The 72,089-nt window shown below is 35.9% G+C and overlaps 1 long non-coding RNA gene across 1 annotated transcript; it reads right to left on the bottom strand.

Moving 5' to 3' along the window:
- Positions 1-21,558: 21,558 nt before the first annotated feature.
- On the bottom strand, positions 21,559-53,220 carry LOC119260862 (uncharacterized). The gene is made up of 4 exons (XR_005128838.2): positions 52,816-53,220; positions 26,528-26,679; positions 24,526-24,618; positions 21,559-21,890 (listed from the first exon to the last, which is right to left on the bottom strand). It is a non-coding gene; the product is annotated as an uncharacterized LOC119260862 (long non-coding RNA).
- Between the last annotated feature and the right edge of the window lie 18,869 nt (positions 53,221-72,089).

The following is a 72,089-nucleotide window of genomic DNA, read 5'->3' as shown; positions in this document are numbered from 1 at the left end:
GAGACAGGAGGTCTCTAGTGACCCGCATTGCAGCCACATGAGACTCCTAGACTAGCTACTTTCAGCTAAATGTACTCTCATATTAATATTTTAAAATGCCATAATGCCTCTCTGAAAACCTCAGAGGACAGATACATCAATTTGCAAGGTCTTCACTCCAGGAAATAGAAACAGGGATAATCTGCCATTAAAAGAAATAGTTCATTATGTCTGCTTCTTGGGAGCACATAAACTATGTCCCTCACATACTTAAGTTGCAAATCCTCACTTTAATGTGAAGGGAAACACCATGCCCCAGAGCTTTATTGTCCCACTGTTTATTAGTACAAAAAGGTTTGTTGTGGTATGAAATCTTAAGCTTGTTGCAGTAATCAATCAGCTTCAAAGAGTCTTTACCCCGAGCCAGATTCATTACAAATAAATCAATTAAACATAAAGTTTCTATTTTCGGGAGGTTCACAATGCAGAATAGAAGCAAATGCATCACAGTTAGAGAAAGGAATTTTCCTGGAGCAATGTCGCTTCACAAAGAGCCCTTTTGCCTTTATTGCACCACGGAGCACATGCTGTAGTTGCTCTTTTATTTTAGTTAATTGCAGACATTCTTCTTCTTAGCATATATTTTTCATCAGGGAAAAATCACATCCATATGAAAAAGATATGTGGTAAGCTAAAAATATTGCTGGAGGCAGGAGAAAATAAACAATTGGTTTGTGTCTTCTTGTCATTACTAGCCAGAACCTCTTGTGAGGCATCTGGGCAATTTTCACTCTCAAAGCTTTATTGTATTTTTTCCCAACCTCTGTGCTAAGATTGTCTACAACGCAGCAAATCAGTGGCAGAAGCAAAAACAAAAACAAAAAACAAAACTCAAAAAACAGCCAACCAAAAACCAAATCAACAGCGACACCCTTCATGTAAGTGTTACTTCTAAACTAAGTAAAAAGTACACAGCCTTCTGAACAAGATGGCCTCTTTGACTCACTTTGGGGTTACTGTGATGGGGGGGAAAGGGAGATTGCAGAGACATCTTTCATATTATCAATCGATAATATGTACTACAGGATTTTTCTTTTCTCTTTCGATGTCGAGTTTATCAATTGAACATCATAAAAGCATTTTTCAGTGACTTTCCTGATTTTTTTCATATATTTACAGAGATTCTCGGAAGAGATTCTCAATCAAGTGAGATTCTTGGTTGTGAGAGAGGTCAAATCCAAATGAGTCCTTATGGAAATATAATAAAAGTCTCATGCCAAGGTGTGGGGAGGGGGGTTGGTTGTTGATGGCTGAGTTTGTAAGTTATGGGTTGTGGGCAAGAGGGGACTGAAATATACCTCATGTATCATTCTGTTTATATAATGAATACTGGTCAGCCCCTGCACAGACAGATGTAAAGACCCCTGACACCAATGATCTTTCTGTCACCACCCAGTACCAGCAGTTGTTTTGATGACATATGATATGCTCTACTTATGGTGACACATGACAGAATAGTCTGGAGTCATCCTAGAGACAAAGGTAGAGAAACCACCACCAATAACAGTAACCCTGCCAGTGAAGGAACACCCTCCGCTCGCCTCCAAGTAGGGTATCTACTTAGTATCCCTTCAAAGCCTCCGGTTAAACATTTTCTCTTACGTTTCCATATGGTCTTTTTTAGGGGTAAAGGGTGGAATCACCCTTTTCCAGGAATTGACTGTGTGATGATGCTGATTTGTTTGCATTTGATGAATTTGCATCAAAACCCAACCTATGGTAATGAGACACCTGCTCTGAAAATGAAGAAAATATGCAGGAAAGAGAAAAGAAAAATCCTTGTGAGTCATTGGCAGGTTTGTCCAATGTGCTTCAGACATCTCAGGCGCATTGCTCTCGGAATAGGCTTTCCTTCAATATCGTTGTCTTCCACAAAAACTTTTGTTTTCCTGTCAGGGTGTGGCAATACTAACAAGTAGTAATGACCTTTTAGCTACATTAGCTAATATTAGCCATGTTAGCTAATACTGATGTTATTAGTATATTAGAATATATCAAGGGGGTAATGAATTGTATTGTAATGAAACAATTCAGAACTTACCAAGGTATTTTCTTTACTAAAGGCCATCATGTATACATTCTGCAGACAAGTACTTCATCTATAAAAGCAAATATCTCTTTTCACGTTTGTTGTTGAAAAGTCTATTATTAAATCAGGTATTTAGTTATTTTCAAGCAGTGCTATACTTCATACAATTGGCTTGGGAAATATTTTACTATAAAGGTAGTTACATATAATTTAGTTATTTCCCTTGATCTAAAAGATCTTTAAGGTGAAATATAGAAAATATACCTTAAAAGTTCAAGATATTTAAGTTAGAACCCACATCAGGAAACCAAGGATAAAACATTAAGTATAATAAAATAAGTAAGTTATTTTTATGAAGATTGATTCAGAGTACAACCAAGCTTTTGCTACTTCCTCCTACATACTTACTGGAATTATCTCTTATGACAATGGAAGATCACTGTATGTTCTTTTATAAAAATTGAGGGCCATTTAAGGAGGTTGGAACTGATGATTTTTATAAAATATTCTTCTAATTTTATAGAATATTCAATTAGTTTATTTCCTATCCTTCAGCATTATGAAAATTAAGTGTAGTTACACAAAATAATTTATCACACATAAGATTAAAAAAATTGTATTGTCTAAAATAAGCTGTGTGCTCTTAACTTGTTCTCAAAACACATGAGCTATAACTATTATAAGACTGAATCAGTAATGAATCGGTTTCATAAAGTGAGTAAATCCAAATGTATAGACATCAGAAACCAGCATGCTCTCAACAAATAGACTATTATGAATATCAAGCAAGAGTATTATGATGATGATGGTGATGAGGAATGAAAAAGAAGATAAAACTAGTATTATTTTAGTGTCATTGATGTTGAAACTATTCTTTTCCACTATAAATAACCAATAACTGGACTAACTTCTTAAGAATTCTGAATTATATTAATTAGACCTTGAAATATGTCCCTCTATGATATTTTCAGTGCAGAGGAAATGTGTTATTTTTTGTTATCACAGGAACATTTGTACCTAACTATTCAAAAATGTATTAAGCTGTTTACAGAAAAGTTTAAGTATAAAGATATTGAAAAACATTCTGATTAGATAATTTGAGATAATCTGATCTACCTTTGATAACTAATTTCTAGCCATTTTAATTATTATGTTGATATTACAATAAAGGTTTTTCAGGAAAATTAATAGAATGGTTATTTTAATCAATATTTTGATGCATACATAGACTTTGGAAGAGAAATAAAGATTGATGATTGAGAAATAAATATTCAAAATTATTCTAAGCATTTTTTCCATAAGCTGATAAGGGGTTGAATGATCAGTAGCAGTAGCTGAGCCTGAAACTTCCACAGAGCCCAGACCTGCTGATTAGTAGAAGAAAGTTGGTGAAGAGCTTTTATGCTGGATCTGATAAGAACTGATGGGTATAGTATGGGATGTAAACAATCTCCTTTTTATTAACTGTTCAGTTTATACTTTATTTCAATTTTAGCAAATGATTCTTCAAGGGGCAAAATAAATTGGGTTGCAGGAATTCAGTTTTTCTTGCCTGGTTTTTAATTAAAAAACACACATACACACACACACACACATAGACACATAGTATGTGAATTCATTTATTTATTTATTTATTTATTTATTTATTTATTTATTTATTTATATAATGTGGCTTCCTGATTCCAGAGAGGGATAATTCTTTCATCTCTAAAACAGATATTGTTATATGGCTGTGTATTAAGGAAAAATAAATCATTAAGTTATTCAGAAAAATTTGTACCTCCTTATGTCTTACTGAAATTATTCTAGGTAACTATGGCTCCAAATCTCCAATGCCATGGTGAGTAATTTTTAATCCCAGGACTTCCTACTGAGGTTTCCTATGATCCATTAAAGAAGATATTCAATGCATTTTCTGCTGAGTCTGAATGGGAGTGTATTTTATGTTACTTTATCATGGTATTTCTGGCTTTTGGCAGCCAATGTCAAGATAGAGGATGACCAGTCTTCTGTCTCCACCATAGAAACAGCATTCAGGGCATGTTTGGGCCTGCCTAGATCTGTTGAGAAGTGGTTAGTGTGGAAGCTTCTCTCAGAAGACAGTTGGAGCAGAATGCTTTGAATTCTTGGACTATAATAGAAGGTTACTTATAGTATTAGAGAAAAACTTCATTCCATCTCAGACTAATTAAACTTCTGAGCTCACCATTCTAACTAAATGTTTAGACTTGGGAGTAACAGTGTTACAGAATAAATTTAAGCTACAGAATGAATTTATTGCAAAAATTCAAGCATATTAATTTTATAAAGGGATTTATACCAATAAGTGCTAACTATTAATATTTAAAAAATTAGCTCATGGATCAAAGATATTATTTAACTTTCTTGAGCTAGTGAGTGGAGAAAGTAGATTTTTGAGCCAGAATGGACAAACTGGAGAGAAGGTAGAGGCAGAGAGAGCTGTTTTAAAAGTCTAACAAGGAAAGCAGAAAGAAAAATGAAATAGTAGAAAAGAGGAGAAATTCAGGATTAAGTGAAAGATAAATATTTTTCCCCAGTATGGCATTAGAGTAGTGGATAAAAAGGCAGAAACTCACCATAAGGAGGAGTGCTAGGTGATAACTAACCTCTTTGAGAGATAGTAGGGGTCAGATTTATTTTCTTTTGGAGAAAGATAATTGTACTTTTATTTATTTTATTTTGATTGTATTGTTTTTAGTAACAATGGTTTACAACACTGTATATAATTTAGGGGTATAGGTTCACGCGTCTTCAGGTGTAAGTTACAACACACCTACCACCAAAGACCTATCATCCTGTACCATATCCCCCCCCTCCAGCCCCCATATTCCCTCTACTCCTCCTCCACTGATAACCTCAATTTTACAATCAGATTTTTAGGGCTTGTTTGATTGAACTTTTGTGTTATTTCATTTTGTTTCTCTATATTCCCAAAACAAACACAACTCTGGAGGTGGGCAGGAACATGGGGACTTCACTCTGATGGTTTTGCTGTCCAAAGAAAGTAAATGAAGACTTTATCTGCTCAGAGTGAAGCATAGTATGTTGGGGGTTGAAGAAAGTTAAGACATTTAGGATTGTTTTTGCGAAAAATGTGGGAGAAGATTCATATGAGACTAAGGAAGAGTTAAAGAGACTTGAGACAGCTACTGTGAACCCAGTTTGAGTGAGAAAACTCTGATTTCTATTCTATTTTTAGGCTGCTTTGACCTACTTTGAAATCTCCCAAATGCTCACAACTTTTCTGCTTTCTCCCTAGACCAGTAACGTGAGGTTATACATTGTTTGTTTGCCTCATAAAGAAAAAAGTTTCAAAGCTTTCCCATCTCTGAGAACAACTTTCTTTTCTTTTTTTGCATCACATCAAACTAATGTGGTGAATGGGCAAATATACAAAGGAATACTAATTGCTTTATCTATCCTACAAGATCTTTTAATTGTCATTCCTTTCCAAGTAACATTATTTTTCAATAGGGTAATTTAGACTATATTTCTAATCCTAGAAGAGAAATTACAAAGTTAACCAGCTTTAGACGGGTTAGGGGAAGCTGAGGCAAGGTATGTGGACAGTGGATTTTGAAGGATTCCTATTATCACATCACATAATTGGCCACAGATTGTATAAAATATGTTTGTGTGTTTGTATATGCAAGTATAATATTTACATCATTATCTATATTATAAATACTACCTAGGCATTAAGGTTATTTTTTCTTTCCTTAAAAAGCTAGAGAGAGAAGATTGGGTTGTGGCTATATAAATATTTCTCTCTGATTGCACAGTGTATAAAAATAAAATGACACTTTCAAAATACTTTAGGCTGAAAACTTTTCTATTACTCAGGCAAGCTCTTCTTAACTGCTTCCTTCGAGTTTAGTTTGTGATTTACTGGGACCATTTAGAGACAGCTCATATTTTCTAGACATACTGTAGATATTTTAATGCCTTAATCAATTTTTGCCACTTTAGTTCCTCTACTAGGCTAGATTAATCTTCCCCTAGGTTCCCAACTTTCAAAGAAGATCACTTATCAAAATCATCTTTACAGGAAAAAGTGAAGCTGCAATTAAAAAAAAACACACTCATCTCTCTCAAGTCATATATCATAAATATTGTTAACCATAATATAACAGCCTGTAGAATAAGAGGAAAAATAAATGTGTTCAATTCTAGAAACTATGTAGAACATTGTTTGTTTTTCAATTTAAGTCAATTTGAATTTTGTTTTTTACTCCACTGGTGTTTTATAATATGTCACTTTCAAAATAGTACAGATGTCATACCCAAACATGTGGTATGGGGGAGAATGAGATTTTTAATGCAGGGAAAAGGGAAGAAATAGGAAAGGGCATAGGAGACCATATATATCTCTCCCCAATATCTAATTTTGGGAATATCTTATTTAGTGGGATGCTATTTGTCTTCCCCAGGCTTTTATTTCAACCATGATTTTCTTTGGGCTTTGTGGCTTCAACAAACATGTACTCTCCTCTCTGGAGAGCAAGTGAGTCCTCCCCATTCTGCTTTCCAAGAAGACCTCGGCCACTCTACACAGGGCCTGGAAAGGAACGGAAATGATGGCTTTCTCTCCTGCTCCAAGGACAAATTGGGTGGGCTACTTTTCTCTCCCTTTCTTCCAAAAGAGCATCCAAAAATGTAGATCTTGACTCACTTATCAAGACAACAGATCAAGGTATTAGACTCTTAAATTTTCCCTATGATGCCATTCCTCTTGGTTAACTATTAGTAAAGAACAAATGACATTCTTAACTCAGATAAAGCTACTTGTTTAGGTCCTGTTGAAGCCTATATTGATAAGTAGATGTGATCATGAATATAATTGTCAGTCTAGCATTAGACTCTCAAGGTCATTGTCAGAGAAATATTAGAACACTTGCAAATCTATTAAGTTAATAATTTCTCTAAGAATGAGATAGAACTTGGTCAATCTCTAAAGCAAATTTAAATTTTTTTCTTTTCTTTTAAAGATTTATTTGTTTATTTATGCATGTAAGAACTGGGGTGTAGACCAGAGGTAGGGTGTGTGTGAGAGGATTCATCAGAGACAAAGTGGGGAGCAGAACAGGCAGAGCTACTGAAATACACTACTGAGGGGACAAGCGGGTAAGAAAGGAGAGGAGTGCTGCACCATGTTCTTAGTTTCCTGCCTGGGGATCAAACTCAGGCCACAGTGGCTGGTGATATCTTGAGAGAGCTAAGACTTTAATCCCTGCACCACCAAGGAGGGCCAAATTTACTTTTTTCTTGAACCAAACTTAATGTGGGAAAATTTTCACTCTTCCCTTCTTAAAAAAAAAAAATATGCACTATATTTGCTACTATTCATTTCTCAATTACTGATGGCAAATATGGTTCTGGTCTATGGATTAATTACTGAAAGTTTTGTTTCTTTGGTGAGCTTAAAAATATGCTAATTTTGGAAAAGAGCAGAGAAAGTCTTTGGACAGAGATTTAAGAAAATTAGGAGAGATGGGTTCATTCCTGTACTCCAAAGTTAACTTTTTGAAGTCAGGCCCACAGTTTCACTGGACTTCAAATCCTCTACAAGTGGAATCCAAGCTAAAGTGCTGACTCAGGCCTCTCCCTGCTTTGAGTCTATGTTTGGAAACCGTGGTCCAAAGTTGCAGCTTCAACCATTCAAACGGGGTTGCCACAAAGAAAACTGATAAGGGTTTACTAAAATGCCAATCCTTTGATTTCCCAATGTCTCTGATTTAGCATGAAGCATGTTTTCTAAATACAGGCAGCAAGGCGAGTGGATGTTTGCTTTCCTTGTTTGTTTTTTTTTTTTTTTTTTTTTTTTTTTTTAACATTGAGGACTGCCCAGTGGAGGGGTGGGAGTCCACAGGAGTGCACTGACTTCAGCCAAAAGGGGAACTTGTGATCATCACCCAGAAAACAAAATCCGACAGATGGGAGACATCAGAGGGGATGTTAGTGCTCTTTCCTCTCTTGTGTCATTAGGGTGCGTGTTTGGAAGCCCATTGATAGGTTAATCCGAAATCTGATTCCATCTTTCGAAAGTACACTGTTAATGATACGGTACGTGAACATGTTTTCCTTTTCTGTTCAGCAATTTGTATAGACTCTCTCCTTATTTGTCTCTTGATAACCCCATCAATCTCATCCCTGCCCTTCTGACCACAGTGCTTGATTGCAGTAATTCCATTTTAGGGACTGGGGTGGGGGTGGGGGCGCTTTCAGGAGGACTTGGCTTTTGCATTTAGCTAGAGCTGCACGAAAGAGTGATCATTTCTTCCCGAGAGTGAGTTGCAGAGATCATATTATGCTTGCCTTGATTTCTTTGTAAAGGCTGCCTATAGAATTTCATATTGATTTTAAGCTGGCGCTGTTTCATTTTTAACTCCTTTGTAAGCCAGGAGTCCAGTTATATTAGCGTCTCCTCCCTGTCATTATGACAGGCCTTGGTTGTCTGCTTTCTGCAGGCTCTGCTCTCTAGTCCGAGATAGCTTGGAACTTGTTGCCTTTACTCTTTTTGTGTTGTTGCTTTATTTGAAAAGGCCAGAGCAGTGTAAGCAATTTTGCAAGGCTAAATGCAGTTTTAAAATATTATGTAAATGAGTAAGCAAAGCGCTTCAAAAAACAGAGTGGTCTGTATAAAGTGGACTTATACACTGAGGACTCACCAACACTTTGGTTGCTTTATGTTGCTCCAGAGAGGCTTTTGTGGAAGAACTGAGATTTGCTAAGCAATATGAAGCTGGGCCCAGTTGTCATTCGAACAGTGAGAAATGGCTACAGGTGTGACTTATTCAAAGCATCCCTCAGGTTCAATGTTTATCAACTGGCTGCCCTCCAGAACCTCAATTTGATGTCATTTGGCATAAAGTCTGACCTAAAGCAATACCGATTTCTAAGTGGCACCAACACTAATGACACCATCTTATGTAGTGTCTCGGAATTTATAAAGCTTTTAAAATCCGTTGTCTCACTTGCGTTTCACAAAGGCCTGTAACACAGGCATGCAGGTATTAACTTGTCCATTTTAGAGGTAAGGAAACAGAGACCAAGAGAGCACAAATTAGTTAATCAACAAATGTATGAAAGAACTGGAATGGAGTTATTATAGTTTCCTAACATCAAACTTATTGCTCTTTAATTTTGTGGCAATCTCATGTTATGCAAGCCGAAAACATAACTTGCATATTCGTTGCATTGAATACAATTCCTTATTTATTTCCTTGTCTTTGTACTTTCAGATTTATCTCCAGCACAGCAGAGTTACTTTTATCACAAAGGAGAATGACAGAAATCAAGGTCTCCATGTTAAGCATATTATTCTTAACTGCTTAGAGAATTTTCCCACTGGATTGCCCTATTGTATTTTAAATTTTATTTTAGCTCTATTTTCTCGTCTGTAAAGTGAAGGGGTTAGGCTAGTTCCTCTCATTCTATGGTACTGTGATTAGGAGAATGGGAGGTGAAGAAAGAAGCAGAGCTGCAAGTGAATATGATTATCACAGGATCACAAGTACAGTGCATTATGCGTGTTTTAAAACCGGGTATCGTATTTATATTCAAAAGTGTTTCCTTATGAATCACCTCCATCCATCAGTGTACTGTTTAGTCTTACTGCAAACATCATTCTTACACAAATCCAAATCAATTTGTTTGTCCTCCATATAAGATACTTAAATTTTTCAAAATGTGTTTATGTCCAAAGACAAAATGTTTAATTTTATAGAATTCTCTCAGTTGATATAGGGCTTTGTAAGATTGACTATAAATATCCACTAAAATACTTACATTTCCCCTCTTAATCTTGGCTTTCTAGAGTGCTAAAGCATTAGCAATCATTTTTAATTTGGTGATTCTATATTCCTTATTTAATGTCCACTGCTGTATTTGAAACCAAACTATGTATTTCAAGGTTCAAGAACAAATGGGCTTTGAAAGAACTGATGGTGGATTCAGTAACTTCTCTTTTCAAAATTTTCAAATTTTAAGTGAGATAAATATGCATTTCATATTTTAATAATTTCCCTTATTGCATATGACTAACCTGATTGTTCACAGCAGTCATTTGCTGAATTATCTCTTGAGTTGAAAAACTAGAGGAACTTAAAATACTTGGGCACTTAGAACAAGTTAAGATCGATAAAATATGTTCTTATAAAGCCTAGATAAATGCTGACTTTTGACAGACTCTTGGGTTACACATTGCAAGCTTCAAATACAGATTTTAGAAAACAATTATCAATATCAATAAAACAGGTAGCACAGCAGAAAAGCCACTTAAATGTATTTAAGTAGTAAAATTTCCTTTTTCTTCAAATTTAATTTTTATAATGCTTCTAATAAACTCCCAGGAATAAGCTTATAATCTGAACTTTTATCTTTCTGTTTATACATCTAAATAAATAGGAACTGAAATTGCAAGAAAACTTAGGGCTTAAATTCTGATTATAATTTCTGACATTTCATGTGCAGAATTACAAACACGGGCTACAAGATTTTATGTCAACTTTTGTGAATGATTTCACCAAAGAATTTATTGCTGCAACAACCACCATGCCCAATTACTTTGTTCCCAAGTTGTCTTTTTTTCCCCCTACCACTTAGTGGCATTTTATTCCCTCTAGTTAGATCATAAGATAGATTGATATGATCAAAATTTGTGAAGAGCAAATATACTCTCTTAATACAATGCATAGTCATAGTTACATCTGTGCACAACCAGGCAGTGCTTTATCTAAACAAACATATGTAGATGAATTTCATTAATTGGCTTGGAAGGGTCTGAGTGTCCATGAACCTAGCTCACCTCCTGCACACGTCACGCATACAGATGTCTCTCTGTGAAATTTTGTCACCTCCTGCACACATTATGGGTAATATCATGGAACTCTTACTATTTCTCAGTGTGCTGAGATTTGCTTTGAGTCTTAGAGTTTATTCCTATTGAAACTTGGAAGATATACACTGAAATTAAAATCTATGTTTGAAGAGGTGACTGAAGTTGAAAGCACCCAGCCTGGTGCAGCAGCAGCTATTGTGATGCTATGACTAGAGTTCGGGAGGTATATCCTCAGTGTCCTCTGAGTATTTGTTCCAAGTTTTTATAGGCACATGAACTGGGAATGAGAGAACCTTAATCTTTCTAGAATTGCTTTATACCCCAGATTACTGCCTGTGGATCTTGCTCCAGTGACAGCAGAGGAAAAGGAAGCAAGACCAGGAGGCAGAGTCCTAACTTCAGATCACACATTCTCACTCTGATGTTTCTGGTGGAGAATATTAGAGTGGCCTTAGAGGAGCCAGTTGTGTAGGAGTACATACTGATGAGTTGGTTGGCAGTAATTCCTCTCTGAGTGCCAAGCTACAGATGTACTCCCAATCAGTCCCCACACAGCTACAGTTCAGTGAACAATTCTGAAGGGAAGAGTCTGGCAATGATTCTGTGACATCCAAACATTGGAGCAGGGGCAGAAGACAGCATATCTCCAAAGAGACAGAGGCAAAAATGCAGGAAGAAGGAAGCTAAACAAAGTGGGCCTGTGTGTATGGTAGAATGGATGTGATATGAACAGCTTGTTCATTGATTATCAGGCAGTGCTTTATCTAAACAAACATTTGTAGATGAATATCATTAATTGGCTTGGAAGTGAGATAATAGAAGATTGTCTTGTGTAATAGAGAACTGGTATTGTTGAATTAAATAATATAAAAAATACATTCCTTAAGAAAAAAACCAAATTATTAAACAAACACAAAGTAAATACATTATGAAAGTAATAAGCACTACTTTTAATCAATATTCCTATTGTATACTTTTAATCAATATTGGATTGTATAGCGATGACAGCTTGAAAACTAACTTATTTGTATTTTATCTGAGAACATCATATACTATGTCCTGCAATCTATTTCTGTAGCCTCCTAGATTGTTCTGGGAAGGTCTTCTCTGTATATGTGAATGAGTATAAATGTGTATTATGCTTATAAGTATGCTTATACATGTATCATTTATAATATATGTAAAGTGATTATTTTTTTAAAATTTAATATAAACATTGATTATCATATCCATACACCTATGCACTTGTGATCTGGTGAATAAAGAGAAATTTAAAAATATAGAGTATTTTATACTTAATAAGAATTAAGTTAATAAATTAATAATTTTTAAAAACTCAAAATGAAAAATATTTTATTTTCATCTAATTTGAAATATGTAATTTGATTAAAATGGACATAAATTCACTCAAAATATTGACTTTAAATTCAATGTTGAATGATTTTAGCAACAATTTTCTAGAGTAAAATAAGATTCTATTTTAACATCACTGATTTTTAATTCACTGATTTAATAATATGCATTAATTTCCAATTTCACAACATTTTCTTGATCCTTATATTCTATCTGTTAGATTGGAAAAGAGTAGCCAGTGGACTTAGGAAGAAATTCACAATTTTGAAAACTAAATATTTTATTCATCCCTGTAGTTAACATCATGGAATAAAGGAATGATAATCAATGAACAAAAATGGCCATATTTTACTGAAACAAAATACAGACATCTATTTTAAGCATATTTTGTAAGACATGAGAGATAATTATGAAATAAAAATTTCAGAGCTGAAGTTTCTAAGGGAATGATGAAATGTTTACAATATTGTGAAGTATTTCTTTTGAAAGAGTCTTAATTCACTTTCAGAGCCCAGAAGCAAGAAAGGAGACTGAGCAAATTTATTGTACATGAAATAAAAAAATCAAACATGTACCCATTTACCTTAGTCATTTCCATATTTTAGGCTTTTACAGATGGACATTTCTTTTAAGTTAAAAGATATTTTTAAATGATAAAAAACCAATTATATAACAATTACCCCAAGGCAAATACTTCATTTCCATAATCTTAATTTTTTCTCTGGTTGTTTCAACCATGCTGTGAGGTTATTAGCCCCTTTAGTGGACCAGCAGCCTGTGTTCATGATGGTGAAGGGAAATGCTAAAACCAAACTATTCATTTCAATTACTGTTTTCCTTAGAATATCCTGTTTTTCTTGAGTATATTGCTGTATACATACCATACACTTAATAAGCAAATACTTCGTAATAGAATGATGGACTGATTATTAGTTACCATGCTTCTTGTCCTGTGAGATATTCACAACAGCGTCTAAGAAAACAGAACAAATACCTCCTATTTTCCACAATCTTCTTTGGCTTTTTCCAGCTTGCCAGGACTCAAGCTGAGCAGCGATGAGATCAGCAAGCCTCCCTTTAAGAAAAAATAGCTTTTCCTTCCTCTAACTTCCTTTCTCTGTCCCCATAGCACCCTACTCAGTGCGGTGCAAACAGTCTATGGGTTTGCTTTCTGTCACTAAGGATTTCCTGAGCACCTGTTCTGGGAGGCACAGAAATGTGGAAGGGAGGGCAAGCCAGAGTGAGTGTGTGGGGCAGAGCTGGCTTTTCTTTACCACTGAACTGGCTGTGCAAATTTAAGCAAATCACTATCTCACCTGCTCTAGACCGCAGTTTGCTCATCTTGTACATTGAAGATGTTTGATGGGTTACTTCTAGTACTCCTTCTAGTTTTCTTGGTCTCTGCTTTTATTTACAACATCTTTATTTCTTGGGGTGAGGAGTGGGAGGGCATTCAGAGAAATAAATTTGGAAGAGTGGAAACATTCTGCAATATACAGTTTGTTAAACTCATTCCAAAGAAGCACATATTCTATTTTCCTCCTCCACTGCTTTCTCATTTTTAAGTTTATATTTTCAAAATGACACCTTCTGAATAAATAGATGGAGGCAATAAAACCAGCCATAAAAACAACCCAGGAAGGTGGCAATAAAATATGAATCATGGTTCCCAAGATCAGTAACATTGTCAGAATGTACATATCACTGAGCGCAACACTAACAACTGTTGTGTTCCCTGAGTGTGCGGGTGGGGGGAGGGGAAGGCAGGTGCACACCAGGGACTGAGCAAAGATTGAGGTAACAGGGGGAAGTGATATCAAAGAAACTCTCCATGTCTCTGAACCAGTTTGGCTCAAAAAGTTACCATTTGGAAAGTGGTGGCTGCATCTAGGTGTGAAGCAGGCCCGAGGCAGGCGATTTTTGGTTTTGATTCTGTCCTTAACATGATGCCTGATGTCAAAGATTATCCACCTGGATGTACCTATTTTTTCATAGTGAACTGGGTGAAATAACACTAGTTCCCTTGGCTATGTTTTTTTTTTAAGTAAGGTGAATATTTATATAAGGGTTTGGTCTCTGCTGTATTCATTTTCCACCAAGAATGTTCATGAAATAAAATGAATGGTGTCACAGAGCAATTTGCTAAACTATATTTTGTAAGTACAAATAGGAATTTTCCGCATCACATACAATTTAGTCTATCGAATTAGGATGAACATTAACCAAAGAGAACACAATGCAGGAGCTGTAATTTAATGATCACACTAGACAGCCGCCTCCCACATAGCAAGAGGTTATCATCATTATTTACACTTGGATGTAAAAAGAAGACAAAATGTGTCATCTTTTTGGTTGCTGCTTGCATTCAAAAAGGAAATAATCTCTAAAGAGTGCAGTCAGTAAAATGAATTAATTAAAACTCATCAACTATGATGATAGTGGGAACTGAGCTATATATTAAATAAAGAATTTCTCTAACTCAAGACAAGAGACTCCATGAATAAGAGAAAACCTTAAGACACGGAGAAAGGAAATTATGACTTTCTCACTTACCATTTTGGACACTTATCCAACAGTTCTCTCTCGTAGTGATGGAACACACTTGGGAACTGCAGGTTCTGAGGGGTCTCCAGTCTTTCTTCCACTCTCAGAATTTCCAAGGTTTATATTCAGTGTGTTTACTAGTCCCTGGATACAGATCAGTGTTTTCTGAATGGATATTAGAATCAGCGAGGTTAAAGAGAATTACTTTCTGATTTGACTTAAAATTGGCACCTTTTGACACAGAAACATTAATTCCAAAGAGCACCTGCACCCCTATGTTTATAGCACCACAATTTACAGTAGCTAAGCTTTGGAAACAGCCCAAATGCCCCAAAATAGATGACTGGATCAAGAAGATGCGGTCCATATACACCATGGAATATTACTCAGCATTCAAAAAAGATAAACACATGCAATTTGCAGCAACATGGATGGAGCTGGAAGGGATCATGCTCAGCGAAATAAGCCAGAAAGAAAAAGAAAAATACCAGATGGTCTCACTCATAGCAGGAATCTAGAAAACCTTAATAAGGGACAGGAAAAAGAGTAACTGTAAGAAAGAAAAAATCAAAATCAACAAGCAACTATAAACCAGAGACACACTATGGGGGGGCAGGGAAAGGAGGGATTGGGGTCAAAATAAGGAGGTTGTAATTGTATGGGGAATATAAAAATAAAATTAAAAAAGAAATTCAAAGCACAAAAAAAAAAAAATTGGCACCTTTTATTGTCCAGCTGCTTTTAGGCAATCAGATTTCTATTTGATTAGATACTAAATTTAGGGAGGAAAGATGATAATAGATAAGGGTGCTTTCCCCAGTCTTCTAATGAAATCATCTTCCTTTATTCCCAGTCACCATTTGCTTTATTTCAGCCTTTCCTGAAACACTGAGTTGAGTAAGAGTTTAAGGAAATTCTGGCTTTGGCATATGTTCTCTCCCATGAAGGTGGTTTTCAGGATAATCGTATCACTCATTGTTCATGAATGTATCCTCACTAGTTTGTTAAAGGGGACTGAGGTCACAAGTCACATCTGTACAGACTGTGGGATCAGGGTAATGAGACTTTCCACTCGATTGATGAGAAAACAAAAACAAAAAAAAGAAAGCAGGAGGACCAATTAGACAAAGTGTAGAGTACTTTAGAATGTGCTAAAAATTGAGTATTTTCAAATAAGGGAGATTGAGTAAGGTTTGCAGGAGTAAAGGAAATTTGGGTAAGTAGGATAGAAGAGGGTGCTGGAAATATATTACCTAAACAAGAACTTGGAAGGTAATTTTTACCTACTTCACCTTTCATCCAAGAACAGGCCCAGAAAACCTCATTTTTTAACAGTCAGTCTTATTTTTACTGCATAGTCTCTGAATACTTGGAATTTGGTAACTGAGTTACCCATTACCTTATGCAACAATTTACAAGCAACATTGTAAAGTTGTGTCCCTTTGAAAGTCAAAAATTATATGAGCTCTGTGAGGCAAAGAATTATCTGTAAATTCAACAAATGTTCACTGAGTGAATATAAATTGCCAAGCACTTCTAGTGCTGGGAATACTTCAGATGACAACTGACATCATGAAGTTTATATTCTGCTTGAAAAGAACAAAGACAACAAACAAACATGGGAAAAATAAATACATGTATATATATATATATATATCTCAAAATTTTTTAAAGATTTATTTATTTATTTATACAAGCACTGGGTACAGTCAGAAGGGTGGGAGGGTGAGAGAATTCACCAGAGCCAGAGCGGGAAGCAGAACAGGCAGACTGACGAAATACACTGTTGAGGGGAGCAGCGGGCGGCAGGAGAGGTCTGCGCGCCAAATGGGACCCTCACCTGTGGCCAGGGATCGAACCAGCGCTGCAGAGGCTGCAGGCAGCTTTGCAGCCCAGCACTCAACCACTGCACCACTGGGGAGGCCCCTATATCAAAATATTTTAACATAAAAGGATAGAGATATTCAAGTTGGCAGATAAGATGTATATCATCTCAACCAAAAGTTCAGGAAAGTCTCACTGAGAAATGGCATTTGGACTGAGGTTGGAGCAAATTAATGTATGGCATTAAAAAAAAAAAAAACCTTAAGCTTTTAAATGATCTCTTATGAGCTTCACTGTCAATGCAACTTATCTGAATGTTATTGAAGGTGATTCTTTACTTCTAATGTAAATTCTCTCTCACAAAGCACATATTGTAAAATTATTCCCCATTTTCCTATATTATGTAAGAAAAACTTTAAATCTGTGACACAAGGGACAGATCTTTATTAAGTCTTTACAATTGTCAATTCTCTATGAAAACAGTTACCTGGTGAGAAAAAAAAAATGCAATCTTAGTCCTTAGTCTTTTACTGTAATGCACTGTGGTATATAGCAGAAAACAGAAAAGTAAGAAATAAAAGACCTGGGTTCTAGTTCTGTGATTTATACATTACCTATTAACCTCTGCTTGGAGATTTAACCTCATTTAGAAAATTAAGACAATGACTTCTTCAACATTTCCAAAAAACATTTCCAGAGACTTAGGCTGGAGATACTATTGGGGGGAAAAAAGACCTCGTGAACAGATGCAGTAAGAAACATCATTTATCACATGGACTTTAATTAAAAAGCCCTAGGCTGGTTAAAGAATTGTAAAAAATACTGAGTATACTTTGTTTAACTCAAAGTTTCCTAAACATACTGGGACAGATTTGGGAAAAGCAGAAATAAGGCAGAAATGCTAGTGTTTCCACCATTTTAGAAATTGTATGATCTTTTTAAGTTCATCCCATTCTATCAGTAAGGATGGACTGTATTATACTGAAGTTAAAAATCACTCCAAGATTTCAGAGGCTTAAGATAGAAAAGTTATTTCTTATTCATGTGTCACATCCATTGAGGCTGGCTCCAGCCTCTGATCTATGTTTTCATTGCAGTTCCCAGTGGGCAGAGAAGCCACAATCTGGAGCCTTACCGATTGCTGAGGCATTAAGAAAGAGCCTGGGGAAGTAAGCGAACGTGTTGCCTAACCTTGCAACGTGTTCCAAGAAATGCATCGCTAGGTGACATTGTCATCGTGCAAACATCATAAAGTATATGTCCACTCACCTACATGGTAGAGACTACCAACACCTCGCTCACACATAGGGACCAGCTTTCTATGTACCATCCATTATTGATACGATATAATGACTGATATGTCATTATACAGTGCATGACGGTGTAGCTAACGTGCTTAGGAAGAGTACAGGTATTTGGTAAAAGCACTAATGACTGCATAGTTACCTCCTGAAATGATTTCACAATTAAACTATCTAATGAATGACAGCTTTTAAGTTGCTGAGTGTTGGATTTTGTTACATTCCAATCCAAAATATTAGGCTTTATTCTGGCAGACAATACTATCCCTTGTGGATAAATTTTATCCTTTTCAGATTTGCCTTCAAAATATTTTAAGGCAGCTTTAGAGTAGGGTTAGTTTAGCCTTACTTTTAAGATGTGACTCTTCCATGACGTCTTCTGATTGGTCTGTTTAGTCAGGACGACTTCTGTACTCTCCCAGTGGGAATTTCAAAAATGACCTCTTCTAGTTATTTAGCACCCTGCTTCCCAGAAATGATACTTTCCTCAGAACTTATTCTTGTCTTGCCTCTTTGGGTTTTTCTCTATGCATACAAAGGTTGGCATGAAGGGAGAGATTCTAGAGGACACCTTTTGTTTTGGGGGCCCTTTCTCTATATGACTCCTTCCCTCTTCACTGAGGGAGGCAGCCAGGCTGTATCTGGATTTCCCCTCAATGTGTTACAGTCTAGAAATATTCTCTGGTCAGAGGACCTGGGTAAGCATAGGTCTCATGGTAAGTTTGTACAACTGTTGGGCTCAAACTGTAGTTTTCTTCTGTTTGCTTTCTCTCAGGGATCGCAGTACTGTGCTATCTGGTGTTCAAAGTATGAAAATAGTTATTTCGTATATTTTGTCCAGTTTCCTAGTGGTTTATAGCAGGGGGTTAATTTAGAACCCCATTACTCCCTTAAGGCTGAAATGTTGTGTCTCTTAAATCTAAATTTAGCTCTTGTTTTATAAACTCTTTGTTTTTCAGCATGGTAGAACACGATGTCTTAAAGGTCAACAAAATGGATTTCTTATTTTTTCCTTTTCCTTTATGGAAAGCTATAAACATGATAAACTCCAATACTATACTTCCATTTTCCTGAAATACAACTCTTTTTTTTTTTTTGGTTTACATCATTGTATTTGTTTTAGGGGTTATATGTCAAACCTCTACAAATACAGGTTTTCACACCAGGTCCACCACCAAAGTTCCAATAATCCTCCGCTGTGCTCCATTGAGATCCTCCCTCTTCCTCTCCCACCTAGTGAAATATAACTTTTAGAGCCAATCAGAAAAGTATATACCAATTTAGGTGATTGTCACTATGTGTAAGCAAAGATACCACCTCTAGGTCAACCAACTTATTTATCTCTGATGCATTAACACTTAATAAAAATATTCTGGATATCATACATATTTATTTTGCAGTCATGTACCTATTAAAATATATTATCAAGAAAGTATAAGGAACTTAATCTAGAAAGACAGTAATTTTTTATTATATATGATAGTTCTTGGTAAGTGGGTGGCTTGAGCTCTTACACTGGAATATCAGGCATTTCCTTGTATTAATTATAACAGTAATAACCTGAGAAGTTATTATGAAAAGTCTAAAATATATACTTGAGTTTGTTGTATGCAATATCCTAGTGCCAAGATGACTCTCTGGCTCTTTATAAGTGGCCTAAATAGATATTAATTGAATGCCTGGATGAATGAAATATAAGATGAGCTGTTGTGATATAGCAAAGAACCTTTCTTGGAGGTGAGACATTACTCTCCTTCCTTGAAGTGCTGAGTTCTGAGAAAGTGGGCAAGACTGTGAAGGAATGGTTTTAACAGCTGGGCTTCCCACAAGAATGATGGAAGTAATAATTATAAGAATGATGTAATAACACATATAATAACAATGATAATAATGAACAATAACAGTTATTCATTGTATCTTTATGCAGCAAACTTTTATGCACTTTTTATGTGTATTTCATTGATTGTTTACTGTGAGAGATCAGTATAAGTAAGATAATATGGAGATGATAAGTAACTTGAGCATGGTGATGCAGCTAGTTAGTGGCAGAACCAGACTGTAAATCTACAGACTGGCTCCAGGTCATACAGTTTTAACCACAGGCCTATATTGACTTTCTGTACATGAGACCAAACAGAGAGGAACCCACCAACACTGAAAGTAAGGAACATCCTTCTGGGGGTTAATTCATAGGACTAACAACAAATGGGATCACATGAAGAAGTGTGAAAGTCCCCCTCAGGAAGATGTCTCTCAAGTTAACATACTTGACAGAATCTGATGGAATGTGTTAACATATCCCTTAAAAAGTGCAGAAAAATTCTGAAAATACTGGTCTGAAAAAATACCAGTATCAGGAGATACTGGTCAACCAGAAAAAAACATGAAGAGAGGATCCCCTGGTCAAAACATCAAAAGCTTTTCTCAGTGGTAGACATCACTTCCTGTTGTGGATGTGTATGCCTCAGACCTTCCTGGGTAACCTTGTTAAAAATAAAATCTTATAATTCTGCAGTACTAATTGCAGTATAATTCTGCAGTTCTCAGTACAATTCTTATCAGTGTAGTTGCTTCTATACAGAGAAGATACTGGACAGGGAAGATAAGCATATATCTCAAAAGAAATTAAATTTTTGGTATCATGGTTTAGACACCTAAAGGTTTCAAAAGGTTATTTTTAATCTTCACCATACAAAACTATGAAGTCCAGTAAATTGACAAAATGGAATATCTAGATCATCTTGGCAAATTAGAAATTCTGCCTTGGAAAACTACCCTTGTTCGCCAGGAGTTACAACTAGCTTAAACTGCATATTATTCTTTAAGCTTCTACTCTCCCTACTGTTGTGGCCAAAGATAGATGGCTTATTATTTAATAATTACATAATATGCTTAGTAAAGTCATATAATTTTGAAGATTTGAGTGAATTTGAGAAACATAACATAAGGCTAAGATTTACTTAGAGCCAGACAACATCTTTAAGAACTTTATAATCTTTGTCTTATGGAAGCCCTGTGATAGAGCAGACCCTCCCCAAAAGAGAAAATTGAGGCTGAATTAGGTTTAATACTTTGGCTAAGGTCACAGAGCTATTTAATAGATCTGAATTCTGGTTACCCTGAAAAGCCTATGTAGCCCCCCAACACTGCCATGTCTTTTTCCAACATAGCGTCCTTTAAGAATACAGATCTAGACTATAACCAAGACATTCATTTTCTTTTGTTTTCTAATCTTAATTTTTGACCTTGGGCATATGCCTGATACTATCTTTGTCTAATGCCACCAGCTTTGCAAACGGAAGAAAAGAGTATGTCCTACCCTCTGTTATTCAAACTGTTGAAACTAACAATTCTACTTCCCTAGCTTACAGTCAGTTATCATCAGTTTGAGTTCCATTCACCATTGGAAGTTCAATATAGTCAGTTCAAGAGTTCCACTCAATATTGGAAGTATTCTATTTATTTCTCCGCACACGTGTTGTGATAAGTGATAAATACTTTCCTGTTTTCTTGTGATTTAAGTTGTGGAGAATAAAAGGGCTAAAGTTCCTAGGCTTAAAGTAGAATTTACCAGAAATGAGGATATGTGTAATAATTTCCAAATTGTATTTACGGATACCATTTTATTCTATTGATTGGAAGCTGTACTCAGCAAAGGGAATCATACAAAGGAGATAAGAGAGAATGAGAAATTGAAACAAAGCATTGATGGAAGTTTCCTAACAGCAAAAAATGAGAAGGCTGAGCATCCCAGGGGAAGTGGGGGTGGACCTGATGCCTGAAACAGTGAGAGCTGTGATGGAGTCAACTGCAGCGAATCCCGTAATTACTAAATTAGACTGTTCCATTTCTGGATAATGCATGCTGCATTTTGATCTTGATTTAAAATCCAATTAGTTCCGGATCATCATTTCTGTTAGTTCTAGCTTCTCTCTGGTGGCTTTGAGAACAGAGCAATAGATTAGTATTTTTGTGTTTGTTCTTTGCAGGCTGTCTTTGAAGACATGGCTTTTTAAATCTATGGCAACAGGTGTCCTCCCTCCCACTCTTACATATTTTACTGATTACTCTTCTTGGTTTATCCTCAAATTCTCTCAAGTCATTGTGGCCAATGAAATGATGCTACGTAGATACACATTTAACTTTGCCAATAACTGACACCAGCCATGACACACTTATCCTTGAAATTACAATTTCCTTTTAAGTTTTTTTGTGTGTTTTATTTCCTAGGTAGAGAGTTTGCCTTTATTTCCAGGATTGGTGTTATTTTCATTTCTTTTGTTTTTATTTACTGCAGTCCTTAGGCAAGTCTTATTTATTTTTTGAGAAGTGAGTCTACAAATGAAAAGAACAGATTTTAGCTTGGTCAAATGTGAGAGATGAAGACGACTGGAAAATGATTGTTTTCTGGTGAGAGTGAAAAGGGAACTCAGGCAGCCCATTGAAATAGCTTCAGTTTTTTCACATGACTCTATCAGTAAGTGATTGAAGATAGAATGAAATGGCTTCATGGGAAGACTTTAGGATTTATATATTAGAATATACTAATCTGTGGTTCGGAAAGATAAAATTATTCTGAATGTTGTTTTGCCTTTTTTACTGAATACATAAAGAAAAACTTCTGGAATGGTGGTAAAATATATCTTAGAAAGAATATACTCTTCAGAGTGAACATGAAGAGTTACAGTCTACAATAATTTTATACAAGAAAGAAAACAGGCACTGTTTTTTTCCTCCCTGGGCTTGCTGAAGAAAATGTGAAACATTGATTGAGAGCTACTTGTTAATTCACACTAGGGAACCATGGTGATTACTTAATTTTGAAAATTACAATGTAAACACAACCAATGCCATAAAGGAGTTCAAGAGCCCTACATCAAAAATAATATTTTGTTCATTTATTTTGACAAGTGTGGTTCATATACTCAAGTGTTACTTATGGTTATATTACATTTGAATTAACATAGTGCATTTCATCAAAATAATAAAACTTATGATATAATAACTTAAAGAGAAAGTTCATCACATTCTTCTGATAGATATTTTAAACGATATGTATTTATGAGTGTATTATGTTACCCCATCTCTCCCTCTACCTCTTACACACTCTCTTAAACACTCGGCAAATTAAAAGTAAATTTATCAATTTTACCATCCTCCTGTCCTTTCATAAGCTTATAGAATATGATTATTGTTAAAAAGTTATTATTTGTTTGATAATTCATACATTTCTGTTTTCTCAGTCTGCCTTCCTCAGCAGTATCTGATATCATATTGTTACTGACTGATTATTAAATAAATTTAAATGAATTAAAACCATAAGTCTTGGAAGTTATATAGTCTGTATCAAACAAGAAATAAGGAATGGGAAATTTGACATATGGATATTGAGGAAGACAGGAGGTTTCATCCTTTCATTCTTTCGCTAAAATTGATTAATTTTATGTAGGTTCAAACTTTCTTATTTATTTTGTAAACCTGTAGAGAAACTATAGAAGTAACATGTTATTGTTATTTTCTAAATTATTGTTATTTAATCTTTACCGTAGTTACCAAATTTCTAAACTAAACAATGTAAAAACTAGCAGAAAAAATGGAAACAATTACAAATGACCTAAACCAATTATAAATTACTTATATCTACTTAGAGAGCAATATAGATTTATGCATATTTAGTTATGGTCTGACATATGGAATTTATTTTAATGAGAGATTTCTAAAATAAATTATATCAGTAATATAGTTCTTTTTATGAATTTAATTTGTACTCCAAATGACCTAAAGTTTACCAATCTTTAAAATAGTTTACTTTTGTCTATTACCTGAGAAATAATGTAACTGTCCCACAAATTAAAATTGAACTGCAACTAAACTATTACTCTTAAGAATATTTAGTACATGATTTTTTGTGGAACATGCTGATATTAAAATTTTTGATGAATTTATTGTGTCTAAGTGAATTACTAATCCATTTAGTTGCCTTTGCCTTGAAGTTTGAAGACAGTAAAATTGACACAAGCTTTATATATTTGAGTTCTTTTTTGATTCCTTACTTTACTTATAGATTTCTGTCTTCCATATTGCCTTCATAAATTGCCACAAAGTTTTTTTCTAACAATTTAAATAGTATATGAGGTAAGAACAAGAATAATTAAGATATAATTTAGTTATTAATGTTTTCAAGTAATATCATTGTCTTGTTATAAATTTTACCATAGTTTAGTTCAGAATGATAAATTTTTAGACATTTATGAAAATCACCTTTTTAATTGTTCAAGTTTTACTGTAATGTAAAGAGTGAATGGAATTGGAATAGGAGGCACAATTTGACTAGGACTGTATAAAAGAAAGGAAAAAGGAAATTAAAAGTATTTTGATATGGTGGGAATTTCATTGTGTATGTGTATAAATGTACATATATAAAAGCATATTTTATAGTTAGTGTTGACAACACTGCCTTAAAAAGGAGGTATGATTAATTTCATTTTATAGGACAGAAAACAGACACAAATACAAAGAATTTATAGTTTGCTCAAGTCCTTGGTACACTATGGACAGCCAATAATGGTACTCACCATAAGAAACCTCTCTATAAGATGTTAATAATACTAGAAGGAAGTAGAAAAACAGCTCTTCCACACAGAAACTTTTTTCCAGTGCCAAGTGACCTAGAGAAGAATAAAGATGAATTTCACTAAAACTGATTTTGTTAATATTTGGGGATTTCAAATCAATTAATTAGGGAGAAAATACTTTTTTTTTTCCAGAATTGATGATTTTTAAATAAAGCATATTAGATATAAACATAGACAAATGTTATTTACCCAGAACTCTTAATTAGCCACTGGCTTTTTCTAGTACACTCTATACATGAATGTGTGTATGATATACATGATAGACTATTAGTAAGCTATATTCTCCAAATACTACTAGTATTTTTCTTTTATGGAAATTAATGTATTATGTTTTCTATCTTAAGGAGTTTCTTTTTCTGAAGGAAAGGGTGTTTGGACTGGAGGTTAAATTGGTGTAGTCACAGTTTGGGGTTCCAACAAGGGTAGGAACTGGCCATAAGACATGAAGAGCAGAAGCAAATAGCTATGAATAAAGCCTAGAAACTTCTGAGGACTAAGGGGATATGGATAGAGGGTCAGTTGTACTGCTTCAGCTTCAAAATATACTAACATTTTTTGAAAGTTTCCCTCTTCTTTCATGCATTAAGAAGAACTATATCTAATATATCAAACCAGTATATCCAAGCAAGACCATCAACTCTCCAATAGAATTTTAAATTTAAAAATAATTAAGTATCACAATAGCTTATATTTACTAAAATTTAAACAAAAAGTTTCCCCCCCTTAAAATGCTAATAGAAGTTACCAAGCAATTTTCCTTTATTATCATCATGGTAAGATCACTAAAGAAGTTCAATTCTAAGAAATATGATTAGGCAAACTTCTTCTATCTGCAAAAGCTCCATCATAAATAGAATACATATTGATTCAATTGACATATTGACTATACTGTGCAATATTGTCTGTTTCAGATAAATTCATGAAGACATGAATTGAGCCCATAAAGCTATATTATAGCATCTACCATAAACTGCAAATTTATTGTACTTAGTATATATTGTATGTTTACTTCATTTTTATTAGTAATTTAAAATAAGCACATATATTTATGTATAAATTATTATTAACAGTATTTAAGGAAAGCATCCTCTACATGACAAAAAATGAAAATATCTTTATTTTATACAACTACTTATGAAATCTTTTATGTCTAACATATAAAGGATGACCTAGAATATCTCTAAGATCCCTCCCCAAAATTCTATACTTCTAAAGAAAGAGAAGCAGATTTCATTCATTATCAGCCCACCTCTGCTCTATTAAGAAGCAAATGAGTAGACACTTCTGGGTTACTTTATCCATAACAAATGCATGGATATTGCTAGTTTCTCCCAGAGAGTCACAGAGCTGGGAGATGGCTCTGAAAAGAAAAGTGCTAGTCCCTGGGGATTGGAATCTTTGTACCTGTCAGAAAGTTAAATGTGTCTCAGCTGAAGGCAGCTGTTCACTTAAACTTTCAAAAACGAAAATCCTTTTGATGGATTTTAAAAAATCATACACACACACACACACTGCAAAATGTCAAGGGTGTGTGCAAATCAAGGACACATACACGGCTTACTTTAGCATAAATGGAGAAATAGTTGTGAGAGGAAATCAGATTTCCTACCAGCATTGGCCTGTTATTTCCATCGGTCAGCTCACTGGCCACGATGGTCTGACCAAACTAAGTATTTTCACATGAGTTTTGACTGAGGCCCATAGCGTTACCATGGGAAACAGGAACGGTTTGAACAGAGAGGGACTTACGGATAAGTAGAGGAAGCAGCAGAGTCTTCCAGGACATTACTGATTTTATTTTTTGACATTGATGATTTTAATATACAACAGGGTGAAGGATATGGAGTATATATTTAAATCCTATCATGGCTGGAAGAGTCCAGCAAGAGTTAAAGAATCACCCAGGGCTAGTTTCTGCTGTATTATGAGTAACTTAATTCACCTCTGTCGGTGTGGTAAAATAGGGCTGGTGCAAGTTTCACTTGTCCTTTGGAGAAGATATAAAAACACATTATCTTTGTAGTTTCTTGTAACAATGTGGTTTATCACTTAGTTTGCAGAATTGAAGGGCAGGAGTGTAGTTAGTTGCAGCCTCTGAGAAAAAAGAAACTTCAATGAGACACTGACTATTCTAAAATTCCAAGTTAATGCAATGTTTTTGGTTGTCCAGGGTGGCCCTATTGCCAGAAAGGGGCACTAAATGTTAAAACATACCCTCCACCAAAGGACCACCGACTCTGCCACATGTATTTGTGGGGGTGGCGTTCTGGCACGATCTGCTATGCAGACCCACTGTAGGGTGATACATGCATTGAATGAAGAGTCATCACATTGGAGTTCCACTTTGCTGTACATCTGCAATTGAGGCCATGAGGTCTAGGTCAGCAAGTGCATTGCTGCAGTTCTGAGATGAACAGTAAATTAATCCTTCAGTGCTCAAAATTTCTTCATTTGTTAAAGGTTTTTTTCCTTTAAGGTAGGTGTGAACAATTGATGATATATATTAAGTGACTAACACAGTGCCTGGCATCTATGTGCTCATGAAATAGTTGCCAGTATAAATATTGCTTATTATTAGATGTCTTAGAGAGGCAGTGTCTTGGGATGAAAAATACTTGCAATTTAGGACCAGAAGTGTTAGGTACAAGTTCAGACTCTAAGTGAACTTAACTTTCACATCACAGCCAATGTTTCCAAACATTCATACATTGTTAATGATTTTACTCTTTCAAATATTTGATAATTATATGCTGTGCCCCCAAAATAAAATAACAAGGTCTTTATGTTTCTTGAGTAACAACCCCAAATTTTGATTACTGTAGACCTTCAACCCATGTAGTAGATTTTGACTACTTATCTAAGAGGTAAGACAACTGAAGATGCCTTTTACTTCTCTTCATATATAGTATGCATCTATATTCATTCTCCCTAACTTCAGCAACCCCTCTTGCTTGATTACCTCTCCAGTGCCCTACTTCTCTATCCCCTTTCAGCTGTCTACTCCCTTATTTATATCATAAATTATATACTACCATCAAAACTTCAGCACAATTTAAATCTAGATCTTAGAAATCCTACGATTTCAAAACTGGGCATCACCTCTGATTGCCTCTACACTTCAACCTTACCTAGAGGCATTTAATCCATCAAATCACAGTGCTGTTTTGTCAGAAATCCATCCTTCATCCATCTTCTTCCTTCTTTCTCTCCTTGCATCACCTTTGGCTAAGCCATCATCAATCACTTAGAAACTATTAAACTTGTAACTACAGCTTAACAAACTAGTAACAATCCTAATAAAAATACTAGCACAGTTAAACATACATGCTAAATTTTCTATTACAGACAGATTAGAGTAAATGTAAGATTTACTGACATTAAATAAGGAATGCAACTTAAAAGAAAACATAAATAAAGCTTAAAGCATCATGGCTTCTCAGGCCGGCAACAAGAACACACTGCTAAGAAGCTCCCAGTGCCAATGAAAAATGCTTATTTGGTGATAATAGTCTACAGTTATTCCTGACTTTATAAGCATTTAAATAAAATATTATAGAGTCATAATACAAATCAAAGTTTATATATAAATATACTAAACCAATTCCTCTTCCTATATCATATAAATCTCTGTATTTAATTGTTAAAGGGCCAGGCAGAGGTGAGACTGAAATATAAGCAAAATGAAGATTTGGATACTTTGGATGAGGTTTGTTCAGTGGATGAGTAGTTCAAAAATGAATATAAAGCAATGGAAAATGTTCCATAGATTATATAAGCCTTCGATGCAAGCACTGAAAAAAAGGGACTGGAGATGATGGTTTAAAAATTGACTCAATTATCCAGTGATTTGATTGCCTTGAAATAAAAATCAGAGGGATGGATAAAGGAATACAGCCATTGGAGGAATCCAATTTGGTGTTTAAACGGGGCCTGAAAACCTCTGAGCAGCAGAGTGCAGTTATAATTAGGGATAATGTTTCACTTCTCAAAAATGAGTCATTGCAAAGGCAGTGAAAAAATGCCATTATTTCTGCTTGGTCCTCTCGTCAATGCTGGACTAGAACCCTAAGAAAAGGTTAGGAGTATTTTAACTTGTCTTTTTAAAATTCAATTTATATATTTTTCAACCATTCATTCATGCAGTATACAAATAATTAAATAGTACTTTCTTGGTTAGGAGTGTAACTGCAATATAAAAGCACAAATGAAAGTCCAAAACTGAAACTATGGTCCATATAAGAAGTGATAGGAGGCCATTAGAAACAGAACTTTGCAAACATATTCTACAAATGTATTTTTAATGGAAAAAAAAGGATTTTACATAAAAGATGCATATATATATGGCTGAAAATATTTAATATTAAAACACACATTTTGACTTAATTCTTACATGAATTTTTTTTATAGAAGTTCATTCTTTTTACAAACAGGTATCTAGTTGTTCCAGCACCACATTTAAAAAGACTATCCTTTTGTTAGTGTGCTCACTGAGAGGTATCCCAGCACCCCCAAACTTGTGTGCTCTAAATGGGTTCAGCCACCCACTGCATAAAAACAAAGCATGCATTTTGTGTGAAAGAGCTTTAATAGGATTAGTGTACATAGAAGGAAAAGAGAAGATAATAGTTTCCCAATGAAACCCCCAAAATTACCTATTCTCTCAAGGGTAAATGCCAAGAGAAACAGAGTTTGTCCAAAGCAGAACCTCTGAGGCCTGAAAACTTGCCACAAGTCTAAAGCTCCTTCTGGCAGGGCACCATAGGGCAAAAGGGGCCAGGTAAGTCTGGGACAAAAGGAGTAAAATCAAAGTACAAATCAAGTTAATATTTACCACTACTCCCCAAGGATCTTTCACCTATGTCTTTTCCAAGTGTCTCTACATATCTTGACTCTTTCCATGCCCCCCAAGTTCCTGGTGCAAGTCCCAAACCAAGAAATAATTGTACCCTTTTCCTCACATGTCTCTGTTCCCTGCGCCTTCTCTAAGTCCTCTTCCAAATGTTCTTCTAACTAAGAAAGTCACAAGGAAAAGTTCAGTCTCTGGAACTGTTACCTCTTTTACTTGAAATTGCAAGAAGATGTGTTTATTTTATTTATTTATTTATTTATTTATTTTTTTGAGCATAGCAGAAAGCTATGGCTTTGTTTATTAAAGGTTTTTTTTTTTTTTAGTTTTTAAATCTCATTTTTTTAATAATAAATTTTATTTTTATATTCCCCATACAATTGCAACCCCCCCATTCTGACCCCAATCCCGCCCCCCACCCTCCAAAACGTGTCTCTGGTTCATAGTTTTTTGTTTAAGAAGGTGTGTTTAATGAAATCAAAAGGGCTAAGAATCTAGATAGGATTGACTTGGGAAAAGCTGTGATATTTGAGGAAGTCCTGATGTAAATACCCAATCTTATTTCTCCTCATCCCTCTGTGTCTCCTTGAGTTCCCCTAGGGCTGAACCCAACTAGACATGGAAGAGTAGCAGGAAATATCAACTACTGGGATGATCATGATCATAGGTGTTTGTTTGTTTATGTAGCTTTATTGAAGAAATGTAAATCAATTACCTGCAGAGATATTAGCTGATCATTCATCCATTGACAACTTAAAATATTATTTATTTAGTGTTATGTTGAACAATATTGGAAGATAAACTAACAACTGTGAGCCTTCTAGCAATTTAAAAGAAAATTGCAATGTGTTTGTGATGCTATTTTGAATACAAAGGGTGTTTGACTTCTGATTTCTATTCTAATTTGTGGGGTTTTTCCACTGTTATTATTTTATAAGATACATTGCAATTTAAATTTTGACCCAGGTATTGATACAGATGTTTTTATTTTATTTATTTCTATCATCAAGTTATTAAAAGTCTTTTTATTTTAAAAGCTCCTTGTGCTTTTTTCTGGCATAAGTGAACAAATGTTTTTAGCAAATGTTTAAACCTAATTTTATGATCCCCAAAGTTAAATGTTTTCAATCCTATATAGTAAAGCAATAAAATTATTACTGTATGAATTTAAAATATATTCAGAATTCTTAAGTCTTTTTAAATTTGGATTGGTTATTTGTTTACCAATGATTTCATTTCAGATAGACTGGTTTAATGAATTTATATATTTAATATATATAACACACAAATATGTGTGTTTGTCTGATTGATTCTAAGACAAGCATTTTTTAAACATTTCAACCTTTCTGAAATTGTGAAGTATAGCATAACTGGTAATTTTTTTTCATAATGATGAATAAACTGATGGTATATCTTTCCAAAATGGCACTGTAGTTATATTGAAATATGATTTTAACATAAAAAAACATGTATAAGCTTTTATGCATATGTTAACATTTAGTTTACTGCTTAAGTTAAAATCATATATTATTTATTATCTTTCCTACCCCTATCATTGAGGATTGTTTTACTGAGGACTTTCACTATGTGGAATGATACTTTGAGGATATAATTTAATCAAACCCTTTCTGAATTCTTGAAATAACTTACAAGATAGCATGTCATGCCAGAAAGAACACTCTACTGGGAGTGAGGATGCACTATTAGTGTAATTTTGGATAGTTAGTTTCTTAACACTATTTTTAAGTTATAGATTGCGAGGTTAGAGTGCATAATTAGATTATCCTGTGGGTCTATGAAATTTAATACTATATGAACCCATTGGTTCTATAAAGCATAGATTAATTTCATTGTTGCCATTAACAGAATAGATTGTATACATCACAAAAATGAGTTTCACTTTTTCTTTTGCACTTGCATTTTAGGCCCTCTCATAACAAAGGTTTAGAAATTAAGTGAATGCCAGTTTAAAAGACCTATGTGAAAAAAGGTGGAAAACCTTTTCTGTGAGTTCAGAGATTCTCTAATCTGAAAACAGAGAGGAACTTCTTCCAAACCACTATCAGCACATTCCACGTGGAGTCAAATTTGTATGAATATGGGCACTCAACCCACTCTTTGATCAGTGTTAGAAGTATGACATGTTTGGCTTATCTCACTTTAAACCTATTTTTTCCCTCCATAGATCAGAAGTATCAGCATACAAACTTCTTACTCATGGCAATTGAACAAAGTTTAGTGTCTTAAGGAAAAAAGAATTATATAAACAAGAGTCAACTCATAGGCGATTTGAGCATGAGAGGAAAGATGTGCCAGCAGATCCCTTAGAAATAGTGAAAAGGCCCTTGCAGGTCATGATTGAGTAGCAAAATTCCCTTCTGTCCCATACCAACTTTGCAAACCCTAAAAAGTCTTTGAAGAGCAGGAATTTATTAACTCAGAGCTATTTGAAAAGTCAGTGCTTTCTACTTTGGGGCTCTGGAAAATTTAGAATTAACTTTCTTCCTAAGGATTTCACTAAACTTTTCATTTTAATTACTGATTTAATAAAGTGATTTTTTTGGGTTTTTTTTGTTTCCAATTGATTCCTTTAGCTAGAGATAATACTGAAATTTGCCACGAGAACATTTATTCCACTGAAGAATTTGCCTGCAAGACAGGTCTTTTGCCATCTCTGTTCAAAGTGTTTGTCTCAGTTCAATTCAGTGACTTTTGATCACATATCTAATTAATGCAAACCACTAAAATCAAAATTTGAGAGAGAACAATAATGAATGTCAAACATTGCCCTCAAGGTGATTAAAAGACAAGCAATCAAATCAACAGTGCACAAAGCCGAATAAGACCAAGCCACCAGCGTAATTCAGCACCTTATGGGGATCCTGACCATCTTGTCTGAGGACATGCCCATGGATCATTTGAAAATGTGGCATTCTTATGCACCTCTAGTTGACACTGTTGGTGCTCTGCCCAGATTCCCCAAATTTGTGACTGTGTGCTTCTCTGCCAGGATCTGTGTTCTTTGACTTTTTAGATCTGTGCAAGCTCACAGGAGTTTTGTTTGATCCACTCCTTGCTGAGTCCTTTGCCAATAACTAGTGAAGAGTTCTCAAATCAGGCTAAATTCTGAGATGTTATTCACATACCAGAGCTTGTTTGCAGGGTCCGGCTGAGACTAAGTGTTCTCTAAAATTACACCCAGCCTGACTTCATCTGCTGCCCTGTCCTGCTTCTCCCAATGGCTCAATGGTTTCTCTTTGGATCAAAGTGCTTCCTCAATGATCCTTTACACACAAACCTTGTTTCAGGTTCTGATTTGGGGGAACCTGAAATTTAACGAAGGGCACAAGAATCCTAGGTACGAACAAGAGAAAGAGATTTCTGGGGAGAAGAAATGTAAGATTTATTGGGAAAGGCATGAACAGTCCAGTTTGACGTAGGGTAGGAAATGATGGGAGAGAAAGTTAGATAGTTCATTCCAGGCCATTATGAGAATCAGAGGATCTTGAAAGCCAAACTAAGAAATTGAACAAATTTATACATTGGCCATATTTTTAGGGAAACCCAACAAACAAATACCTGGGATAATGGAGCTTTCATGAATCGAAGGGATTCATATTCAAACATACCATATGAATAAACAAGCACTTCATTAATTTCAGGGAAAAAAGTCAGTCCAAGCTAGACCATCAATTACAAACTGCATATTTTCTGACTGTGCCACAGCTGATTGCTGCCACTCACATCAGTCAGGAGGAGATGCCTTTAAATTGACTCCTTTGAATGACTTGAGCATATTCTTATTTTCTGTAGCTAGTGACTTAAAGCTAAAACACCCTTTTAGGATTTAAACTTATGATTTTAATGATTTTACTTACATAGGAGATGCTGGGACTCCCTGTCTCTCCCCTGTTGAGGTATTTATTTTCCATAATGGTAGATCCTTTAGCTATTTCCAGAATCACTAAAAATATGTCACTAGTTTCAATTATATCTTTTTTTTTTTTGGAAATTTTTTTTTAAAGATTTATTTTTATTTATTTATACAAGCACTGGGTACAGTCAGAAGCACAGGAGGGTGAGAGAATTCACCAGAGCCAGAGCGGGGAGCAGAGCAGGCAGAAGGACCGAAGTACACTGCTGAGGGGAGCAGCGGGCAGCAGGAGAGGTCTGCGCGCCATGTGGGATCCTCCTCCGGTGGCTGGGGAGCAGCCCGGAATCAAACCAGCGCTGCAGAGGCTGCCGGCAGCTTAGCAATCCAGCACACAACCGCTGCGCCACCGGGGAGGCCCAATTCTGCAATTATATCTTAATAAATTTTTGATATTTATTGTTTTCTAAGAGGATTTTTTTAAGATTTATTTATTTGTTTGTTTATTTATACAAGCACTGGGTACAGTCAGAAGCGCGTGAGGGTGAGAGAATTCACCAGAGCCAGAGCGGGGAACAGAACAGGCAGAATGATGAAATACACTGCTGAGGGGAGCAGCGGGTGAGACAGGAGAGGTCTGTCGTACCATGTGGGACCCTTGCCAGCGGCCAGAGATCAAACCAGCGCTGCAGAGGCTGTGGGCAGCTTTGTAGCCCAGCTCTCAACCCCTGCGCCACCAGGGGAGGTCCCTTCTAAGAGGATTAAAAAAAAAAATACTTATATCAACACTAAGGTTTTCTTTTTCTAAGTTGAGCTTGAATCCTGGTATTTGAAAAATGACTTTGCTCAAATGCACACTCTACAAGTTATTACAAACACTGAGTGATAATACATATTCCTTTATCAGGGAGATGTCTGTAATTCAAAGCAAATACTAAGAATGCCAGACTTGGGGAGTGGATGAGAATATAGGTTATAACTTCTAATGTTACAACATAACAAGATAAATGAGCTTATATCATCATAGTACCAACAACAACAAAATACATTCTGTATGGATCAGCAACATTACATTTCACTGAAAATTATAATTTTGAAGTCAATCCTCTTAGATTTATTAGAAGTTGATAAGATTAATGAAATTCACTGCTGGGCATAAACATAGATTGGAAGAATACAATATTCACAATCACAAGATTTTTTTTGGGTATTCTACACCTCTTTTTTCAGGTTCAGCACTTTGAGGATACTCATAGAAAATCCAAAGATCTGTGACTAGTGATAAACTTCAAATCTTGTACCTGGTACAAGAGGGTTTGTTATAACTAACACATTGTAATCTATATTGGGAGAAATTTAGATTTTTAGGACTTAAAAAGTAAAATATTTATTATTCTTGAGTATAGTTCACCTACAAATTCCTCACACTGGGGAAGACATACGGTCTATATCTTGTTATAAACATCTGGTCTTACAAGTCACACGTAGTATTAATTAAGCACTTATTTGTTTCTGTCATCAAAGATACTGTGACTGTTTGTTACTGAAATTCCCAGTGACTTGAATAGGATGGAACACAGTGGTTGGAATGTGGTAGGGGTGCAGTATTACACAGAGACATATTATATCCATGCTATTGGGGCTAAGGACATATGTTAATGAGCACAGTATTATTTCTAAAATAGGAATTAGAATTATCAAATTACAAAATATATATGACAGTGCAATCATTCCTAGACTAACCGATTGACAAGATTTTCTGCAATATTTGCAGTATTTGGGAGCAAACAAAATTAATTAAAAGGGATAATGTTTAAATAGAGGTTTAATGTTTTATGTTTAAGCAGATGTTCCCATTGACATCATCCACAGACTTTTGCATTTGAGAATATATTTACAGAGGAAATTTATTTCTTGAGATACACAAAGACTAAACTCAACAATGTGGCTCTTCTTTGGGGGATGACAAGGAAATGGGCAAGAAGAAAGACTAACGGTCTAAAATAGTTGTAAGGGGGCTCCCTGGTGGCACAAGGGTTTAAGATGCAACCTATGAGGCTATCCGCAGCCACTGCAGCACAAGTTCGATCCCCGGCCAGGGAGCTACCCACATGGCTCAGCAGACCTCTCCTGACTTATCTGTCCCCTCAGCAGTGTACTTCAGTCAATCTGCCTGTCCTGTTCCCCACTCTGTCTCTGGTGAATCCTCTCACCCTGGCCTGTACCCCAGCTCTTGTATGCATAAATAAATAAATCTTTAAAAAATAAATAAAATAAAATAGATGTGAGGTCTATATAAGAGGTAGAAGAACATTTTCCATGGAAGAGCCATGAAAATTGTCCCCATTATTATATATTTTTTAAATAAAATATTTATTTATTTAAGCATGCAAGAACTGAGGTGTATGCCAGAGGTCTGGGGTGTAAGAGAATTCACCAGAGACAGAGTGGGGAGCAGAACAGGTAGATCTACTGAAATACACTGCTGAGGGTAGCAGCAGGTGACACAGGAGAGGTTAGTGTCATGTGGGTCACCTCCCTGGCTGAGATCGAACTCATGCCACAGTGACTGGTGATAACTTGATAGTGCTGTGTCTTTAACCCCTGCACCACCAGGGAGGCCTCTGTCCCCATTATTTTTATAAATGCAATTTAAAATGACAAAATGCTTTATACATCAGATCATCAAAAAACGAAAACCTTTGGCAACACGAATTTGACAAAGGGTAGACTAACAGGCAGTGTCACCGTGAGAATGGAAATCAGTACAATCTGTGTGAATAGAAATTTGGAAATATCTATACAAATTTAAAATGTAGTTCCAACTCTAGGTTTTTCCCACAAAAATACATACTACTGGAAAAGGGTCTATTGTCATGTTTTGTAGTAATGAGAAAAAGTTATCAAAAAGCAAATGTTCAGAAATAAGGGGTTATTATTGTTTTTCACATAAGAGAATACTATGCAGCTGCTGAGAAAAGTAAGTGACATGGAATCCTCTCCAAAACATTTTTTAAATCAAGACACAGAGACCCACACACACATACATACCACATGTACATGCACACACTTCTAATAATTTATAAAAAATTATCAGAAATTATTTTTTAAGAGTAAGGCTGAGATGTCAAAAGACTTTTCGTTCCATAAACTACCTCTTATTATTACGGTTTAACGTTTTTTTTCTGTCATTTTTCTTAATATGAAAAAAATCTACTTATATAGCTGATGGGATAGAGTTTGAACTAAAATTAAAACCCCATCATTTAAATTCAGACTGTCACTTTCACTGTTGCCATTTTTCATTATTCTAGTAATTGTGTGAAATAAAAATTACATTAATTTAAAAAAGATACCCCGTATGGCTAGATATCATTAACTAGACATCACCCCTGTGAGTGTTTTGGTCTTCTGTAGTTCAGTCCTCTATCTTGCTCTTTGCTCTTGCCCAGGCTTTGCCATTGCCCTGAGGAGAAGGAATCTTTGTGGGAATGGGCTCTGGCATTACTGCTGCCAGTAATGCCTCTAACCTGGGCAACTTTTCTAACCTCAAGGGCTCTGTTTTCTTTTATGTTAACCAGACCTATGGATGGGATCTATTAAAGTTGTTATGGAAAATGGAAAATCCATGTAAATTGCAGCAATATCTAGGACACGGTAGGTGCTCATTAGAAGCAATTATGCCCAGTTAGACCAATTTTTCTAGTTTTTCCTTCTCATCACCTACCATTTTCCAAATTCTCCATCATTAAAGCATCTTTCCCTTCAACCTTGCCACACCCACCATCTACTGTTCTTTTCTTTTCACTCTGCTACCACACCTCGAGTGGCAGGGTGGCTTTTACATTCTTCTCTCTCTTAACCATCACTCTGCCCTTTATCCTTGCTTTCTAGCTTTTGTCTCATCATTCTACTAAAACTGCTCATGTGAACTTCCTACTGGCTCAAATCAGTTACTCAATGACAATTCCTCAGTACTATGTGAGCATTTACAGCATTTCAAGCATTCCTGTTGATCTTTAGTGGACTTTTCTCTTCCCTTGGTTTTCATGACCCCCTTCAAATATGCAACTCTGGCTTAAACTTCTGTTCCTCTAAACATGGCAGTCTACCTGCTTCTTTACCTTATGGTCTTCTCTTTTGCCTTTTATCTATTGGCAAGAGCCTTCAACTATGAGATTTTAGCTTTCAGAACTTTGGGAACTAGTCCAAATCTTTATATTGGACCATGTGATTGCCCCAGCTTACATCCCACGTATTCAATTGATTTTGTTGCATTTTCATAGAGAGTGATGTCACATTTCAACCATTATTCTTTCTAGACCCACACTTATCTGATTTCTCTGTTTTTGTAAAGGAAACCCATCTTCTCTATTATTTAGGATTAAATTCATAGTCATTACTGACTACTCTTTCCTTTGTCCTCACATTCAACAAATTGCAAACAAACATCGTTTGTACTCTTTAAAATTGATAGTAAGCTGCTATCATTTTTTTTTCCATGGCATGAACTGGTTTCTTTGAACTGGTTTCTATGCATTTAATCTTGCACCTCTCTTAAATGTTCTCAGCTTTTAATCTCTTCCTCTCTTTACTCTTTCCTAAACAATATTTTGGAATAACTTTCTTAACCCTCAGTTTTGATCAATGTTATTCAACTATTCTGAAACATTTGATACTCTCTTTATTTCTTATTATCCCCCTCCATTGAGGCACACTTTTTAGTATATTTATTAAGGGCATGGTCCATGAAGCCTTTTCCTCTGGGTTGAATTCTAGCTCCGCTATTTACTGGCTGAGTGAACTTGGGCAAGTTAATTCATCTTTTTGTGCTTCCATTTCATAGTTACTACTGGTGCCTATATCATAGAGACAGAAATAATGCAGTGCTTCTGAGAGTGCAGTAAAAATGATCCCTGTTTATGTATGTGAATATGCACACATACATATATATGTAGATTTGCTTGAAGTAATTTGTTGACTAGATTTTAAAAGTGTACATTTCAATTCATTTATTTAACAAATGCTTATTAATTTTCAGACATTGTTTGTAGGTGCCAGGGGTACGGAACAGTGTACAAAACATCAAAAAGATAGAATGTCAATGAAAAAAAAAATGTTTGAAGAAAAGTGAACAGGGAATAGATAGTATCTTGGGATCCCCTGGCATATGGTGGTTGGAGAGTGAGTACCCTACAGGCAGACACCATTTGATGGTGGACTCAAATGTTGGGAAGGAATAAGCCATGGCTCTCTGGAAGACAAAGGGAGCAGTAAGATCACCACCCCTGAGTGTGTTTGAGACCAGGAAGCCAGTGTATCAGGTGAAGGTCAAGCAGGTTGTCAGGGCCCACATCTGGCAGAATTTTGACCTAGGCCATGGAAACAACACTGACTTTTCCTTTGAGAACTGAGTAATGCAATTGAGATTTTTTTGCATATGAGTAACACAGTGTGATTTCTTTTATTTAGGTTGCTGTCTGGAGAATACGCTATAGAGGGATTAGGACAGAGGTGGATGCAGAGTTAAGGAGACTCTCACCCAGTTGTATTTTAAGACATAGAATCTCTTGGAATCTGCATTTTAACAACACTGTCAATTTTCTGGCTGATTTTTGGAGGCTTTTAAAAATAAATTCTTCTCCATTCTGATATTTTTATTTTAATTAAAAACAGGCATATCCACCATCCCTTCTGCTTTTTCTTACCACATCTGGAATTGTGCTTTAGCATATTCTCAGGTTTTTAATAAATGTTTTCTAGGAAGAAGTCACTTAGGAAGTTTTTAGCTTAATTCCTGCAATAAGTGATAAACATTTCTCACTGGAATCTTGCAGATGAGGTAGACAAGGCCCAAAGAGTTTAGGTCTTCTCAAGAGTCTCAGAGCTACTAGGTAGAGGAATGGAGACCACTTGTACTTGGAAATCTTCCCTATGGATGACACTGTATTAAAAGGAAGATGAAGCATTTTGACTTCTTGGTTTGAGAGACAAATCTGTTATAGAGGGGTTAGGAGTTTAATGTAGATGGAAACCCAGCTTGCCACTGTCAGGCTACTGACTGGTGTCACTTAAGGAATGTATCTGTCTTATGATGACAACAGAAGACCATCTTAACAGAAAAATTAGACAAATTACCTAAACAAAACCAAGTTTCTCACTTGTAGGAAAAGGAGCATCCAAAGGATTTCTTGGCTATCAGATCACTTTATGAAATAATATTTTGATGACTTAAGTGTGAACAAATCAGAAACATATGTTTTCAGTTTCCTGGGGAATAATGATTGCTTTAAAATTAGCCTTAAGGTGCCAGGTGGAGTATAGATTTTATTAAGTCTCAAATATTTGGCAAATAGTTCAAGATGTTGGGCCTGATGTGCATCTGGATTCATCTAGTCCTGATATAAATTAGATAGTGCAAACATGTGTTGAGTGTGTGACTTTGATCTCCTTTCAAAAGGGATTGGATTCCTGGGACCTAACTTGCTCTCCCAAATGGAAGTTCAGTGTGTGCCTGGATTTTCCTTCTCTTCACTGATATTTTCCATTAACTCATGGAAATATGGATGAACATTTGGAAAGCCAGTTGGGAATGAGGTAGAACCAAGGAAACTTCATATCTAACAATTAATAAATAATATTTTCAATGACAATCCCAAACCTGTGCAGAGGACCTTTAAATTGGAAATTAATTTTTAGAAATGTTCTCATTTGAAATTATTTATCAGATTTTTACCAACATTTAAACAGTTATGAGTCACTAACCTAGGAAGTGATAGAGCTTATACATGTATGAAAAAAAAAATCTTTCTAATCCTATTCACTGGGATTAAAAAACTTAACTTCTTCAGTGAAAACCACCCCTTTGGATTATAGCTTTCATTAAATTACTCATTATAAATGGTGTTATAAGTGGTATGAAACCAGCATGATTCTAATTAGTGTTAATCAGTCTAAAGTGATAAAGTTTGTTGACACTGAGTGAGCTATATTCAATATAATATAATTTATCTTATTTTTGAAAAGTTTTATTTTTTTAAGTACAGAGATACAGAGGGGTGTGTATGTATGTGTGTGTGTGTGTGTGTGTGTGTGTGTGTGAATATTTTTGTCTCTCACACATTCCGACCGCCATAAATCTTTTAATGTGTTGGGTAGGCTGTGACATGGAAGGCAGGAATCACATGTGTCAGAGCTGAGTCATGCTAATACACAAGACTGAGTTGCGTTTCTTCTTCTATAACATCAGAGAATCACGGAAAAGCCTTTCCTCTCTTGAGTCAATAATATTCACCCACTTTCCTTTCATAGCCCATATAAACCTGGAGGTTGTTTGTCTCCATGACCACAATTTCTGTTTTTGTCAGGGTTACTTGTAGAGCTAGTTAGCTTACTTTCATGAATGTTTACCCTGGTTTTAAATGATCACTTCAATTTTTAATTCATTTTTCACTATTTCTGTTGGTTCTCATCTAAAATGGGAATAAGTATGATAAAGAGATAAAAAGATAAAAACATCAGTTTTTATCAGAGACTGGTGGAAGACTTCAAAACTGAATTGTTTAGGGCCTCCCTGGTGGCTCAGCGGTTGAGCGCTGGGTTGCGAAGCTGCCCACAGCCTTTGCAGCGCCAGTTCGATCCCTGGCTGCTCCCTGGCCACTGGAAGAGGGTCCCACATGGCGCGCAGACCTCTCCTGCTGCCCGCTGCTCCCCTCAGCAGTGTACTTCGGTCCTTCTGCCTGCTCTGTTCCCCGCTCTGGCTCTGGTGAATTCTCTCACCCTCCTGCCCTCCTGTACTTCTGACTGTACCCAGTGCTTGTGGAAATAAATAAATAAATAAATAAATCTTTAAAAAAAAAACAAACTGAATTGTTTAATGATACTGAGGAATTTAACAATTCTTTGAGTGAACAACTGAAAATGTTTTGTGATTGATTATAAAGAAGTTGGTACAATTTCAGCTGATTGACTTGAGCATCAGAAAAATGGCTAGGAATAGAAAGATATAAATATTTGGATTACCCTTATTTATGTTGCAATTTTATTCTGTAAGCATTACTAATCTAGTCAGTGCGTGGTACTGAAATAGAAAGTATAGTCATTGCAAACCATATACTAGTTGTGTAACCTTAAGCTTATCATTTAGCTTCTCTGTGCCCTGATTCCTTATTATAAAGTAAATATAGTAATATATCTTATAGGGTGAGGTTATTCATGAGAAACACTTAGCATTATCCTTATCACATAGTATGAGTTCAGTGCATTATTATAATCATTATTATTATTATAATTTAAAGGTTCTATTTTATATATTTATACTCTGATGTATAAAATAACCAGAGAACAACACAGATAATATTTGATTGCAATGTAGTGCAATTGTGGGTAGATGAAATAAAACTCTATTTTGGTGGAAAGCATAAGAGTGCAAACTCACTGAGGAGACATAGTAGAAGGTGACAGCAAAAAAAAAAAAATATTAGATCCATATGCTTTTTAAACCTATAATAAGATTTATATTTTGAAGAGTTGATTGAAGAATGAATTATAGAGGGGCAAGAGTGAATACTGAGAGACCAGTTAAGAGATTAGTGTAGTAACACGACTCTTTTTTTTTTTAAGATTTATTTTATTTATATAAGAACCGGGGTACAGGCCAGATGCGTGGGAGAGTGAGAGGATTCACCAGAAACAGAGCAGGGAACAGAACAGAGAGACTGACAAAATACACTGTTAAGGGAGCAGTGGGTGAGACAGGAGAGGTCCACTCGCCATGTGGGTTGCTCCGAGGCCAGTGGGGATCTTACTGGCACTACAGAGGCTGCAGACAGCTTCACAGGCTGCGCTCAACCGCCTGCGCCACCAGGGAGGCCCCACTACTCATATATTGAGTAACACAACTTAGGTTTTAACACAACTCATGTTTTAAGAGTAGTGGTGTTGGAATTAGAGAAAAATAGATATACTGAAGATATGTCTGAGAGATAGGACCTTCAGCGAATGATGGATTATTTAAACTTGGTGAGAATGAAGAAATTTGAAGACTCAAGTATGAGTCTCCCTTCTTAACTTTTCTTGTTTTAGAAACACAATATTTTGTGGTATTTTTACAAAGATGAAGAAAATTCAAACAGAAATTAGTGTTGGACCCATGAGGTTAAAGGTCCATATTAGGTGACAAACAATAGACCTGGATCAGAGATATATAACAGGATGTTGTGAATTTACAGAGGGCGTTTAGAGCCATTAAATTAAAATAGTCGTATAGGTCTATAGTTCAGCCAGAGAGCAGGAAATCCAAAACATTCAACTTCACAAGCTTGGGATATAGAAGGAAAACCCTGGCAGGGAAGCTGAGAATAGTAAGAGATAAGGTAAATTAAGAGAGAAAAACAAAACAGAAAATGAAATAGCTACTCTTTGAAGGTCACATTACATCATGTCTCTTCTCTTGCACTATTAAATTTTGACTAGCAAAGATCTCTTCTTCAGCGTCATACCCATATTTCATAGTCATTTTCTTGAGCTTCATTAATATGATTGGGAGCAGCAGTTTACTCTATGCAGGTATCAGCAAAGCAAGGAGGAGGTTGTTTCAGAAAATGCCTTCAGGTTAAATGCATCCTGCAATGTTAAGGTTAAAACAGGAGCCAGAGGCCGTTAGAGTTATGTCCCCTTCATTCAGGTGTTTGGAATGGAAGAAATATATTTGTTACCAACAGGCCTTTTTCTCCAGCAATAAAGTGAACTGGACCGATCTTTGTTAAGAACCTTTCAAGTTCACACTCAATTCTTACATGTGGATGGTTTATTTAAGGAAAAGCCAAGGTACAGACTTCTAAGAATTATCCAAAGCTATGTCAACTCTTCTGATATTTTGTCTACATTGTGATATATAAAACAGCAAAATTATACATATAAATATACCTCTATACATTCAATTAATCTTTGAGGCAAAGAAATTATCTAAATCACTTCTGTAGCCACAGCACCTAGCCAGCACCTGGCAGAGAGTGAGAACATAAGTAATTTTTGGCTGAGTGAATAAATAAATACCCAACGAAGAGTCTAAGGAAGTAGAAATAAAGATTATATTTTAAAAAATAGTTTTTATTATGAAAAATTCTTACATCATCTCTTATCTTTGCCCATACATAATATTGATATGTTTATTGTACTTTACAATTCCAAAGCTTCTTCCTAAGCATTAGTATTCTTACAAAGCTATGAATTTTCCATCATACATTTTTTTTTTTCATTCAAGCAAGCTATTTTGCTAATGCAACAAAGCCAGTGAAAAGAACCAAGCCAAAACTCTACAATACCAGCAGCAGTGATGGTAAGGCTGGCTGTGACATGGTAAATAGTATATCTTATTTTACAAGAAAAAAAATCCAAATTGATATTTAGTAGTCTGATGGTTGTGCCAGGATCACACTGCCAAAGAAACACTTGTAGATTGCAAAGTGATATTTAAAGAAAAATGCAGATCTGATAGGCATCTCCATGTTTTGTATATTTGCTTTTCAAGAAAAGATGTTGAATAGGCTATTTGATATGTTAGCTGAATGCAGCTGTTTAGATATTTGTTTGGTCTGCTATTGAATTTTTCATTAAAAATATGTGGTTAACAGCAGCCAACCTGATTTGCATGTGTGTGTTTCTGATTTGTTCACCGCTATGCCTCCTGTCTCCTACATCTTAATCACACCCAGGCGCCCGCCCCATTACATTTCCAGAAGGGAAGTGATGGACATCCTTTGACTCTCTTCATGACCCCCTGATAATCCTGTTTCACACACAGGCTCCCTGCTGTATGAAACACAAAAGCTGCCACTGTAGTTCTTTACTTCCAGTCGATATTCTGACAGACTTGATCTAGCAAATTAGTATGCTGTGGTAGGGGCGCGACAAAAGACCCTTTTGACACACTCTGAATCAATACCAGGGCCGACAGAGAGCCATTTCACCGTAGTTCTGTTATTTTTCCCCTTTTGATGACCCTTTGCTTTTTTTTCCCAGCTTATATGACCTTGTCAGATTTAAAAACATAATGTTAGAAAAGTCACCCTTGCACGCGCATGTGCGGGGGGGGGGTAGGGTGTGTGTACACACACCCTCATATGCACACGCACACACACACAATCCTCTGCATGCCCAAATTCCTAATAAAAATAGAAAAGAGATGTGCAGCTGGCAAGGAAATTCAAATGCCTTTAAAAAAAGAAAATCCTACTTTCTACTTTAAAAAAATGAACAAAATAGGAAAATAATCAGATATCTCTGTTAGTTATTATATTAGTTAACATAATACTAATTGTCAGACCAATTTTCATATCAAGGTATAGCTGGATATTGCTAGTTTTCAAATTCTAAAACTTGTGAAAATGAAACATGTAATTCCCTGGGTGTTTCATATTTCATGTTGCCAATTATAGTTTTATTAACCAAGTTGTATTAACCAAGATTCTGGAGCATAAGATATTGACAGTTTTGTTACATTTCTCAGGTTAATATCATTAGAAACTAAACTTCAAATAGTTTTAAGATCAAAATAAAAATATCCATAAAATATCTTTACCAATATTTCTCATAACAAAATCTTACTTTTTAAATATCATGGAATTTTGGTAAAATTCTGCTTTTCCAAAGTCATATTATGAGGAATACCAATATCAAATCCCACTGCATGCTTAATATGATCTTTGCAAATGGCTTTTTTTGAACACAAACACATGTGTATTTAGCACAAATGTTGATCCTCTTTTAGGTTTAATCTAAGTATTTTGATATATGCAGATGTTAGAAATTCATTTTATCTGTATTTGAAAGCATAAATATATACATATATAATACAAATACTAATTCACTGCAATGGTGCCTTTACTCACTCTTTATACAACAAATAAGAAACTGATGCTCTGAAAATGAACTGAATTTAAATAATATCGCCTTTCTCCTTTTTCATATTGCAACAATAGAACACAAATAAATGACATGAATATGTTTCTCAGAACTTAATATGTGAACAAAAAGACATCCCCAGGGTTAGAAAGCCCTTGACCTTTGTAAGCAAAAAAATCTGTCCTAAAGCAGGTGCCCAGTTAATTTCTAGTGTTTTCCAAGGAGTATGTCTACCACCTTTTAGGCACTTCACCACTTTCCAGCATGGAAGCCTTCTCTCAAACAAAACAACTCTGGAGATTCTATTCAGACATAAGATTACTACAGCTAATCCTTTCTAGAAACATGTTTGCAAAATTATCTAATCTAATTCCAAATCCTCATTCAGTTTTTTCCCTCCATTACTAGCAACTCAATCTCCAAAATTAACCCAGCTTGGAAACTGGGTTGAAACAGTTTGTTATTTTGATTTATCAGTGCTAGTATCAGGGCATACTGATTCAAGGGCCTCTATATAAAGAATAGAGTTAGATGATACAAGACAAATCACAAATGTAATGTAATTGTATAAGTCCTTTTGTGAATTCTGTGATAGCAACGCAGTACGATTCTGGACTATATGACTTCACATCTTTAAAAACTATTGTTTTATAAAATATCTTTAATATGATCCAAGCTGTACAGACTTTGGGGATGGTGAACATATAGATATACATATTATCTTGATCATTATTTCAGTTTAGAAACATAGAAGAGATGAAATTAAGATTTTTTTGTCTATAATATTTAAGCATTTTAAATTTCTTGTGTTTTTTATTTCAAGAATATGCATAATTCTTACAAATGAATGAATTAGGACAAACTGGTTTTTTTTTGTTTTTGTTTTTGTTTTTGCAGGGGGAAGGTCTGTAGTTTCATGTTAAACAAAAAATCACCAAATCACACTAAACCAGTAGTTTTTCTAAAAGTCGACTTCCCCAACTGTTTAAATACACACACACACACACACACACAGTGACTTTACCATCTACAAAAAGACTATGACTGTTCTACCATTAGATGAGATTCTCCTTTAGATAAAGCAAAACATTAGGTTCAGATGTTAGAGTCCAGTTCCTGAAGGACTATTAGATAACACAGAGGTTTATAAAGAAATGGGAAGGTGGGCCTCCCCGGTGGCGCAGCGGTTGAGCGCTGGGTTGCGAAGCTGCCCCCGGCCACCGAAGGAGGGTCCCACATGGTGTGCAGACCTCTCCTGCCGCCCACTGCTCCCCTCAGCAGTGTACCTCAGTCCTTCTGCCTGCTCTGCTCCCCGCTCTGGCTCTGGTGAATTCTCTCACCCTCCCGCACTTCTGACTGTACCCAGTGCATGCATAAACAAAACAAACAAACAAACAAATAAATAAAACATGCCTCTATAAAAAAAAAAAAACCTATAAAAAAAAAAAAAAAGAAATGGGAAGGATATCTGTTTAATTATAATCCAGAGAGAAAATCTCCATCATGATAAGCAAAGATCTCTACAATTTTGTCTGCTCTGGAGATTTTTTTTATTGCTTGTTTCTCTGGATTAGATTTTTTGGTAATGCATTTTCATGCCCTTACACTACTTATTTATTACTGAGGGCTTCATTAACAGGAAACCATCTAATCCTGCCTAATTTATGCTTTGAGAATTTCTCTCCTTAAAAATAATCTGTTGCAAATTTGGGGTTTTTTGTTTGTTTCTGAAGTTCTCATCATACAACTTCACACTTTATCCACATACCACAAGTGACTGAGTTTAGATAGAAATCAAGTTCACAGGAAAGGAATCATTTACCTGGAATGGGAACGTTCTGGGTTTGCAGGTCCTGATTCATCCTTGTTTGCACAACCCCTCTGTTGCAACAAGCCTAGTGACTTCCACGAGGTGCATTAGGTCAAAGCAGATAATCTCTCTGTGTTATAAAATAGCCTTTTAAGCTACTCTTTTGTCTCTTTTGCATTGGTACAAATGATTATTTGCACATCATTTTTAAGGCAGAACCCCTTATTTAAATAGGAGAAAAGTTCAAAGCTAAAATTCTTGGGTCATATCTATTCCATACTGGAAAAGTTAGTCTGTATAAACTTTGAGAATCATAAGATAGAAATGTTATTTTCTTAAAAATCAATCATTATAATCTGGCATGAGTTTTAAAAGAAGAAATATGTTAAATATGGGAAAAATTTCTTTATTCATAGCATACATGTGAATGCCAAAGTTCTTACATAACTAATTCCTGATTGTTTAGTGATATTTTATCCACAGTTTTCTAGATAAACCCTCCTCTACTTTTTGAAATACCATGTGCCTCCTGACATCTTCATTTTCCTCAAGGTTCCTACACTCGAGTTAAAGGAGTGAAGGTAGAAAAAAATATAACTCGAAGCAATCATCTGCATCGCTTTTCTAAAAATGGTTTTCTTTTATTCTAGTTTCTAATACAATTAAAACATTGAAATGTTAAGGTAGATGACTATATAATTTATAAAAAGATTGAATGAGCCCTAATATGACACAAATAGGACTTGTCAGAGATTTTCAAGCTTATGTTAATTACTATGAAAAAAACTAATTTTCAAGAATGAAAAATAATCCAGAAGGTACAAATTACCATTGTTGGGGGAGGAAATCAAACAAAAGGAGATACCAATATGCACACCACCAGGTCTATTACCTCTTTGCTAATGATTTCAACATGGTAGTTTTATATATATTCTATTGCTACTTGACATGGTATTTTGTATATCTTCCTTCCCAAGTATTTTTAACTAGCACAGTGATTACAAAGGGCAGGGAAGTCATTAAAATAGTATCTTCATGACTTTTGAGAATTGGGATAATGCAGAAGAGAATAAGTTCGTCCTCCAAATTCATTATGACTCTAATTAAGGCTTCCATGAATCTTTCAAAAATAAGAAGGGCAATATCATGTTTCTAGAGCTTCCCTTCTCTCTGAATTCAGCAAGTATGGTTTGGCAGGAGCACTGTTTTCTAGAGTAAAACCCCGCTGATCCATCCCGAGAAAGACAGGAAACTGTTTTCGTTAGCTATGTGAGTAAAAATCAGTGAAAAGATGGAAGCCCCTGCCACCATCATGAGCAATGGTGGAGGCCATGGTGATTGGTCCTAGCCAGGGGTATGGTCAGGCCAGACAATGGGCTGTGGGGTAGACAGGTGACAGTGCTTGATGATTCTGACTGGGAGGACTGCAGAGTGCTTCTTAAGTAAGACAACACTCCTCTTGCATGTACATATGGAGACATAAAGAAGAACCAAGTCTTGGCCCCCCTGGTGGCGCAGGGGTTAAAGACACAGCACTATTATCCATTCACCAGCCACTGCACACTAGTTCCATCCCCGACCAGGGAGCTACCCACATGGCGCAGCAGACCTCTCCTATCTCTCCCATTGCTCCCCTCAGCAGTATATTTCAGTAGAAGTGCCTGTTCTGCTCCCCAGTCTGTTTCTGGTGAATCCTCTCACTCTCCCCCCCCAACACCTCTGGCCTACACCCCCAGTTCTTGTATGCATAAATAAATAAATCTTAAAGAAGAAGAAGAACTAAGTCTTGAAGAGAAAGGGTTGAGGGTTCATTCTACTGGGGAGAGGTTCTGAGCAAAGTGAGTTCATTCTCCTACTGGTAATTTTTCGGGGTCTTTGAAGAAGCTAGAGAAAAATTCTGGATAAAGCCAAGTATATACAGGCTTTTCCTTAAGAAGATAACATTCTAGGCCGATGACTGCTTTCACTGTGAAGAGAAGGGGCTGGCCAGAAGCATGCTGCTGTTCACCTCCTCGCTCCACATGCAAGGTGAGCATGCATGGTGCCAGCTTTGCAACTCATGACCCAGCCTTCATGACGGGATTCCCTTTTAACTCTCAGACTTAGGTGAGTGCTGGGCTACACCTTCACCTCACCTTATTGAATATGAGAGGGGAAATAGAAAGAGAAGGTAAAAAGTACGGTCTGATTATTCAGGTTTGGGTTGTTTTGGTGCTTATTATCCATGGCCACCACTTTATGAGATACCAAGAAAATTATATTTATTATGACTACATCAAGACAGATGAAGTAAATTTTAAGCAATTATTTTCCATCCTTAACCAACACATTGATACATACATGGATAAATTAAGCTAATTTCCATTTTATAATCTGGGATGCATCCCTTAGACAAAAATCTTTTTTTTCTCCTAGATCAGTAACATTATCCATTGCAACCACGTCCTTTAAAGTTGTATGTCTATGATTGCAGTGTTCTTGAGTGTAACATTCACTTATAGTTGCACCATTGCAGTATTAAAAGCACTCTGAAATTAACTGATGTGTATCTGTGAGGTTAACTAAGCTTTACAATGCTCTGAAGAACTCAAAAGTATAAAATTTAATTAAATGACATTTTGCAATTTTAAGATTGAACCTTTGCTAAGAAAGACGAGCACAGAAAACCCCATTAAAATTGCAGATTCAGGGCCTCCCTGGTGGCGCAAGGGGTTAAACACAGCACTATGCAGATATCCGCAACCTCTGCAGCATGAGTTTGATCCCCGGCCTGCTAGGGAGCTACCTACATGGTGCAGCAGACCTCTCCTGTCTTGCCCACTGCTCCCCTCAGCAGTGTATTTCGTCAGTCTGCCTGTTCTGTTCCCCACTCTGTCTCTGGTGAATCCTCTCACCCCCCGCACCTCTGGCCTGTACCCCAGTTCTTGTATGCATAAATAAATAAATCTTAAAAAAAATTGCAGATTTAAACACATGTACTTCACCATCACCTGCCTTGTTTTGCCTTTTTTTTTTTTTATCCCAAATTTGGTTCTCTTTCTCTTTTCTTTTCTCTTATTCCCAGTTCCTCTTTGAATTCCACATTCTTTCAGTCTTAAAGACAAATTCAGTGCAAATGCATAGTACATCATGTTTCTAAAAATTCACATTCAATTTCTAAGCACATGCTGTACAATTCGATACATCCCAAGCTGATTCCATCATCCAAAGCCAGAAAAAATCCATTCTCCGCTCAGACTGTAAATGTCATCATCACTAACTTTTCTCTTTCTTACCCTCCTGTCTGTCCAATGAGCAAATCCTGCTGATATAACCTCTTTCAGACCTTACAGTTCTTCCTATTATTCTCTATTCTACCAACTCTGCAATTGTTCATTCTCTCCTTACGAGCAACCACGACTATTTCAACAGTCACCTAATAGTTGTTTTCTTCATCTGCCATACTGGCAGCAGAACTTTTAAACTACTCTTATGCTATCTAAATATTTGTTCAGTTCTTCTGTAGACATTAAGTTTGAGGGAAAAAACCTCGAGTGAAACATACCTAAGAAAACCAATTGAATCCTGCATTTCTCATAATTTTTCCCTCCTGATCTCCATAATCCTTCTCCTCTTCCTCCTGAGTCCAGATGTGCTCTTTCATTGTTATGTCTTGCTTTCCCTTTTCTTGCAACCACCCTAAATTTTGCCTAAACTTTTGGGATATATTTCCCTAGGAACTACGGATTTCTTCCCTGAAGAATTCTCTCAATGTCTTACTTTCCTTCAGTTTCTAGAAAAATGTTTGCTGGAAAAAAAATAGACAAACTTTTTTTTAAAGTTCCTTGATACCATCTCCCCCAAAATCTTATTTGGATTCTACTTACAGTATAAGTCAAGGTGGGGTAGAATAGTCTGTAGTTATTTGATGACAGGCACCAGAAGCCAGCTCTGTAGTTTTTGGGAGACTTTGCTCCTGACTAAATAGGATTAAGGCTGTTTAAAAATATAATTCATTTGGATTTCCTTTTTCTTTCAGACACCTGCTCATAGTGCTTGCTTGTCTAGGTAGAAAACATATGACTTGGTGCAGGGGGAAAAAATTCCCTGATTTTTTTTTAAAGGGTTAGAATTTCTCACTGAAGAACATATCCATACACTAAAACATAATGAACAACCTGATTGCACAACTGCACCCTCTTACTCTCCAGTCAGTGAAACTTTATACCCTTGAAAGCTTATGGAAATGTGCTACTTTGCCTACTCCATGAATCTTGGCTAAGTAAAACCCACAGCATTTTTCAGGCCACGACACAGCGGTGGGCAGGTTCTATGCAGAGAATGCAGCATGCCCAGCCTGACTCAGCAGGATGAAATGGCCACGTGCATAATTGATTCTTCCTCTTTCTTCCGCTTGGGCCATTTTCTGAATTTAGATAAACATTCATACCACCCCCCAACCATCTCTCTGCCTGTGCTATTTTAGGAGTGTGGTGGCTTGTCATTGGAAATCAGGGCTCCAAGAATTTTTTCTCCTGGTATTTATTTTACATTAAAATAGGATTATTGCCTTTGTTTTCTAAGTAATAAGTTTATACAAAGTGTATAGAAAACACCCTTGGGTGTCCAGAGACCACCTTCTGCTCTTCTTCTATATTAAACAGAATTCTGATTTTCCTCAAGTTGTGGCCTCTCTCCTGACAAGCTATGTGTCCCAGCGCAATCTGCCTTCAACTCCAGGGCAGACACAGATCAGATGGGCTTTAGGATTATTCTACTCTGTTTGCTGCCATTGGGTGAGAATTGTCATCTTGAGCACATTTTGGGGGGGCTGACAGAAATTTGCAGAGTAGCAAGTAAGGGATTCCTTCACTTCAGGAAGACAATCACCAGGTGCCTTTCTCTTCCCTTGGGACATCTTTACAAGTGTGTGATATTCCTGAATCATTGTTCTTGTTCTGGGCCTCAGGATAATAGCAAAACCAAAATGGCAAAAAAAAGTCATTAAGTCATCAGTCATCAAGCCATCAATTCCTGTGAGCTTACGGTTCAAATGAGACAATATATTTGCTTCTTCTTCAAAATATTTAGTGAGTAAATGCCTCACAGTTGAAAATACCTTAACTGCTACAAACCTGCACAAAATCAAGTCCTAAAGAAGTATACGTGAGTCCAAGGTAGACTCATGTATTGTCTCAGTGCCTATCTCCACGCTTGACTTGTGCCAAGAGGGGGAAAAAAAAAATCTCTTGAAGACTTTTAAGGTTTAAAGGTTTAAATACCTCTTTTACAGTATGCAAATCCACCCTGCTAACCATGCCCTCAATATCTGGTAACCCACACTATTAAGACCTAATGTTTTAACAGAGAATTCTAATAGAGAGCAGAGCCTTTCCACTCTGAGAATTAAAAGAACAGATGGGAGAGAAGGGCAGATTGCCAGCATTACCTGCTTCTGTTTCACCTGCAGGCAAACTTGGCAGCTACCACATGCTTACATGATTCTTCATCTAAGATGATAAAATGAGCATTTTATATTCCCGTGAACAAACATTATCTTTTTTGGTAGTACATTTGCTCAACAAATCTTGGCTTGAGGCACAAGGTATTATCACAGTTCTAGTGGGAGAAATATTTGTCAGATGTCCTTCTGCAGGCACAGCAATTACAGAACAGGGGTGAAGAGACAGTTGCCCTATCATATGGGAAGAATCATAGAGATTGTGCTAGATAACTATGCCCACAAGATTCTCTCTAATATGGCACTAGATTCAGGAGAAACACAGCATTTCCTGTGTCATGGTAACCAGGGGTGCTCACCAGAACTCAAGTGTTCTTCATTACATCACTTCTGCTTTTGGTCCTTCTGGAAGCTGCATCATGGGAATCTCTCCACCCACAGTGGTTTTCACATCAGTTCTAATGCCCTAAACTAATGTCTTGAAGCTCTTAATGCCTGGAAAAACACTGTTTGGTAGTCTTTCTCTAGGGATGTTATTTGCCTACTCTTCTGTGACATGGTCCTGACTATAACCTTCAACAATAGCTAAAGGTCAGACTGGGTCCCTCAGCCTGCTGAAGTCTGAACTTTCACTAAGGTAGAAGCTCTTTATAGCCTTCTAAATTGGAATCACAAACTTGGGTTCATGTTCTGCCTCTATTCATATAAAACCCCATTCTTTAAGGCTACCCAATAATCATAGGTACGGAGGGGGAAAGTCCTAATGGTCATAACCATATAACCATTGTTCTACATACTATGACATCATCATCAACAACAACGACACGGAATTACTGAACATTTGCAAAACTCTAGGTACTGAACTCCAGGAACTGAACATGGTATTTGACTTTTGCCATTGTTTTCTGTGGTAGATGGTATTATTTTACCCATACTGCAGATGATAAAACTAAGTCACAGTGAAACTAAATATTTTTTTTTCCTGGTTTTATAATGTCTTCCCTGATTTTATAGGAACACAAGGTAAACAAACATTGGTAGATAACTTCAATTCCACACCCTAAAGAGAGTTTTATTTGTGTGCAAAGTCTCAGTAATTGTCAACCAATTGACAAGGAAAGGAAAGGCTGCAACATTGGCAAATTTTAAAATCTGTAAAACATGTAACCTTGGCCTTAGAGAATTCTCAGGGTAACCAAGGAAGCAGAGTATTTAAACAGGAAAGAGTTAATAACAATACTAACTGATGTGTTATAAAGCTAGGTATATTATCATACAAAGTGATTTACAGTTAGATGTCTGTATGTGAAAGGTGCCATACTTCATCTTTGAGTGAATAGGCCCAAGACGAGGCATCCAAACACATTAACTAAAGTGACTCCCTTCTTCAATGTCAGAATAAGCAATGTCTAAGAAATTTGATAAATAATGTCTGAAATAGATTGGCACCAGAAGACCCTGGACATCTCAGCATTCATTTTCTAAGGATGCATTTCCCATATTTTTCAAAAGTGACAGAGATAAACAACAGAAGATAGTTGAATTGGATAGCAGCACAAAATCAAATACATGCCCCATGCCTTAGCTCTACTCTTCTCTCCATTTACCCCCATCTGTGAAATTCATCCCATCCAGTAATAAGTTTAGCCTAATCTTCATTTTGACGTGAACTCAATCTCCTTTGGATGGTCTCATCCTTTTCCTTCTTTAATGGCTCTTATATTTTTATATTTTCTTTTGGTGTTATTTACTTATGTCCCATTACATAAACGGAAACAGTCAATCCTTGTTCTCCCAGCCTCCCTTGCAGCTAGGACTCAGTCATGTGACATGGACACAACCAACAAGATGCCTCAACTCCAGATTTTGAGGTGAGAATTATGACATGAGGAAGCAGAGATTTTAGCAAATCCATTCTGGGGGTGAGGGAGATGGTAGCTGCAGCAACAACATCTATTTCCCAAGGATCATGGTGGAAACACCCACAGGGTTTTACTCAGGGCCTGAATCCAGTAATGTTGGCAGGGCACCCTGCATGTGCTGTGACCAGCAGCTGTGCAAGTGTGTCCTCATGGTACTAGTTTTGTGGTATGATTTGGTTTTAGTACTGGCTGCCCTGGCTGTCACTCCAGATTCCTATTCTGCAGTCTTTCCACTAATTGAAACTTCCCAGTTCCTTTCTAAGAAACTGCTTAACTGCTTATGTTAGCCAGAGGTAGTTTCTGTCACTTTCTACTAGGAACTCTGGTAGATACATTCACTTAAATTACTGTTTCCTTGTTCTGAGCTTGGTAAAGAAGGAAGCTATTAAGTATTACTCTACGTGTGACAACTTCCATAACCACAATCGCTAGTGCTATGCTAATTACCTGTCTCTAATAGAAAATTCCATGAGTTATTTGGATAAGAAGGGGGTATTTGCTGGAATCACTATACCTGTTAATCTATATTACACTTGGTTTGTTTCATGTCTGTGAGTCTCACTTTTTAAAAAAGTTTATTCTATTTATTCTTTTTTAAAAAGTTTATTTCTAGCTTGAGTGATTAACTTCAAGTCATCCAATCTAGCCAGTGAAAAACCAGAATCAGATTGTGGCCTTTTGACCCTGAGAAAGGTACGCTATCAGTCTTTCAAGATTGAAATGAGATTATCAGTCAATCAATGGGTCAGCTAAGTATTTTTTTAAGCCTCTGCAGGGTCCTTAACATTGTCCTAACCTCTGCCACTTGAGATTGAGAGAAAACATTTAACATGGTCACTGCCTACAAATATCTTACTCTTCAAATTATCCCCTATGTAAAGAGCCCAAACAGGACATAAAGTGCGAGAAATGAAGGGGGAAGAAGTTAAAAGTCTTAAAATACCTCATTTCTGTAGAAAAGTAAGGCTAGAGATGACTATCCACAGGTCCTTTTCTTGTGGTGTGTGATTCATAAAGTCTTTAAAGTGGCGGTAGAAGGAGCCCAATCCAAGGAAAATTATTAATTTGGAAGAATCTATTTCTATCATTCTTTCATGATAGTCTCCTATTGTAATTTTCTTGGCCCCCTCTTCCTCCTTCATGCATTCTATTCCCTGCATTCCACCAGATTATGCAAACTCTTTTCTAAGCTTACTTGAAATAAGTGATTAATGATTGATAATGGTTCAATATGCTACCTGTCCTAGCAGAGCCTTCAAGACCTTAAAGAAGAAGACAGATTACATGGAACCATGAGGCATCTTGTTAGCTAATGCAGGGAATAAGTTCGGGACAGAGAATCTTTCATCAGTTTTAAAATTAATACCACTAAGCTTAATGTCAACCGTTTTAGTATTTATATTATTTCATTCCTATGGAAAGATTTATTATGTTACAGGTATATTTCAGTTACCCCTAAGAAAAAATGTGATACCTACACATTAAATACCTAACACATTAAAACAAGATAATGTTGAAATAATAATAATAATAGTTATAATAACAAAACCTAAGGAACAGTATAGTGTGATGGAAAAAAAAAAAAAAAACACCCTGTAGTGGATAGTGAGTTGATTATGGCCCTACCCCAAAAAAATACATCTGCATTTTAACCCTGACCCCCCATGAATGTGGCCTTATATTGCAAAAGAGTCTTTGAGATGCTATGAAGTCAAGATGATTTAGGCAGGCCTAAGTCCAATGACCAGTGTTCTCATAAGAGTCACCCAGTAGAGAGATACCAGCAAAAGAAGAAAATGTCACCAGACACAGAGGCAGATATTGGAGCCATGCAGCCACAAGCCAGTATGGGCGGGAAGAGGCAAGGAGTGGAATGTCTACCAGATCCTACCTGGTAGGATCCTACCTGGTAGTGGAATGTCTACCAGCTCACCTGCCCTCTGTATTTTGAACTTCTCGCCTCAGAGCTGTGTATGAAATTTCTGTTGTTCAAAGCCACCACTCCAGTGTTAACAGCAGCCCTAGGAAAGAAATAGAAAGAATAAGTCTGGAGTTAGCCTCCCAGACTGCTAGTCATTCTACCCTGTGGCCTTGAGTTCCAATACCTCTCTCAGATTCAGGTCTCCTTCATTTTGTATTATTTTTATTGAGGTAGCGTTGGTGTACAACACTGTGTGACTAGGGGATGTAGGTCCACTTCTCTTGAAATGCATGTTACTACATCATGCCCACCAAAGTACCCATCACCCTCTACTTGAATCCATGGGACCCCCTCCCACGGCCTTCTATTTTTAACTACTCAATCCCAAGGTAGGTCTTCCTCAGAGTTAAAGTTCCTACTAGTCATTACAATTCTAATATTCTGCTTATGAGTAATTTTTTTATAGTTTAATGTCTTTTTTTTTTCATAGCTGCCTATGAGGAATTCAAGGCAGACACTTTAGAAATACAGGCATGGAGCACAGAGAAACTTATCTCAATCTTTCTGTGCCTCTCTGCTCTGTCCAGGCAATTTCTTATGCATGGGGATACAGAGTTTAAGTTACTTGGCCCCAGTCATTATTAGCACAGTAGAGACTTTTCACCCCCAACAAGACCTCCTCTTTCTGGTTGACAGAGAGCAACTGAGATTAGAAATGACATATCCTGGCCCTCAATACAGGTATGTATAGCTACATGGCCAAATTTCAGGCAATGGTTATAAGAAGAAGTGAATGTCCCCAGAAGGAGAGTGTCTTTCTTTAGCTTTCTAGGTGCAAGGAACAACGCCAATATAGTTCATGGTCCATGTTGGACCGAAACAATTGTCAATATGGAGAACATGACCAAGAAAGCAACAAGACGACCCAGAAGCACTCACACTGTGTGGTGGAACATTAGTCTTAAACATGTTACCTCCAAATTCTCAGCTGATAGTTATTTTCTATCTTAATTGTGTCACTGTTGCTTAATGTTTTTATGCTGTTTATAGCCAAATAGGGTAACTGATGGCAAATGCAAGTTGACTTTCTGCGTCTTATTTGAATATACTTTCTCCCCCACCCAATAGTATACCTACTAAAGTACACATACTTATGTACTTTGAGTACACAGTCCTCTTCCTGTTCCCCATTAGCATGGCTCCCTTTTTTCTGTGTTTCTGTGTCCTTGAACACTCTCTCTTATGTCTGCAATCAAACTTGGCAGCTATTCTGCAAGGTTATCAGGGACTGAGATATAGACTATGCTTTCAACAAACCCATCTGGGTCTTTGGCCTCTGTCCTATGAATGGACTCAGGGTCAGCCTTCTGCTTTCTTGTGGTGATGAAGGTATCATAGGCCACTGGATTCCCTTAAGGGCTCATGTAAGAAGGTCATGGAGCTGATAGGGAGTCTCATACACCATTGTTTTTGTTACCAATTTAGTGACTAGATATTATGCTGGGAAAGAAATAAATTATTGTTCAACCTTAAGACTTTGTCTACTTTTTTGTATCTCTGTTTCAAAAAGAAGAAAGAAGACATAATTTTTTTTAACAATTTATTTATTTATTTATACAAGCACTGGGTACAGTCGGAAGCACAGGAGGGTGAGAGAATTCACCAGAGCCAGAGCGGGGAACAGAACAGGCAGACTGACGAAATACACTGCTGAGGGGAGCAGCGGGCAGCAGGAGAGGTCTGTTGCGCCATGTGGGACCCTCGCGGGGTGGCCGGGGATCAAACCAGTGCTGCAGAGGCTGCAGGCAGCTTCACAACCCAGCACTCAACCGCTGCGCCACCAGGAGGCCCGAAAGGAGACATAATTTTGTGACAAAATATTTTTAAAAGTTGTGCATGTGAATAATTAGTTTTGATTCTAAAATTAAGTGTTTATTAAAGGCCATGACTATTTTTCTTGATCTGGTGAAAAACTGCACTGGTAATATGGCTATTAGGTATTACTGTGGTAATTACTGCCTTTTAGCATTCTGGTCAATTATACCTGTTGACGTGCTGTTAAATCTTTCAGTAAAACTAATGCATAATACTTTTAATTAGAGTTTTATATTAACAGTCCTGAGCTTTGTTCATCCTCTCTCCCTTAACAAATAGATCTTTATTAAAATTTTGATGTTTCATTGTTCTTTTCCTTTTGTTAATAATTTTGTAAATTGGGTTCAACCACACAACTATTTAAGATACAGTGCTAAGAACTGAAGGGATGTAAAGATAAATCAGTAGAGATTTGTCTTTTGGAGCCTATGACCTGGAAACTATCCTTAGGTACAAATATTTTAGAAAAATCATTCATTGTTTTCCTAAAGATTTTATGTATTTATGTATACAAGAACTGGGATGTACGCCAGAAGTGCAGAGGGTGAGAGGATTCACCAGAGTGGGGAGCAGAACAGGTGGATCTACTGAAACGCATTCCTGAGGGAAGCAGTGGGCGAGGCAGAAGAGGTCTGCTGTGCCATGTGCATTGCGACCTGGCTGACCCGGGATCCAATTCGTGCTGCAGTGGCTGGCAATAGCTTGATAGTGCTGTCTTCAACCCCTGTGCCACCAGGGAAGCCCCGAAAAATCATTCATTCATAACGCTAACAAACGTTAGCGAATTAAGAGTGGCGTAGGTCTTTCCAAATCAATTACTAGTATGGCTAGACAATCACACAGAGCTCCAAGCAAGCAACCTCCTTCAATGAAGAGGACTTGTGGGATTGGAGAGGAGCCTATGTATAGAAAACGCGTGCTCAAACACTTGCAGCACTTCCCATATCCAGTTGCATTATGCTACTCATTTTCTTTCTTGAGCCGTGTTCCTGCTGCTAAATGGTTTATTTTATCCTCCTTAAACTTTGGTTGATGGATACCCTAAATTAGCCCACGCCATTCCTTGATATACTGTCCTTCTACTGTCTTCTTCCTCATCCACCTTGTGATCTTCCTGCTTTAAATTCTGCACTGTCAGCAGCAACTGTTTCTTCCCAGTTGGTATCATTCACTTACAGATGAAACTGACTTGATATGCAGAACTCCATTACCTAAATAAGCACAGGTATTGTTATCTCCATTTAATAGCAATGATACTTGAGACACAGAGTGTGAGTCACATCTTTAGGTTATATTGTTGCCTATCAAAACAACTGAGCTTCACTACACTCTTTAACAGATATGTTTGCTTTTGCATTGTGCTTTGAGATTCAAATGTTTTCCTAGGGAGAGGTAGTAGAAAAACTAGAATTTTGGAGAGGGCATAGAGATAAATGAATACTATTTTCTAAGAGTCTGATTAATATCAAGTGTGTTTCAGATAAATAGGTAGCTAGCTAGCTAGCTAGATAGGTAGATAGATAGACAGAAAAATAGACAGATTATTTCATTCTCAAACAAAGTTGGGAGGTATAACTGCCACCATTTTTACATATGATAAAATTCAGACGTAGATAAACTATGTTTATGACTAGCATTTATTAAGCAGGCATTGTAGTAGAAGTATTAATCATATTGTCACATTTAAAACTGAATAGTAAGGGCATCTCTGGTGATGCAAGGGGTTGTACCATACTACAAAGCAATCCACAGCCTCTGCAGCACAAGTTCTATCCCTGGCCAGCCAGGGAGCAACACACATGGCCAGGCAGACCTCTCCTGTCACGCCTGCTGCTCCCCTCAGCAGTGTATTTCAGTTAGTCTTCCTGTTCTGTTCCCCACTCTATCTCTGGTGAATCTTCTCACCCCCTCCATCTCTGGCCTGTACCCCAGTTCTTATATGCATATAAATAAATCTTAAAAAAACTCAATAGTAAAACTGTGGAAAGATTGTTATTTCCATTTTTTTGATGAGAAAGTTAAGATTCAGAAGGATTATGAAACTTGCTTAAAGCAAATCTTCTCATTCTAGTTATCTTAATATTTAATGCATTGATTCAATTTGTTCTTTTTTTCTTCACCTATTTTAACTCTGAGTTCTTGGAAATTTCTTGAACTTTATCTCTCAGATTATTGAACTTCTTACACAGGTTTTTCCCCGGGCTATTGGACAGTAGAATGTTAGTATTTGGTATGATTTGGTAGGTTAGTTTTTGGGCCTGGGAACATATTACTGTTAACCTGGCAGGAAAAATTTTGGGGTATTCAGATCCCAAAAAATAAGCTATGAACTCATACCAATTAGCAGTATTCTACTTGAGAAAGCAGGGAAAAACCTATAACTCGATATCTTCCTTTTTGATGTCTTTTGAAAAACATTAACTTCTTGTTTTATGATAAAATATTTTTTGAATCTGTGGCTATAAATTAATCTTTTAAAATTTCTTTCCTGAGTTATCTGTATCTTTAAAATTAGTTACTCCATTCATTAATTTTGGACTCTTCTTTTTCATGATACCAATTTTCTCAAATTTTGTTCATCTTGGTTTTCTTTTATGTTATGGATTTTTGTCCAGGGACTATGTGTCTGTCACCTGTCATATACAGGATGAAAGCAGGAGTTTTTGATAAAGGCAACCAACATGAGTTCCCTTTTCTATTACTTAGGTAGGTCTATGATTGCACAGAGGAGCTGAGAGTTATGTGTGTGGAGAATGCTGCTTAGTGAATTTATCTTTAGGGAGTGCTAATGTGGAGAAATCTCTTTTAATGCTAGCATATAAAGAAGTTTCCTCTTTATGGTCCAAACACCCTCACAAGAGGTTCCCATGTTTTTCTAGACATACGGTTGATTTTCTTTAGAAACCAGTTGCCCAGTTCCTAACTGGGTGTAAAGATGGGCACATAGCTGTTTTAGGTAAAAGAAGAGGGAGAGAGAAGTCAGAGGCATTTAGGTCATGTAGTTACCCAGTGGATGGAAGGATGAAAGGGTGAATATGGGGGAGCCTAGGAAGAGCACAAGGGAATATGATGATGGACTATGGTGGGAAAACTATAGTGACCACGCAGGAGAGGAGAAATCATGTATTGTTCAAAAATTAAGTAAAAAAAAATTAATTAACACAAGATTTATGGGAAAAAAATCAAAAGTGGGAGAAATGATTTGGAGAATAAGCCAGCTGCTCTGGAAATAGTCATTCAATGACTCATATTACTCACTACTCATTCCTGATTTCTCTATTGGCTAAGGAAAACTGTGGATCTTCTCAGGGATCCTGTTAGAAGGATTTGTTTCCACATCAGTGTCGAGATTTATCTTTTATATATCCTGACTTCGGTTTCTTCCAATTTGTCTTACTCAGTAAATCATTCTCATTTTTTATTCAATATAGAGGAAACTTGTCAGTGTCTTCCCTGTCTAATAAAGATTCCTCTCCTTGTTGTCTATTTTACTGATTATATTCCTTTTTGAATTTCTTTTTACCATTTTGATGAAGTGTTGGAAAAGGGAGAAGGCTATACTTTGAGCTCATCATTTTCTTTATTCTGAATTAAAGTGAATTTATGACAACAGGTGAAACTGAAAATCAACGACAAAAGTGCGTACTTTGGGCTTAAACCACTGACTGAGGTTTCTACTAAGATTTTGTGTAAGGGAGCAAATAATAGAAGCATCATAATAGAAGTTCATTTACCAGTAATGAATTAAAAGACTGCAATTCTGACTGGTGAACTTAGATAAAACTGCTTTTCACAAATAGCGTGAACCAGGGCTTCAAGGAAATGTATTCTAAGATTACTTTTTTCTGAAGTCAATGTATGCTATTTGGGAGTTGCGGCAATGTCCCCCCTCAACTAAATTTCTATATGTCACATAAATGTTTATTCTCCTGAAGCTGGCCATCTTGCAAATATTTATGCAAATTCCAAGGTGCACTTGAGAATACTAAAAAGGCAAAAGATTTATAAGCTTATTCAGGACTCCTAGCTGAAGCAGAGCTTTGGAAAGGTGTGCCAAAAGGAAGTCAAGCTTGTAAATAACATTTTTTTTTTTGCCCTATTGACGGTTTGGTTTTAATTACATGGTACATACTTTTTTTTTTTTCATTATGGAAATAAACCAATAGCTGAAAAATTTAGATTCATCTTTACATTTCAGCATAGTGTGTAACAGCTTTAAAGTGTATTGAGTCAAATTGACTAATTCTTTGAAAAGATTGGTTTACCTTTTAGTAACAAGCTAACACAACTCCCTTCCCCAGTATTATTCTTAAACACCACTTTCATTCAAATTCTAAAACATATAAACTTATGCAATCTGTTGTTCTAATCTTGTGAGAATCATATAAAAGTGGATTAAAGCATTCATCAAATGCATCACAGTAATCAAGTGAGATTGCAGGATGCCATATTGAGAGAAAGATTTAAATCATAATGGAAATGCTTTTAAATTTTTATTTATTGTATATTTTATTAATCATTTTCTTTCAAATAATTTTCTTTTGACATGGAATCAGCAAGCTGACAGCCATAAATCAGATAATCTTAGCATCTTTAAGGTCAGAAGAACGCCTAAAGCAGGTTGAGTGGAGCAGTTCACGTCAGCATACAGATCATGTAGTTTCGCAGTGAAGATGAATCAGAATATCCCCTTTTTCATGCTCCTAGAATGTTCCTAGGAAGCAAAAATATAATCAATATAGATGAATTAATCAAATAAATTAATGTGTGTGTGGGGGGAACTGTACTGTTATTAGAGATGATTAGATGGGTCCCTAAATGGTTATTTTTTTGGTAGTATTTCCTGGGTGTCTAAAAGGAAAATAATCACTAGCTTCATTAGCATGTGAGTCTTAATCAAATATATTCTTATATACTAATATTTCAATGCAATTTATAAGATTAGAAAATCATCAACACAGCTCACAAAACAATGATTTTGTGATAGAATTTACCTTCTTCCTAGTGTGCTTTATTTCTTACTTTATTTCCTCCATTGGAGGTATCACCGCCCAGAGAGAGGTACTATGATGAAAAATAAACCTGGAAAGGGCTGGAAAGTTATTTTCTCTTCACCCCATGGTTCAGAGTTTGTCATCCTCTCTCGGAACAGGGCAGCAGCCAATTTCTTTCTTCATCATATCTGCCCTTGTTGGTGTTTAAAGAATCTCTCTGAAACGATAGTCAGACCTCTTCGATTTCTTCTCCAAATTCTTCAGAGCTTCCCATCACCTTAAAATAAAAGCTTTAGCTCTATCATATGGTATATTGGTCCTCCAGGCTTTTGTCACTTACCTTGGGGTTTCACTTCCCCTCTCTCTGTCCCAAATGTAACTTTCTAGCAATTTCTTGCATCTCCTAACATAAACCTCAGAGATTATTTGTTTCCTGGCTTTGCTCTTGCAGCATTAATATTTCTATTTAATATATTTGAGTGTGTACCACTCACTGCTGTGCTTGCTCTGTAGGGAGTTGCCCCTACTCTTTCACCCGCCTGATAGCTCTTCATTCTGTAATACTCTTCTTCAGGAAGCCTTCTGTGACCTCTCCATTTGCCCTGCCCTATTAAATGTATGTCAATTTTTATAAGTTCCCATAATGCCCAATGCTTATCTCTGCCACTTCATTAGCCATATAAGTTGCAATAATCTTTTTGTGACTCTTTTACTCCTGCTGGGAACTGCTTGAAAGCAGGGACCGTGGTTCCTTTGTTCTGTCCTCTCGTGTCTAGCACAGTGCTTGGTCCATATTAGGTAAGCAGGGCATATTTTCTAAATGATTGAATGAATACATGAAACAGTCACATTCTAAGGATCCATAATTTGGGTACCAATGAAGTTCTTAAATATGAGGCTATTGAGCAGGGGCAGGGCAAGGAGAATGAAAATATTCAGGATCACTGAGAAACCAGAAACAATTAGTGCCCTCTAAAGCCACACAGAAAGAGAAATAAAAGAATGGTGCCAAGTCATCACTAGCCCCTGTTGAATTGATTAATAAAAAAAAAAAACGTATTCAAGGAAAGCACTTTACCAAAGATGCGAAATAGCAAAATGGTTGACATTTGATCTTGAAAGATAGAAACATTTAGAGAGCATTATATACAATGCAATATTTTTGATAAAAAACAAAAGATATTTTGTGTAGGAGAAAAGTCCAGAACAGGGCTGGAGTGGAAAATGGGGGCTAAATCAGATGTGATGACTATGGAACCACAGAGGCTGAGACAGATTGTTCAGGCAAAGGGACACCCCTAGTAAAGCCTTACAGGAAGGAACAAGTGGGAGCAGCAAAAAAGGGAAGATTAAAAACCAAAACAAATCCCTTAATGGAAATTGGCTGCAAATATGCATTTGCATTGCAATATTGCCCTTAGGAACAATAGGCAGGTATAGGGGGAACAGCTGAGTTTCTCAAGAGAATCTATCGGCAATGCCTTTCTAGTCTCATAGGCAGCACACAAATGAAAGACGCTAAATGCACATATAAATGGGAGATAATCACCTTGATTTTTAAAAATTACCTTTATAATAAGAAAATTAATTTCTGCTTATGTTGCAAGTCTTTGTAATTCAGATAAAAATTATTTTCAGGCCTCCCTGGTGGCACAGCGGGTTGAGCGCAGCACTGTGAAGCTGTTCGCAGCCTCTGCAATGCAGGTTCGATTCCCGGCCAGCCAGGGAGCTATCCACAAGTGTGTTTCGGTCAGTCTCCTGTTCTGCTCCCCGCTCTGTCTCTGGTGAGTCCTCTCACTCTCCCATGCCTCTGGCTTGTACCCCAGTTCTTACATAAATAAAAATAAATCTTTTTTAAAAAATGTGGAAATGACCAAATACAATTACAAAAATGGCTTTAAAAATTATTTTCAGTGTCTAATGCTGAAATAGTATAATTTCATATCAAAACAATTATTTCAAATGATGTTTAGCTACTAATTAGACTCTGGGACTATATTTGTGAAATAAACATGTGTAAAAAAAAAAAATGGAAACAATTCAAAGTCCCCCAGCGGAAGAATGGATGTCTTACAGTGCTTGGAAATATGGAACGGTATGCAGCAAGGGAAACAAACTGTAATAACTTGTAGTAAAGCAGATGAACCCCAAAATATTTAACTGAGTGAAATTGTAACAATTATAAGAGTAAATTCAGCACCATTCAGTTATTTAAACATTCAAAGCAAGAAAACCCGAGGAAATGTTATTTACATTTATAGATGAACACATAAAAAGTATGCAAATTAATTTTTAAAATCAGGATACTAGGGCCTCCCCGGTGGCGCAGCGGTTGAGCGCTGGGTTGCGAAGCTGCCCGCGGCCTCTGCGGCGCCTGTTCGATCCCCGGCTGCTCCCCGGCCACCCGAGGAGGGTCCCACATGGCGTGCAGACTTCTCCTGCCGCCCGCTGCTCCCCTCAGCAGTGTACTTCGGTCCTTCTGCCTGCTCTGCTCCCCGCTCTGGCTCTGGTGAATTCTCTCACCCTCCCGCGCTTCTGACTGTACCCAGTGCATGTATAAACAAAACAAACAAACCAGCAAACAAATAAATAAAGCATGCCTCTATAAAAAAAAAAAAATAAAAAAAAAAATAAATAAATAAAATCAGGATACTTGTTACCCCTTGGTAGAAGGAGGGGGATTCCATAATGGAAAGGTTTCTTGGGAATTTAAATCTTCTGGTTACATTGTACCTTTAACTGGTGATGCATAAGTGGTGTTTCCTTTATCTTTCTTTTACTATGTATTATACATACATATTGTATATAACATATATGTATTATATGATGTATATAATTATGTTATATGCATATCTTCATATAAGTGTGATAGATTTCATAACTTCTTTAATGATACATTTTTTTATCAAAGAAACAATTCTATGTCACTCGGTATGCATGTGAATCAGAACTTCAAAATGTGTGTTAAATACTTTAGGTGTCTGCTTGTACCTGATGGGCTAAGTGAACTGTCACAAAGCTAACGGCATTATTTCAGGCAGTCTGGCAATTGATACCAATCATCACAGCTGACTTTTCCACCTAGCAATCTGCGCCAATTGTTAACATGGGTGAAGTGAGCCAATTGCTTGAGACCAAGTTTTATTAATTTATATTAAAATTTAGCCTTAAACATACAGATTGGGGAATTAAGAAAATAAAAGGGACAAACTAAAAATGCCAAAAGAAATTTAGAATATTTTGAAGTTAGTATTTTCATTTAAAATATAAACCTTTATTCAGAGTGATTGAAAATCAAAAGCCTATTTTGAGTGCATGTCATTTCTGGCAATTGTATAATTTATAAATAGACAAATGGCTTATGAAACTGGCGAAAAAAATGTACTCCTAAGGAGGTAGCATCCATGCCAAGTTTACTGCTGAGATCATAAACCAGTGACAATAGGGGTTAATAATAGAAATGTTGGTAGTCCTCTACTTATAATAGAATGAACAGCACTGCTATAATTACAATTTACTTTTTTTCCCGTGTTATATAGAAATGAATCAATATCCAAGTAGAGAGAGGATAAAAATGTCTTCAATAATTTGCACTGCTCTTCAAAAGAATTGGCTTCTTAGGTCTGCAAGTCAATTGTATCATTCAAAATTATTACAAGGCTATTTATCAAATAGTGTAAATTAAAATTTGTTTTGACCTATTGAAGACCATTTTGTTTGATTTTCACTAGAGACTGAATAATCATGCACAATTTCCTTTTCTTTACCAAGTTGTTTTTAAAAAGAATCAATATGTTATTTTAGTGGATTATTTATAAGAATCAGCTCTTTATATGATCTTAAGTTATCCCAATACCAAGATGATTATATGTGGATACTTCTTGTCTTGCTTGTTATTAATTCGGTCTAGAGAAATAGTTGATTAGTGATTGCAGCAATAACCCATAGATCTCAGATGGCCTATAATGGTTCTCAATAAATATAATAATCTGATTGACCATCCACAGAACTGTCTTATGGCTCATAAATTAGTAAAACTTGGAATGTATACAATGAAAAGTGTATATTTTCCACATATCTAGAGTTTAAGTAAACTTGTTATAAAAACTTGGCATTTGATCTAAGTTAAAATAACAACAAATCTGAAGTCTGTACAGTGCTTTGTTTTTTTACTTTTTTATTCTGGTAATCTGTGTTTTCAGGAGGAACCTAACAAGAAATACTGCTGAAACTTTTCACTAAATAAATATTTTGAGATCTTAGTTGTATTCTTTATGCTAGTCTTGTATTTGATGACATTATTTTTTTTAATTAAAGGAACAATGTTTACAATATTATTTATTATTTGGGAGTATATGTTTGTATCTCTTAGATGTATGTTTCCCTTCCATGCCCAGCCCCGAAGCACCGATAATCCTCACCATAATTAACTAGGCTCCTTCCCCATTGGCGCTGCATCCCCACACCTGTGAGAATGACTCATATCAAAAAGACCAGAAACAACAAGAGTTGGTGGGATGTAGAGAAAAGGAAATCCTCAAACACTATTGGTGGGAATGTAGACTTATCCAGGCCCTGTGAAACAATACAGAGGTTTCTCCATATATTTAAAATAGCTCTACCATTGAATTTTTGAGCCTATTTTTTACATTATTAGTTTCGCAATTAAAGACTCAAAACACAGTCATCAGAGGAGAGCAGACATTTGGAACACAGTTCCCAGGAATGATGAAAAGCAAGACCACAGTCATATTTGAGAACAACAGATGTGTGTTAGGATTAGGACTGCTGGCAATTATGTATCCATAGTCTGGGGCAACGGAACATCACTTCATCAGAATAACGATGATATAATCATATTGGTAAGTTTGAAGTGAGTCATGTCCTAACATATCCCATTTATTAATAAAAGCATAGAAATATGATTTGGGGTTCAGGCATAGAGAAGATTTATAGTGAGAAGGCTTTCCGCCAAAATGGGAGGGAGGGAAGGATTAAATATCCATAAACTCAAAATTGTAGATTTATTTTATACCATCAAATCAGCTAGTTTTCACTTAGAAAAGCATTAATTTAAATTTCAATGTTAGCTAAGAATATATTTAATTGACAATTCAAAAATGCATTTGATAGCTAGAGACCGAACAGATTTTTGACAATTTCTGTCTAAAAAAAGACATGAGTAATGTATCTGTCATCATTTCTTTGGTGTTTGTTTAGTCACATTCATAAAAGGGCAAAAATGTCTCAATTTATTTAGATTTTTCCCCCCAAAGTCATTTTTCCATAAAAATCTTCATATTAAAAATGACTAAAATTGAAAAAGACACATTAAGTAAATCATAATTTTAGAAAATTTTATTTCTTCTTCTGACTTCCTTAAAAATGGATCCTGCTATACAAAGGAGAACTGAAACACAAGAAAAACATTTTAAATATGTTTAACAAGGAATGATATATCATTTTATTTTCAGTAACAGTTTCAATCTTCTCTTTTCCCAGATTAAAAATTAATTTTTCATTTTTATGACCTGGCACATTATTGATTTTAGAATATTTTTAAATAGTGCAAAATTAGTGAAAGCTTTTATTTCTAATATTTGAAATTATTCCTCCTGCTACAAGGCACAATATTATTTATTAAAGATATAGTTTTCATAAGTGTGGTTATTACAATTTTGGAACATGTATTATGAAGTAATAATTTTAACTGTCTTAAATTGAGAACATTTTTAGTAGAATTATTTATTGCTAGTGCTTTGTATTATACTTTGATTAATAAATTTATGTGCCATATTCATAGACTTAAACTTTCTAAAAATATAATTTTATGATAAACAATATAATCAAATTTTTCTCTCATCCAGAAACATGTCCAGTAAAGAAGTTTAGTATATAAGATTAAATTTCTTTATCCTATTCTATCTAATCAACAGGGTATATGCAGACATATTAGTTATTATAATAGAAATTAACCAATAAACCAAAATGTTAAATAATTTAAAGGTGGAGTCAAAGTTGTCCCATCTGCAGGAAGTGTAGCTCTCCTTATTTTGAAGTGCAGGCTAGAACCCATGTGATAGTTTTTAGCCATTCTCGCAAATTTGGAATTAGGGTAAAGTTGGGTCATTTCAATGTCTATTTTTATAAAACCATAATGTTCTACTGTCTTTTTTTGCTTTTTGCTAGAGAATCTTGCCATTTAAGTGACCGTGCTGATCATCTAAGGTCCGAGATCACTTTTCCTGAGTATTGCTTCTGTTCTCCAACACTTCCATTTCTGGATTTCTTGTCCTTGAAATTGGCAATCATTACCTTGCCTGTATCTTTTTCCTCATGGCATAATATAATATACAACATTAAAATTATTTAACATTTATCATATTTTTGCTGACATCTTTGGTAGGTATAATTCAGGTAAACATTTCCAGTTTATGAATAAGTTTTAATCAAATCACAAAGTAGAGCGCCAACCTGATGGCATTCATGACACATCGGTGTGTAGTCAAACGCTCTAACACAGAGCTATAGCCCTGTGAATGCAGAACTGATCCTGTGGAATAAATAAGGAATAAAGTCAAAACAACGTATAAGGCAATGAGAGGACATCCAGTCATTTAAAATGACTGTTAATTCTCAGTTTTGTTGCAATTGCCTTCCCTAAATTCTTTATGAATACAGAATGCCTTTATCTCAGTAATAAACTATAAATGAATAGCAGAGCCACTGTATAGAACCTGTAAGATTTTTCAGTCACAGGAAATGGAATAGGTATCCACAGATTTTTAAAAAAGAATATTACAGTATTTTTTAAATTAGCCAAATTTAAATGATAGAATTGTAAACACAACAATAACACTGTTAGTCAATATATTTATTCACAATCTTGTTGAATTTAACATCCATTTTATCTTTTTCTCCCCATTTTGGCACTGCCTTTTCCAGGACAGCACCTTCATGATGACTTCACACTTCCCCAGACCTCTGGTTTTACCACCTCACATCCTTTTCCTGAAGCTTCTTCTTACTTTTGTGTTATCTGATCCCACAGTTGATCTATTTTTCCTGTGACAAGGTCTTTTCTCACCAAAATGCATTCAGATTGAGGGGCATGTACCCTGAATCAAAATGTAAGGTTAAAGTTGAAGTGACAGGTGAGGCTCATTATATAGAATTGTTATACTGCATCCAGGAAGGTAATAATTAAAGCAGTAAGTCATCATCATTTCCTAAGATAAAAAATAGAGGTGAAACAACAGGTAAGCACGGGGGTTTGAGTGATACCTATATTTGTGGGTACATTTAGAATGTCTCCAAAAGGATCCTAAAGGAACCTCTGCTAAGAAGAGATAGAAATGAATCCACTTCACTTTCTAGCTAGGAAAGAAAATTCTTTAAGAGGATTCATTTCAGTAGTCCAACAAAGATAGGGAAAATATTTGATGACAGTAGTAGTCAAAGAAAGATAAATAAGGTCATGGAATGATATATATTTTAAATAATTATTTTTTAATGAGACTTCTAATAAAAAAGGGCAAAGAAATCTTTGTTAGGAATAATCATGAGGTACTATATATATATATATATACACATGTATAATATACATAATATATTATATATATACATAATACATAATATGTATATAATATATACATGTATAATACATACTTATATATATTTGCATTTTAAAAGGAATGGCTTATTCATTCAAAAAAGATAAACACATGCAATTTGCAGCAACATGGATGGAGCTGGAAGGGATCATGCTCAGCGAAATAAGTCAGAAAGAAAAAGAAAAATACTGGATGGTCTCACTCATAACAGGAATCTAGAAAACCTAAATATGGACCAGGAAAAAGAATAACTATAAGAAAGAAAAAAATCAAAATCAACAAACAACTATGAACCAGAGACACTCTTTGGGGGGCTGGGGAGGAGGGATTGGGGTCAAAATCAGGGTTGCAATTGTATGGGGAATATAAAAATAAAAATAAAAATTTGCCTCAAAAAAAAAAAAGGAATGGCTTATTAGGAAAAGGAGAAAGGAAGAAAAGAGGCACTTGCATAGACACAGGTGGGCAGAGAGCTGTTGTTGTGGCTATTGCTGCTTTTGAAAGGAAAAGGTTTGCTAAAAGAGACACCTACATAGACACAGGTGGACAGTCTTGGGACAAGAACTGCCAGGAACTATATTTTTAAAACAGATGTTAAAATCCATGAAGAGTTAAAAATGATTCATAGGAACATTATTTAAAATAACTCCAAACTGGAAAAAAATTAAAATTTCAACAAAAGAGAATAAAAATGTGTTTCTCTAATGGTTTCTTACATAGTATAAAAAGATGTTTAAGTCAAAATTAATCATTTAAGTGGAACCCTTGACTGCTACAGAAAATTGCATAAGCACAAAGTGGGAAATAATATAAACACAACATCATCCACCTGCCCTGGGTTTTCATTGCTGCTGGCAATACTGGCATTTCCTATGATTCTCAAATCTATTTAAAAATTCTTGAATCTCTTCACCACCCTGACCTACAAACTCTCAGTTCCTTGTCACAAAATTTGTTTGCTTTCCAGCTCACAAAGCACATGGATGCTACCATGTTTCTTTCAATTTCCTTTCCCAAAAAGTTCACAATTTTTCAGTAGTTGTACTGAATCCATCCCTCCCTCTTTTCCAGTTAGAGTAGAAAAATAGCATTCTGTGTCGCCAAAAGCTAACCCTTCTCCTGTACTCTCAGACCAACCTCTTCCTGTCTCTTTAACAGCCTCCCTTAACTTCCTCAGTAATAAACTTCTCTGATGACCTAATTCTGTCAGTTTTAAAAGTGTTCATCTCTCCAACTTTAGAACAATAATCAAGAAGAACAATACAGACTCAAAATTTCTCTTTTCTGTAGAGTTAATCTTGAAAGTAT

Source organism: Talpa occidentalis, unplaced genomic scaffold (assembly GCF_014898055.3).
Source record: "Talpa occidentalis isolate TD23 unplaced genomic scaffold, MPIMG_talOcc4v2.1 talOcc4.6, whole genome shotgun sequence".
NCBI lineage: Eukaryota > Metazoa > Chordata > Mammalia > Eulipotyphla > Talpidae > Talpa > Talpa occidentalis.
Note: the sequence above shows the minus strand (reverse complement) of the source record. Positions and strands in the feature narration are given on the sequence as shown.